Raw genomic sequence first — 72,089 nt, 5'->3', positions numbered from 1 at the left:
GTCAGTTAGTGCTCAATTAGGCAGTCTTATTTCCTCAAACCTTTTTTTTTAACCGCTTCCTAACCATGGTTTCAGATATACACCAAATTCCTTTTTGTAGGGTTTTAAGTATAAACCTTTACTCATAGCGATAGCTTCCATTGTCTGATTATGTCGTTAAGATTCGGTCAATTGTTTTTGAGCTATCTCGGCATCATTAATGGCCTTCGCTACACCAACAGCACCTTCAGCAAGAGAACCAGTTGCACTCAAACCAGCAAATAGTGGAATGAGGAATTGTATTATACTACCAATTTTCGCTGAAACTGGCAATATTCGAAGCATGCTGCCTTGATTTTTACCACCAACAACCTTCGCAGCTTCTTTCGCAGCTTTTAAAGCCGAACGAATAATCGTATTCGATCTATTAGTCGGTATTGCTGCTCCTGCTTTCGTAGCGGCGCTCACAATTGCTTTTAGTGTAATATACTTTTTGTTACTTTTCAATCCATTGTCATTTTTTTTCTTTCCAACTTCTTTCTTATTTTTTACATAGTAAAGCCTTGTTTTCTCTTAAGACCCATACCAAATCTATTTTTAATCTTCATAACGTTTGCCTCAGCGTATGCTGCTGCTTTTTTATGAAAGTTGCTGTTCTTTGTCAGTACTCTATTTCAAGCCTTATTAGCCAAAACTCTGTCTGCTTTGTTTCTAGCTGCAATGTCTTCTCGATTTCACGAGTATGCAATATCGCGTTCCTTGTACGCTGCGTCAAGACCATTAATATCCTGATCACCACGTGCCAGTCGTTCCTTTAGTCGAGTTCCTGGATCACAGTACGGATAATCTTCTGGCAAATAAAGCGAGTAGATGAAGTTATTGACAATACCACGTCCTTAGCGAGAGCTCAGCGGTGTATAAGCGCTCATATTTATACCTGAAGCTCAGTAGTAGTCGAGATATCGAACGATTCACATGAATTTCGAGGATCAGTCGCTGAAACTCCTAGTTGTCAATTTTGACGGAGTGGTGGAACAAGAGAAGCGTGAGAATAAGGCATGGAAAGTTGCTACCAAATAGTATACATGCAATATTCTGTGGTCTATTGAACTATGGTCAAACAAACAGCTTACGCAGTCTGAGCTCTTATTCAAATGGTCTACGATTTGATCACACTATGCATACTCTAAATCGCTCAATCAACCGAAATACAAGTTTCTTGAGAAACTTTTGAAGCCAATAGATGGCATCAATTACTTTGCATTCAGTGACCATGAGACAGTCATCTCACCAGATAAAGCTCAACCGAACTCCATGATCATATTCGACGACATTGCTCCTGAAAAACAAAACAACGTTCAAGCATTCTTCTGTATGGGAAGATATAAAAATATAGATTGTTTTTATCTGTGTTAATTATACACGAGAATTGCACAGCACTTGATCAAAGACAACGTAAATATATTGTCCATATTTTGTTAAGATAATGTCAATTTACTACACATTTACGACGATCATGTAAACTCTAATATGGCCTTTGTTCAATTTAAAGATATTTATACAAGGTGTTGGCAAGATGATAAGTAAGGTTTTGTCGTTATCAATCGAGATAGAGCAATCAATCACGGTAGATACTGGAAAGGTTTTGACCGATTTCCTATGAATATAAATCCCTAGTCGTTCGTAGATTATTATGTATTGTGACGTTAAAGAGTCGATATGGCTGAATTAGAGCAGGAAAAGATTGATGCAGTTGGTCAAGAAGCCATCAGACTCAAGCGTAAGTTGTTAAAAAGGAAAGGTCAATTTTGAGAATATACTTGACGAGACCTTCAAACCGATCATTGATCCTTTAGAAAAACTAATTACAGCGAGTAGTGGTAGTACTAGTAGAGGTCGTAGTAGTATTAACGAAGAAGAAGAAAAAGTCAATTCTCAAAAAGAGCGACATAAGCTGAATATAGCCTTTAATACCGATGAAACTTTGGAGACCAACGATTCCAACTACTTCAATGAAACTTCTGATATCTTCAACATCACTATTAGAGTACGTGACACTTCTTTTAATTCGTTCAGATTCTAAATAACGTCGCTTGTATTTTCTTTACAAATAATAAACAGATACAAGGAACTAATACCTCTCCTCAGAGAGTTTTTTTCTTTATTGATAAAAAACTTATTCTCACAGACTTCAGCCATTTCTTGTTAACGTTGATTTACATAGTTGAGAGATTTGTGCTTTCTAATCCACTCTAAAATTGGAAAAAGAACTAAAATTAAGACTAAAAGAGAGAAAGAGAGGGCTATATTATGATGTCTGCGATGAAGTTATTTGTCTAAGGTAATTTTGAAATTGACTACAAGGGCGGGTCAATAAGTCTTTACAAAAAGGAGGAAAAAAAGTTTTGCGTATGTAATTTTTTTTTATTTTTCAAAATAATCTCTTTGAAGGTCTATACATTTTATTAAACGGCCTTCCAGTTTTTTTAAGCCATCAGAAAAATATGATTTCTGAAAACCCTCAAAATAGGCATTTGTTTCGGCGATGACTTCTTCATTCGACGTGAATCGTTGTCCGGCAAGCTATTTTTTGAGGTTAGGAAATAAGAAAAAGTCACTGGGAACCAAATCTGGCGAATATGGTGGATGGTCAATTAATTCGAACTATGAATCGTTAATTTTTACCATCGAAACTGCACACGTGTGAACTCGAGCATTGTCTTGAAGAAAGAGGCGTTTTTTTTTGTTCAAGTAGGACATTTTTCTCTAATTTTGTCTTCCAGCTGACCTAATAATGACGCATAATATTGTCCAGTGATCGTCTGGTCCTTTTCCAAGTAGTCGATGTAGATGATTCCATACGCATCCCAGAAAACCGTGGCCATAATCTTGCCAGCTGACTTTACTGTCTTTGCCTTCTTTGTGGTAATCCATTGTTTGGACTATTCTTTGGTTTCCGGAGTGTAGTGGTGTATCCATGTTTCGTCTACAGTTACGAGTCGACGCCAAAAGTCTTCCAGATTACGACGTATACGTGCCAAAAGAGCCTCAGAATTTGTTTTCAACATTGAGCAAACGCGGCACCCATCTTGCTGATATTTTTTTCATCCCCAATTTTTCATGCAAAATTGAAATGATTGTACCCTTTGTTACCCCTGTGACCTCAACTAATTCTCGCAATTTTAATCTTCTATCACTCAACACCATATCGTGGATTTTGTTGACCATTTCGGGCGTACACACTTCTGTGGGACGTCCTAAACGAGGTTCATCTTTTGTTGTTGTACGGCCACGTTTAAATCTATTTACCCAGTTATAAACAGTCTTTAACACAGGGGCAGACTTGCCATGAACGGCGTTCAACTCAACTGTGATTTCTTTTAGTGTAAGGCCTTTCAAATGAAAATATTTTATCACCGCTCGAAACTCTGTTTTTTCCATTTTTCAAATAAACCAATAACTTTTTGTTCAACCAACGCTCACAAAAAAACGATTTGATAAATCGAGCTGAAACTTTGTACGATATCTAGTTAGTCGTATTGCCAAAAACATCATAATTTAAGCGTGACAAGCGCCATCTCTTGGATTTTGTAAAGACTTATTGACCCCCCCCCCTCGTATATGACGATTATGTCTCTGTATCTCTACTTTTTTGATCGTACATCCTTTTTTCCTACGTATCTTTGATCTTTCAATCAAGACATTTATGACTACTGGAACACTTCGAGCAGTACAGTCTTCATTTCTGCATTTTCGCTTAACCTGTGAGAATCTTTTTGCATTGAGTCTTCGTTCCATCAATTGTCGGATAATCGTCCTGATCATTATCTTCCAATTGATCAGATTTATTTTCATATTGAAGTCTGGACGAAAATTTTGTTTGGTTTAGAAACACTTTGATAGAAACTTATTGGTACCATAATGTAAAGACAGCTACCACTACTGCTGTTGCTGCTGAAATAATGATGTTTGACTGCATCGAAATTCGCTTATGTAGCCTGGTTCCTACTTGTTTTTTCTTTTTCACAGCTGAACAATTTGGACAGTTAATTTAGTAAAATTTTCAAGCTACAAGCTCGTAAATACGTTTAGCACAGAAATTTAAGTTGCATAAGAGAGGATTTATAAGTCTCATGCAAGTTAAATTCCTTAAAATTTAATAAGGATATTGTGCGTAAATTTTGAATAAATAAAAGACATGGATTTAAATTTGTTAGCTTTTAATCAAATATAAATCAAGCTCGTATTTATCCGTCATAAAAACACAGTCATAAGTAGGGAAAAGCCATCTAAATACGAGCAAACACAATCGACAAAAAATGTACAGAAAGTTACGATGCTAACTTACAATTAATTAATTGAGGCAGTCTCGCTTTGCCTCTGAATGACCATTCGAAATAAAACTACTTATGTTCCACACAACGCTTATTGCACCTTGTGCGAGAAGGAAGGTCGTCTTCTACAGCAGCACAGTGACAACGTCTTGGTCATGGGCACAGTACTATGCTGTCCTTATAAATAAAGCCGAGTTGCTGTAATTTGAGCTATCCAGGGTCGGAGACGCTTCAGAGGATACTACGCGTATCCTCAGCTAAGCCAATGGATACCGTTAACCCTTGTTGCGATCGTGGGTTCTACAAGTCGCTGATACTAAGAAGCACGACACAGTGCTCGCAAGCAACTGTTGTTCACAGAACGTGATGTAGGCGCATCAGATACTCGTACTCACATTACTCGGCGCATGCGTTACCATTGAAAGCTATTACAATCTGAGATTGCAACGAGGTAATGAACTAAGAGAGCAACAAGGTAACTCAGAGAGCAACGAGGTACAGGGACCGAATTCTTGAGAGCAACTGACTCCTCCCTTCTTTTTGAAGAAGGAACAAAGAGTTTTTTCATTGCATTGGGCCTGGTCGTGGAGGCCAATTCGAGCTGCAAGGGTCATAGCGCCGAATTTTCCGCCAAGCGTTTACCTGCGTGATAATTGCCGGTTGATCATACCCTTTTTTTTATTGCACCACGTGCGCACCGCTGGCATTTCCGCACGTGTTCGTATTCTGGGTTTTCCCTGTCCGTGACAAAACCCGAAATAAGAGACAAGGGACTGCATCTCCATATGGACCTTCACCTTTACACAGCAACAAAAAAAATGTTATAAATTATCGTTCTCTACTCTCGTGCTACGCACATGGAGCGCAAATGCCGCGAACAACAGCGCCGAAACCGTTGTGTAGATGTAGTTCCCACACTTACTGCATCGCCGAAACCGCACGCACTTATTGCTATTTTTCTTAAATGTTAATACGAAAAAATATTTCTTTTTTTAAAGCGGTGCCCCAACCTCGCTCTCATCTGTGAAGCACTCTATTTATCATTGCTCCTCCAACCATTTATTTACAAGATAACAAAACTACTGTACACAGAATTAAAATTTGTCTCCTTGTAATCGATGAAAAGCTTGTAGTGCTGCATCTTACAGTTCATCGTAGAGGTTATTCTTCTCCACCAATGCTCTGGAAACACTATTTTGGAGAAAGACTTGAAACTCTCCTTTAAGCTCCGCCATAACCTTAGTTTCAAATCGGGTAGCGACCTGTCTCAGCATGGTTACGATGTAGAGAGTACCATTCTCCAAGTCACTAAAGCCCTTCTTAGACTTCAGTGACCTGTCGAAATCCATCCTATAATGAGAGACATTTAATAAAGCTCTGCTTATTGCTCGGAAAGCGTTCTCATAGTTAACGTTGCCCTTACTCTAATTCAGGTTAGTATTCACTTCTTGAATCTTTTGCTTGGATGTTCATGCTATGTTGCTGCTGGAACTGGAGCTAATGATGTTTTGGCCAGCCGCGCCAACTTTTCAGTTCTTGAAATCGAGCTGCCAATTCCGTTTCTCCCTTTCTATCACTCTCTTCTATCTTGCATTGAAATAGGCGATCACCCTATCTTTGATTTCAACTGGTAAGCGACACCTATAATGTCTCCAGGGAAGTGTATCTGGAGAACCGATCATTAAGTAACGTTTGTTATCGTGTGAACTCAACGCCACCTTTCCTTTTCGCTCCGTCCGAACCTGATGGAGTTTACTACGGATGGTAAATTGTTCTTTTTTGATTATTTCTTCCTCCTCCAAACACTGTTGGTAATCGTCGATGTTAATGCTGTTCTTTACGGTGAACGACTCGATCCCCTTAGCATTCTTAATGGAATCCCGACTTTGTATGCTTATAGCACATTTTGCTGTGGAAGCCCATAAATTCAAGCATTATCTTACCGGCACTGATCCTTCGTTACCCCAAGAACTTTTTTATTGACTAATTGAAGGCCATATAGATTGTTTTTGTAATAATCTGACATATCGAACTTGTCGAGGTTATAATTCATCATGTCGTAGACATCCATTTTCTTCAATTCGTAGATAAGGCTGTCAGTATCGGTATAGAGTAATTTACATTTATCGGCAAACGTCTCTTTCATGAAACTGTAATAGAAATCGTAGACTAGAATTTTAGACAAATATAACACACAGACTCCGACGTATATGGGTTTACCAATGGAGATGCTTGTCCAGGACGGCTGAATCGCTACCAAATTCTCATCGAAGATCGAGCTGCTGTGGAAGTTAGGTGCAGCGATACGAGCCTCAGTAACCGTAACGTCCCTTCCATTTGCTGAAGAGTCTGACGTTAATCCTTTTCTTCTCACACTCTATCGTCTTACCGTACACTGCATTGATTATTAACTTATAGAAGAGTTTATCGAACTTGTTCCGAGATCAACCTAAGTCTTGAGCAAGGGACTTTGTTTGAAGCTGATCGCTCGATGTATTTTACGCAGCTTAAGTCCATTGGTAAGAGCTTGCATGACTGTTCGATAGTGGATGACAAAGCGCTTCTCATGCTAGAGAGTAGTGAGACGCTTCTTCTGTGTCGATCCAGGGGGAGCTCGATGTTCTAGACATAGAGGAAGATGTACATATCGTGTAGTTATTTGTCTCTTTTCAATTGAAAAATTTATATCATTCAGTAAGGCTATTAATGTTGTCTCTATAATGTATTGTTTGCAAATCCCACCAACCAGTGGTTCAATATGTAATTGCTTTCTAACAAGGAAAGGCAGGGAGGTGTTCCTTTCCGATTTTCTTGAAACTTTGCACATCAGTAGATTACCGATAAAATTAAATATACATTTCATTAGCAACTGATACGATAATAATTAAAGAGATAACCACTCCTAAAGTTTACCCCTAAATATCGTCATTAAAACACCTTTAAAGATATTTTTACTTCATATCAATATTTTTGAACTAAATAAAATTGTTTTTAATAACACAATGATTCAATAAGCCGTGAAAACTACTGCTAGTTTATCCATAAAATACTTTTACAGTTATTTTTACTTCCAATCAATATTTTCGAACTAAATAAAATTATTTTTATTGGTTCAATAACCAATAACCTAATAGTAAAATCGACTTAAGAGTTTGCTTTCCACACTTTGGAGGGGTAGAATCGTATATGATCAAGTATATTTTTGTAATATAAATTTAAAAAAGAAGTCAGAATAAATAAAAAAAATTGTTTTTAAAATCTTTTAAAATCGTATTACACAAGTTCAAAATTAAAAATTTGAAGTCGATGGATCCAATATGCTCGACAAAACTTTTTTAAAAACCTTTAATTTCGATAAATAGTGGCTTTTTAACGCCATTGAATATCAATTTGTAACCATATTTTCAAAAGTCATAATATTGAAACTAATATGGTGGAAGAAATTGACAATGAGAGTGAGATGTGTAATTTCTGTAGAAAATTTTTACAGAAAATTTTTACAGAAAATTTTTGCAGAAAATTTTTGCAGATAATGTTATAAGAAAAAAAATTTATTTTTATTTATAGTTATTAAATCTACATGAAATCTTTTAAAATAATATTTCAGTATTTTAAAATTTGATGATTTTCTATTAGGTTAGTCCGACATGCGCGCGCAGCAATCGACTGAAAACGGTGCTCAATTACATTTATGCGCTATAAATTTCGCTTGCTAACTGCAATTTTCAGCGGTTCAATAATTACTTGAATTTACATAAATTATTTCATTCTACATCAATCGATGAATTATGGCAATGAATTATTAATATTACTTGCAACGGTAGTCGATTCAATTAATCGAACCGTTCGCGATTCTGATTTTCGCGCGTTAGTTCTAAGTATTGAGAAAGAGAGGGGGCGCGCGATCTTTTGAATTAGCAGTTACGTCTCAGCTGTTACTTGTGTAGTACCGCCAAAATAGTTTAGCACAGTGTTTCACCGATTTGCCAATAAAAAAGTTTACTTGGATTTTGGATACGTGTGCAAGGGTTAGCGAGGAAGCAGCGAAAGCAAAAGCAACAGCTATTATATAGCAGATTTGCGATCGAGGCAGCACAGCTGATTCTGATCTGAGGAGCACCTTTAATTTGCTTCAACAATTACGGCTGATCACCGTAATTGCACCGCAGGGTAGGTGCACCTCCCTTAATTATCGCGTGACAAAGTACATTTTGTATTTTGTCCAACCGTGTTAGCGTTAATTTTTTTGTATTCGCGTCGAGCGTTAGATCGCGGAATATTCGTATCTTCTCTCTCTCTCTTTCTCACCGAAAGTTATTTAATTGTAAATCCTATTCGCATGCGTCAGTCTTTCGGCCCGACAAAGACTGTAGAGATTTTTTATTAATAAAATCCATTAAACTTATTCGCCGATTTCGTCATATAATTGTTCCTAATAGTTTAAACAATTGAAAAAGGCTTAGGTTTTAATCCGATTATAGCTAGGGGATTAAGTGGATTAGGAGCAAAGTCGATTACACTTAAAACTCATCGAGTATCACAAGGCACGTGACTTAAGGTGAGTTCAACTCTGCTTGATCGAAGACAACTAAGTTAAGTCAGCTGACGTTAAGGCGAATACACGTATTAACATACGTGTTAACGGAGCGGCGGTTTGCTCTGCATCGTGGGAGTTTGTTCTTAAATAAATTTCTCATTTTGCGGATTTATCCCCCCGTTACATGGCGCCCAACTGGTATTAAGACCCGTGTCGTGCGAATAGGATTGTGCGTCGAAGGTAATCGACGCACGAGAGAGAGAGACGATTGCGCGAGCGCTTAGGAAGGTTTGAGCGGGTGGTAGAGCGAGATCGTGAGCGGTACGCCATCTGCTGGGGAAAAAACGAAACCACTTTGAACCTTTTGTTAAAAATTGTTAAGACTATTGTAAAAAGGGCCGAAAGCGATAATTATTGGTAGGTCGAAGTGATTTCAGGTCGTACGGGATAATCAGGTGTTAACCCATTTCAGCCACAGTTTGGTGGATAAAGGGGGGTTGGTAGCACCTGATATACGATAAAGCAGAGAGCGCGACCCAAGCGTGCAGTCCAGATATTAGCCAGGCGGAGCAAGCAAACAGCAGGCTCCGACCTTAGGTAGGATATTTTTATAATATTTATAGAAAGTTTGCGGAGACTGCACGTGCTCATAATCTCCTTTTAAAAGGCCTTATAAAAGGAGGCATTAAAAGTAGTAACACTAGATAATGTACACCCCGCTCATACCTTGGGTGATAGGAGACGGTAGTGGTCGATTAGGCCGAAATTTTAAACCTCAACCGCATCCTACACCCGTGCGGAGGCAAGATGGCTTTGTTGTCAGCTCAAATCGACAATTGGGCATTAGAGCTGGCCTCCGCACAGCGCGAACGCTATTTAGCGGATTTGGAACTGCGCAAGGATGGAAGTGTCATCCAACAGGCGGCTAGGCTTGGGAGATGGTTGTTGGGTGAGTACACCGCCACAGATTTTGAAGAGACCACGCACAGCAAAGAGGTGGCGGGGCGCAGGAGGCGATCCCGACAAGCGTGGCTCGATACAGTTTGTGACGAGTTGGAAAACCCCAACGCTGATGATAACAGCGACCATCCCCTCAGAATCATCAATAGGGAGGGAATATCATTGTCTGATATGTCAAGGACATTCACCTGCCCGGATGAGGATTCTGAGGGTGAAGCCAGCCGCCAAGAAGAGGATGAACTCATCCAGAAGGCCCTCCGCACGTAAGAGCAGGAGAAGAGGGAGAGGAGACAGAGCAATCCGGATCCCAGGTCGTAGGAATCCTGCACTCGGAAGGAACCTCAGGAAGAAATATCCTTGAGTGAAGTCTTCCGGGAAATAGAGTATCTGAAGGAGGGAGTAGACCATAACCAAAAGTTGGTAGGTCGAATCCTAGAAACCCTTCAGACTCTACAGGGATTACAGGTGTGTGCGGAGTACGAGGCGCAGGACATGCGCATACGAATTCGAGAGCTGGAAGACGCAATGCATGACATGGCCAGTGCTAACCGTTCTTCTCAGCGTGACTCGGTTCAACCGCGCTCCGGACGTAATGTGGACTTTCAGGACACATTCACCTGTCACTACGACTCGGGGATTCCGGGGAGTACACCGGCTCCTCCAAGACCAATACCTAGGAGAAGGGACGTCATAACACCGGAAGTCCTCCAAAGAAGAGGAGGTGAAGAGGATCCGGAAGTTTATGGGAGATCCGCACCCGTTCGACAGAGGAGTCGAAGCGGATCATCTGGCACCGGACATCAGATATTCTCAGGGCTCTCCACAACCCGAGATGTTGGGAAAATTGTCCGCGGATGGAAATTGAGGTTTGCGGGCAGTAGGGCACAGAGCGTAGATACGTTTCTGTCGAGGTTGGAGGATCTGCGTGTAGGTGCAGGATTAACTGACGACGAAGTGCTTTGTTCCGTATCAGAGATCCTCGAAGGTAACGCGAGGACCTGGTACGATAACAACAAGTACCAGTGGCTCAGTTATGACGAGTTCGTCGCGGACGCCCGGGATTGGTTTGGCACAAGTACGCAACAGCAACAAAGGCTGTTGCAGGAAGCCCAGAACCGGTTCCAGGGTGAGGCCGAACTAGTGCGAGACTACGTGTCCAACCTGGTGGCTCTTGTCAATAGACTAGAACCGCCCATGTCCTTGGAGAGGTTATTAGACCTACTCCATGCAAACCTCCTTCAAGCATCCAAATCCAGCTGTGTCGGAGCGAGATGACGTCGATACGCGAATTCAACAAGAGGGCGACCGAGGTACAGAAAACCTTATCTTATGGTCGCCGTCCACGTGTATTCGCTGACCCCAACTCGACGATCTTCCCTCAGCATGCCTACCAGCCGAGCAAAAGAACGGCTGGTAGTAAATCCCAAACCGCTGCAATGGCAAGCGAAGGGAAGGCGCGTGCGAAGAAGGAGGGAGATCCGCAGCGCGGACTGGGCGTGGAGAACCCCGCCAGGAGGCCTACCGAACAAGCATCGGTATCGGCTACGCATACTTCCACTTCTGATAAGAAGATGGAAGAACGTCTGGAGGGCATCGAGCGGATATTGCGCAAGTTGGCCACTGACAAGCAAGGCAGCCCTCCAGAACAGCGTAAGAGCCGATGGCGTGGAGGAAGGAAAAATTCTCCTTCTTCCAGGTCTCTTGACGAGCGGCGAGAAGGGCAGAGGCGGAAGATAGACTTTACTAAGCCTCTCCAATGTTCCGCTTGTGGCAAACTGGGATTTAGTCGCAAGTTTTGCCTAGATTGCAACAAGGGAAACGGCAAGGAGAGCGAAGAGAAGAGGTCATCTTCGCGCCTCCAGTAAATTCGACCTCTCGCTGCGGGTCGCCGATGGGAAACAGCAAGTTGTCGGCGACCCAGGGATCCAAACAAGTCCTGGGAGGGCATCAAGAGAGCCCAGGACATAGCAGTATATTAGAGCGGAAGGCAATTGAACCCGATGTCAGCCCTCGGCAGAATAGGGGAGTGGTTATCCTGAAAGGACCAGATGGCCACATACAGGTTGTGGAGGAGGGGGAAGACTCCAGGGAGAGCCTCTCCACACAAAAAGCTCCTCTGCCGAAGGGATCCACGAGTAGAAGCCAGCCCACCGTCGTCGCGGCAGCGGAAGGAAAAAAGCCGCTGAGAAGCACGATGAAAGGAGGCGAAGATGGGACTCGTGGATATGACCCAGAGGATGAGACCAGGTGGTGGTTGCGGGTAGACATAGGTGACTTTAAAATTAGAGCACTCTATGATACCGGCGCCTCATCCACGGTCAAGGGTCAATTAGGGCTAAGATTGGCATCGGAGATGGACTCGGGTTGAATGTGACCAGGGCGGGCGATGCACGGTTTGCTGATGGACGCCCGTGCACTATAATTGGTCACGTGATGTTCCCTTTCAAAGTAGGGGGAATCACGAAAACAATCAGAGTCGCCATTACGCCGCTGCTCACAGATGACTGCTATGTAGGCGCGAACTTTATAAGAGAGTTCCGCGCAATTTTGGATCCCGATGAGGATGAATTATGGCTTAAGGACGCCCAAGTGAAAGTACCAATGGAAGTGGCTGGAATTGATGGTACGGCATTTCTGGCACCGGTAGGACTATGGGAAGCCACGGAATCACAGCTTGAAGAAATTGAAGACCTCGTCAGAAGGTTGATTCCTGACGGGGGTCAGGCTTTAGGTTGTGCCGCGGGGGTTGAGAATGAAATAGATGTTGGAAATGCTCGACCCATCAAACAGAAGTACTACCCAGTCTCAGATAGAGTGCGAGAGGAAATGCACACGCTGGTCAAAGATATGCTGGAAAAAGATGTTATCGAACCAGCGACCAGCGGATGGTCAAGTCCAATAGTAATGGTAAAGAAGGCAGATGGAAAATATAGATTTTGCGTGAATTATCAAAAGGTAAATGCAATTACCAAACCTGATGCCTATCCTTTACCATATATGAACGACATCCTAAGACGAATAAGGGATGCAAAGTTCATATCTACTTTGGACTTGAGCAGTGCGTACCATCAAATTCCGTTAAAGGAAGAATCGCGTCCAATATCAGCGTTTACAGTTCCTGGATTAGGGCACTTTCAATTTAAGAGAATGCCCTTCGGACTGTCATACGCAGGAGCGACCTTTCAGAGGTTGATGGACAAGGTGATAGGCCCGGATATGGATCGATTCGCTTTTGCTTACCTGACGACGTAATTGTGGTTTCGTCGTCCTTTGAGGAGCATAAGCGGCATCTAGAAAGGGTATTAAAAAGAATTCTAGGTGCGGGCCTAACCATCAACAAAGATAAAAGTCACTTCTGTAAGACGGAAGTCAGGTACTTGGGAGTTCTTGTGAACCAGGACGGAGTAAGACCAGATCCCGAGAAAATACGCCCGATATTAGAATATCCAACACCCCCGACTGTCAAACAGGTGGAGCGGTTCATGGGAATGACCTCGTGGTATAGACGTTTTATACCCGACTTTGCCTTGATCGCTGAACCTATAAACTGCCTGACAAAGAAGAATGTACGTTTCTCTTGGGAGAAGGAGCAAGAGCGAGCTCTCATGAGAGTGCAGGAGGCGATGACTTCAGCCCCAATACTGCAATCACCCGATCCGAACGGTCAGTTTGTACTGCAAACTGATGCCAGTGACAGTGGAATCGGGGCAGTTCTCGCACAGGATGTCGATGGAGAGGAGCGTGTAATAGAATACGCCAACCGATCACTCAACAGTGCCGAGAGAAATTATACGGTCTCCGAGAAAGAGTGCTTGGCAGTGGTATGGGCCATTGGAAAGTTCCAGCCGTATATTGAAGGGCATCACTTCAGGGTCATCACTGATCATAGTTGCCTGAAATGGCTCCACAATATGAGAAATCCCACGGGAAGATTAGCGCGATGGGCGCTAGCATTGCAAGGCAATGTCTTCGATATCGAATATCGAAGAGGGGATCTCAATGTGGTGCCAGACGCTTTATCTAGGGCCTATGAAGAGGAGGGGATTGAAGTGAGTGCTATAAATAGTCGGCCGGAGACCACTGACGCCTGGTATTTGCAACAATACCAGAAAGTATGCCAGGACCCACACTCTCACCCCACTTGGAAGGTGGTGGGAGGGAGACTGTATCATTATCAGCCTGATGAGGATGGTGAAGGATCCATCGACAACGATGAAGCGTGGAAGCTTGCGGTGCCTAGGGAGAAAAGGTACCAGGTGCTCCAGGAAGTCCATGATGCTCCTACTGCAGGACATCAAGGACGAGAGCGTACGTTCTCCAGGGCTAGGCGCTTGTACTACTGGCCTAAAATGTATGATCAGAGAGTACGTAAAGAGTTGCCCGGTATGTCAGCAGTGCAAGGTGGAACAAAGAGCACCTTGCGGGCTGATGGGTCGTAGACAAGTATCACGACCCTGGCAGGTGGTGGCCAGTGATATCACTGGTCCATTTCCCAAAAGCTCTCGAGGTTTTGAGTATATCTTAGTATTTGTAGACTTATTTACTCGATGGGTATAGTGTGTTGCGATACGCAAAGCCAATGGGAAGACAATCGCAAGGGAATTACACGAGAGGATCGTCACTAGGTTTGGTGCGCCAGAGGTATTCTTGTCGGATAATGGAACCGAATTTAAGAATCAGGAGGTCGATTCATACCTGCAGATGAACGGCATCCAGCGCGCTTTGACTCCCGTGTATCATCCCCAAGCGAATCCCACAGAGCGAGTAAACAGGACACTCAAGACCATGATCACGTCTTACGTAAGCCGTGATCATAAGAGCTGCGATGAACACCTGTCAGAGTTCAACTTCGCGTTGAACTCGGCAACTCATAGCGCCACCGGATATAGTCCTGCGATGCTCATGTTTGGGCGTCAGCCGGTACCTCCTTTGACGTTCAGAAGAACCCAAGATCAGCAAGCCCTTGAATGTTCGGAGGGTCAGGCTGTGGAAGATTGGGCCGAACATACGGGGAAGCTTCCTAATTTGTGGGAGAGAGCTAACTCCAAGTCAAAGGAGGAAGCTGCGCGTCAGGCGGCTTATTATGACCGGAAGAGACGGCAATCCGAGTTTAAGGTCGGAGATTGGGTTTGGAAGAGGAACAGGATTCTATCTTCAGCTGCTCGAGGTATTTCAGCTAAATTAGCGCCGAAATATGCCGGCCCGTACGTGATTGAAGAGGTTTGTGGTTCCAACACGTACAGGCTAAGCAACCAGCTGGAGATCCTGTCTGAACTCTTCCATGCCAAGGACCTTAAACCATACTACGGTCCGGGTGAGGATAGGGAAAGCGAGGAGGTCATCGAATCTCGCGAGTCGCCAGATGAACTGCCGTCGGAGGAAGCGAACGATTCCGCGAATGCGCGCGAAAATCCGGAAGGGGATTTATCGGATAGCGAACGGATCCAATTAGCAGCCCCCACGGCCGTAGATAAAGTTCCCACCGAGGCGTCGACCTCGAAAGGTTCCAGAGACGGTCACCGGTCCAGCGAGGGGCAACAACTCTCCCGTGAAGGAGAATAGAGGGAGAGGTAGGCCTCGAAAGACCGTGCCCGTCGTACAAAGGACGGTTAGGCCGATAAAACCGAGCGGTAACCGACGGGGGCCAGGACGTTCCCACAAAGAATCGCGAGGGAGCGTATAACTCGGTGGGATGCGGTTTTTCTTCGCGCAGGGAGATTTATCCGAAATTTGTTGTTTTTGGATGTTTCAGATGGACCGGAGAATAGTCGTCGAAGAGGAGACCTTCGAGGTGGTCACGCAGATGCTATTAGATCTCCAACTGGGCCCTGATGCGACGCAGCTAATTGAAGATCTGCGGAGCTTCGCCAGGGTCCAGTTGGAAGGAACCACCCGAAGGGAGCGACGCAATGCCTCGGTGGCAGAGGTTCTCCGGGATTCGTCGTGGGTCACCCCCAAGAAAGCTTCTCGGGACGATTCGACACCGACCGAGGACCAGGACAGTGTCGAACGTCCCAAGTCTACAGTGGACCAGGGGGTGCAGACCCTCAAGTCCGGCGTATCCCTTACGTCGGACAGTGCAAGCCAATGCCCAGGACCCAGGGAAACCTGTGGGGCCTCGCACTGGGTCTGCAATCATCCCCGGATCCCTGAGCAGCCTACTCTCCTCCTCGACTTCAGACACGTGCGTCTGGGGATCAACGAGGTGGAGAGTGCATGGCGGTTCGCTTTTTGAGCCGCCAGGGCGCAGAAGAGCTGCTCGGGGAGTGGGCAGGGATGGCTCAGCGTCAGAGGGCCTACAGAGAGGCCCTGCTGCGGGTGGATAACGGACAAGAGTCCTCCGCAGCACTCCCGGCGCCGGCTCAAAAGAAGAGAGCCCCGGGAGCTACTGACGCTGGACCGACGCTCACGGTCCATGTTGACGGGCGCATGGCTCCTGATACCACCATCGTGGTCAGGTCGCAGGATGGACGTGCGACCGCCACGGTGGGAGGCGTGACCATCACCGCCTCACAGGGAGTCAGTGCCCAGTAGTCCCCTCTGGCTGCTGAGCAGCCATCACAAGATCGCGAGGCTGCTCAATCTCGGTCGTAGCTGAGGGGCTGCTACATCTGTGGGGAGCCTGGGGTGACCAACTCCCAGCGCTACCCGAAACATCGTGCGCCAGGTGTAGCCAAACGATGATGTAGGCCCTGGAGGGCAAATAAATTAGCCGAAATAAAGAAGGGAGTTATTGTTTTGTTTCCTTTCCTTCTTTATTACTTTCAGGTTCCTGATGGCAGCGAATCGCGGGTATTCGTCCTGCCCGGGTAGTCAGGACTTGGAGGGGGCTGCAACGGTAGTCGATTCAATTAATCGAACCGTTCGCGATTCTGATTTTCGCGCGTTAGTTCTAAGTATTGAGAGAGAGAGGGGGCGCGCGATCTTTTGAATTAGCAGTTACGTCTCAGCTATTACTTGGGTAGTACCGCCAAAATAGTTTAGCACAGTGTTTCACCGATTTGCCAATAAAAAAGTTTACTTGGATTTTGGATACGTGTGCAAGGGTGAGCGAGGAAGCAGCGACAGTAGCAGCATCACGGAAGCAGCAGCAAAAGCAACAGCTATTATATAGCAGATTTGCGATCGAGGCAGCACAGCTGATTCTGATCTGAGGAGCACCTTTAATTTGCTTCAACAATTACGGCTGATCACCGTAATTGCACCGCAGGGTAGGTGCACCTCCCTTAATTATCGCGTGACAAAATACATTTGGTATTTTGCCCAACCGTATTAGCGTTAATTTTTTGTCTTCGCGCCGAGCGTTAGATCGCACCAATATTCGTATCTTCTCTCTCTCTCTCTCTTTCTCACCGAAAGTTATTTAATTGTAAATCCTATTCGCGTGCGTCAGTCTTTCGGCCCGACAAAGACTGTAGAGATTTTTTATTAATAAAATCCATTAAACTTATTCGCCGATTTCGTCATATAATTGTTCCTAATAGTTTAAACAATTGAAAAAGGCTTAGGTTTTAATCCGATTATAGCTAGGGGATTAAGTGGATTAGGAGCAAAGTCGATTACACTTAAAACTCATCGAGTATCACAAGGTACGTGACTTAAGGTGAGTTCAACTCTGCTTGATCGAAGACAACTAAGTTAAGTCAGCTGACGTTAAGGCGAATACACGTATTAACATACGTGTTAACGGAGCGGCGGTTTGCTCTGCATCGTGGGAGATTGTTCTTAAATAAATTTCTCATTTTGCGGATTTATCCCCCCGTTACATACTAAGTAACTCGAAAATACAAAGATTAAAAAAAAATTATGTTACGTAGCGTAAAACAACCTTTGTTATTCATAGACAATTTGGAAAAATAAGATATTTTTTCTTTTGTTATTTTTTAATGACTATAAAAATACTTTAAAACAATTTTTCAGTTATAAAAAGAATTGGTGTAATTTTTTATCATGATGTTTTATAATAAAATAATTCAAAAAATTAACTAAAAAAAGCAGAAAGCTAATGTATAAAATTAAATTAAATGCATGCATTTCAATTACGACGTTTAATAAAAATAATAATTTTCCCTTCTCTTGATGATCTTTGTAACTCTTTTTCCCTCTATCGCAATTTCTCTTGTGAGTAAACGTGTTTACCTGCATTATAGCACTGCGTATTATCTTGTATAGGGTAAAATAGACCATAGCATAATACAAGTGTATTACAAGATTTATTTAAGAATAATCTTGTAATACGATATAGTATATTTCGGTATTAGTACGAGAAAGTGATTTGAACATGAAAGTTAAATCATTTTCTCTACTGTATGAGACGAGATTTGATGCGTGCTTGCTTTTTCGAGCGTGCGTAAATCAAGTCCTCGCGCACGGAGTATCGAAAAAATATAAGAGCAGTACTGCTAATAAATATTACATTAAACTAGCAACTTGAAAATAATACAAGTATAACATACTATACTTGACTTACGCGTACGAATTCTTGTGCGAAAAATTTTATCGAAATAGTGTCCGTTGCGTTTTAAACATGTGTACAATGTATCAATTCTATGATGTGAATTGTGAACGATTAACTAATCGGTAGGTAGTTAGGTATAAGTAACTAACTACGTCGTTTAGGGTATCAGCGGAGAAAAATAAAAGGGAAGTGGATAAGAGTTTGTTATCAATCTTAATATCATGTAATATACACTATTTCGATTTGAGTTGTTTTGCTTGTTGTAATTTAGAGGATATATAGTTATTTTTTGCAATGTCGAGTTCATTGTAGATTGAATTTCATAATGTTTTATATACAGGGTGGGCCATTTTAAATGACCCAGTCGATTTTCTCGGAAACTATGGGGGTTAGCGAAAAATAGTTCAGATAAAAGTTGCCCAACTTTGAGGGGGACATATCCCTGTGATCTTTTCTTTGACCTCTAAGGTCATGTTCAAGGTCATTTGAAGGTCAAATTTGTTTTTTTAAATAGGAACCCCTATTTTTGACCCCGGATTCGAAAAGAGCGGAAAATTCTACGTTCAGTTGAGGTAATATGAGTGTATCGGTAATATTCGACCAGGGTAAAGTGTGACGTATTGTTTAATGCATTTATGTTAATGTGTGCTATTGGAAGTGTGACTTTTTGTGGTTCTGATGTTTGAATAATATTTTTCAACACTCCTTGCGAAAAATACGTTTTTTCCTGCACGCTCGGCACAATACGTTTGTTGAAAATCGTACTTTCCACACGTTGTATCAAAAAATACGGTACGGCACATGTTCGGGAAAGAGTTTCTCGTCTCGTGTACCTTTCTACCCTCGCTTCGCTCGAGTGTAAACGCCACACGAGACAAGAATCTATTTTCTCACACTTGTATCGTAATGTACTATACTGGTTTCAGTCATAACAAAGGGCCAGATGATTACTGAGGTAAATGCGCCGTTGAACTTTGATTGTAAGAGCTGTTGGATGAGGAGTTGGTTGTGTTGGGATTATTTCTGTGAATTGATCGTTTCGGAGCAATAAGAGCTTGCACTTGTCTGCCTGGGCAAGAAGACGTGAGGGCAGTAGTAGACAGAAGCATATAAAGGTCGGTTTCGGTGACAATGAGAATAAACTTAGAGCGCGTTATTTGCCTATAAAAAACCCTTATATTGTTAACAAGTGGCCAGCCATACCCAAGGTCAGCGATTACCTTCCTAGCTTTTGTAAGCTGGTCCAAAACTAGTTTAGGCCATATGGGTCTAAAAAAAACACGTGTATTTCTACCACAGCCGAAGATGACTATATCCTTTTAAACAGCCTGAGAAGCGTATGATGCGATCTCTTATAAATGGCAACTTAATTAAGAAGGCAAATGAGCTGAAATCAGGATGGCCTTGTACCTGTGAGTGCATTTGATTGTACTGGTGTTGAAAGTATTGTTGAGTAGAATTAGTGTTGTTTGTGCTGTGACTTTGGTTGGTTCCATTTACGGGTGTGGATGATTGGTAGCAAATCATGGTCATCTCCGAATCCCAAAGCTCTAAGAACAGTGATAGCAGGCTGATAGAGTATGCTAGTGTAATTCAGAGACACATTATCCACCTAAAGCTTCGGTACATCAGTGATAGCAAAATCAAAATTTCATGCTTGGGCATCAACCGCAATCTGTGCCATCCGTCTACGAATTTCATTATATTTTTATGCGCTTAGTTGAGTTTCCACACGAAAGTGAATCGGTGTCTCATTGATGTGGTAGTTTTTTTGATACATTGAATATAAAGAATTTAAGTTTGAAATTTACTGTGCATTCTGCGGTAGTGGGTGGAAAGATATGAAAAGCAGTGCAAGCTCAGGTAAACCAAGGGTGGGCAAAGTTGCTTAGCAGTCAGCAGTAGAGATCATGATGTAGATCAGGCTAATCCTTTCTTGATTAATTGGAGGAAATATTGGAGGTGACCAGTGGACGTGGCGAACAATAAATATGTGTGATTGGCAGTGGGTGTGGCTTTGATCGGAGTGAAATGTTTGTGATAGTTGAATTCTGATTGATTATGAAATTCGGGTCACAGTCATGGAAAAATACAGTCAATATGGTACAAATTGTTGCATATGCTGCAGAGCAACGTATCGTCAAGGCGATGCAGGTGAAGGTTGCACTTTGAACAAGATCGCCTTGACATCAATTTGTTTTAAATTTGAGTGTTCGATTTACGCGCGTAAAACTATCGGTAAGGTAGGATTGAATCACCTACTATTGGAAATCTTGAGATGGACAAGATCTAGCGAGGAAAGAACGAATTGCAAACAATAGGATGATTAGGAGCGCGTAAGTTATAAATTTTGGGCAGTGTAGCAACACCAACACCTTAGCCAAAATTTTGCAAACGTAAAAACGGCCGGGAAAAGTGTAGATATTAACTGTCTTAGCACATAACTTAGAACTTAAAACTAGAATACGCCACAGACACGCAAAAATTGCGACTTTAATTATAAAATAAATGGAGCGTCTGAAATAAAACATAAAATATTTAGAACGCGAGAGTACAATTTTTTTTTTCAACAAAGATGCAGAATAAGACAGCACAATGAATAACAGATGACAATGTGATGCGAAAATTGTAGCGAAGTGTTGTTTTTTCTAACATGAACATTGCCGAGCCTTTACGGGCCTTTTTTCGTAGAAAAACCAAGTGAAAACGGTGCAGTTCGTGAGAAGATGAGGTTTCCAGTGACGCCAAGACTCATGGTTTAATGGAACTTCTTTTTCATGGAACTTTTTTTCTTCATTGTATTACGTCTCACGTAATGGCCGCGAATTGACAAGAATTACTCAAACGCGATTGTCTCTTTTCGGTCAACGCGTAAGCACTTTACCATGGGTGCGAGACTCAAACGAAAGCAGGGTGGCAACGTATCTAAAGTACCGAGTGAATAAGTAATAATTTACCTGCAGTTTAACTGGTCCAGAAACTCGTACCTCAGAACACAGAGGTGAACGTGGATTAGATATAACTCTAAAATAAGTTATTATAGAAATAGATTTATAATATTTATTAATCGAATCATAGAAGATGCGTAGTGTCACAGAGTAAAATACAAAGTCTCTGATACAATTGTTTTGCGTTCTCTTTTATAGCACAAAATACATAAAAAATTATTGATAAAGGGTTAATCTCAGAAGGGGTAAGTGCGTCACTGAGATTAAAGTCAGCTATTAAATGACTATTGCTTTTAATTACGAGAACTCCCCTTCCATAAAAAATTCAAATTTTACCGCCATAAAATAGTCTGACTCGTCCTCGACGTAACAATTGAATGATCATCTGATTCTAAAATATAATGAAATTCTAGAAAAGAAAAAAATTATATCTGAACCATCATAAAATAATTATCAAACAATAAAACATGGAACATAAAAAAGTCGTTGATGAGTTACACAGACCAGCACGTCGTAACTATCTACATCGAAAAGTTGATATACTTCGATTAGATGATACTTGGCAAGTTGATCTAATAGAGATGCAAGGACATTCGAGAGAGAACAAAGACTTTCGATATCTATTAACTGTCATTGGTATATTTTCAAAATAGGCTTGGGCAGATCCTATAAAATAAAAGACTGGTGCAGATGTCGCTGGTACAATGGAGTCTATATTTATAAAAGGACGCACTCCTAGAAATACCCACGTAGACAGAGGCAAAGAGTTCTATAAGTCAAGTTTTCAGAAACTAGTGACTAAATATAAAATAGATATATATTCTACCTATCGTAATCATGAGACATCTTTGCGAACGTTTCAATCGTACCTTAAAAAATATTATGTGGAAAAAATACAGTCTGTAAAGGAATTACAAATGACTCGATATTCTTGCTGATTTATAGAAATCTTAAAATAATCGAAAATATCGTACAATAAATATGAAGTCTAAAGATGTGACTAAAGATAATGAAATACAAATGTTGAGATGATTCTCTTACGGCCATCGTCATTTCATCACGAAACTAAAATTTCAAGTAGGCTATAAAATACGAGTGAGCAAGTCTAATTACTTTTTCGAAAAAATATATACTCTTAAGTAGTCTACAGAGATTTTTACTATACAACAATGCCTGTCACATATAATTAAAGCAATTACAAAGATAATCCAATTGTTGAATGGTAGAACGAGGAAGAACTACAGAAAGCTATGTATTCTGATATTAATCTTATTAAAAATCTGGTAAACAAGCTTATGTAAAATGGCTAGAATTTGACAACTCGCACAATTTTTAGATAGATAAGATTTTATACACTTAAAAGAATACAGAAATTTATATAAAATAACTTTTATTGAAATCAATATCACAATAATAAATATTTTTTTTTATTTTCAATGGTAAGAGCCACAACCTTTGCTTTCACCTGTGAGCAGTGTCACTTTTGAGTTTGGTTTGATACTACAGGTTTTTATATTTTATAATATTTAAAGACAGTTTGAATGTTGTATGTATGGTTCGTCCATCCTTGAACCGATCCTGTCTAACGAACACACATATAACGTACTAATGTTCAAGATGTTGAAGAACAACAATTTCAGAATTCACCCAGCTACCTACCCAAAGAAAACCCAAATTATCCATTACCAACTAAAGAACAACAACGATCAAAACCTTTGTCTGTACACAACCTCTCAAAAACACATTGGGATTCATCCCCTAATTAGGTTGTAAATAGATTATAACGACTTGTCTTTTCTTTTATCTTTTATCATCTACTTTTTATGTGTTTACACGTTTCAACGCTATTGTGTAGATATAATAATTACTTTTCCTCGTTATACTTCTCAAGTACCCGTTTAACTGTGAGGGTATAACGCCGGATAACTAATAATAATATTGTATTTTATTTCAACTGTAACGGGGGGGATAAATCTGCAAAATGAGAAATTTATTTAAGAGCAAACTCCCACGATGCAGAGCAAACCGCCGCTCCGTTAACACGTATGTTAATACGTGTATTCGCCTTAACGTCAGCTGACTTAACTTAGTTGTCTTCGATCAAGCAGAGTTGAACTCACCTTAAGTCACGTGCCTTGTGATACTCGATGAGTTTTAAGTGTAATCGACTTTGCTCCTAATCCACTTAATCTCCTAGCTATAATCGGATTAAAACCTAAGCCTTTTTCAATTGTTTAAACTATTAGGAACAATTATATGACCAAATCGGCGAATAAGTTTAATAGATTTTATTAATAAAAAAATCTCTACAGTCTTTGTCGGGCCGAAAGACTAACGCACGCGAATAGGATTTACAATTAAATAACTTTCGGTGAGAAAGAGAGAGAGAGAGAGAAGATACGAATATTGGTGCGATCTAACGCTCGGCGCGAAGACAAAAAATTAACGCTAATACGGTTGGGCAAAATACCAAATGTATTTTGTCACGCGATAATTAAGGGAGGTGCACCTACCCTGCGGTGCAATTACGGTGATCAGCCGTAATTGTTGAAGCAAATTAAAGGTGCTCCTCAGATCAGAATCAGCTGTGCTGCCTCGATCGCAAATCTGCTATATAATAGCTGTTGCTTTTGCTGCTGCTTCCGTGATGCTGCTACTGTCGCTGCTTCCTCGCTCACCCTTGCACACGTATCCAAAATCCAAGTAAACTTTTTTATTGGCAAATCGGTGAAACACTGTGCTAAACTATTTTGGCGGTACTACCCAAGTAACAGCTGAGACGTAACTGCTAATTCAAAAGATCGCGCGCCCCCTCTCTATCTCAATACTTAGAACTAACGCGCGAAAATCAGAATCGCGAACGGTTTGATTAATTGAATCGACTACCGTTGCACAACTTATTTTATGACAAAAGCACATCAAATTATACAAAATTTAGAATACTATTGGAAATCGAAAATACTTTGGAAAGTTTCTCATCTCTAGGTTTATTAACATTCCTAGAAAAGACAAGCTGTCGAAATAGCATACAATTCGAATACAGCTATAAAGAGAAAATTTAGTATTTTGTTGTGTGCTTCCATTTATTTAAGATGTCCTTGCATGAATAGTATGGGCTGCCGACACCTAAACACTATTCGGAAACGCAGAGAAATAAAAAAAGATGAAATCATAGAGCCATTCTTAAGCGTTTCCTTTCGAGTTTTCACTTTTCTGTCATTTGATAGAGGGAGTTAGTCCTGATAAAAATGTTAGATAACTATTTTTCATTCAATGTAATAAATAAATAAAATAAATAAAAGTAAATTGTACAATTTTAAGTTTTAAGTTACCTTTCTTTTCATAAGAAAAAACATTTTGATTTATAACAAAAGTTTTTCAAGATACCATGATAGTTTAGTGACAATTTTTATTTTAATTATAAAATTAATTAAATTATGAAGCAGTAAATCACTTCTAGTTAATATAAAATCAAATCTAAAAATAATTATTTAAATCAAATCTATTAATTATACTCAACTCTGTTATTAAAATTAAGCGAATTTAAAGACAAAAATAAATCAATTATAAGTTAGATCTTAAAAACATAAATAAATAAGATTTAAGAGTTAAAATATAACTTTCAATGTGTTATTTATACAGGGTGTCCAAAAAGTAACGATACACCTGAGAAATTTTCTAAGCCGGTTATTTTTTTAACCGGGTGAAGGTTGTTCTTGAAGTAACTTTTTACGAGGAATACGATGGTAACCTTGGATTTGACCTTGAACCTCATTTTCAAGGTTATTTTGAGGTCAACCTCATTTTTTTAAATGGAAACCCCTATTTTTTATGGCGGAATCGGAAAGAGCAGAAAATTTTACGTCCAGATATGTATTGAGGTATGAGGTTGAGGGAACCCCTAGAGGTCAACTAGAGGTCAAAGTATGAATTCTTAAAAATCTCGCGAATTCAGTGGTTAAACAAAACAAACAAAAGGATAACCCCAGGTAACTTTCAACGGTGCTCTTTAATTTGTCCTTGAACCTCATTTTCAAGGTTATTTTGAGGTCAACCTCATTTTTTTTAATGGGTACCCCTATTTTTTATGGCGGAATCGAAAAAAGTGAAGACTCTCACGTATGGATGAGTTGAGGTTTGAGGTTAATGTGACCTCTAGGGGTCAGGTGAAGGTCAAACTGTGGCTTTGTAATAGTACCGGGATTTTAGTGGTACAAGGAAGCAAATAAAGGTCATGGAAACCCCCATTTTCGACAGCGGCAATCGAAAGAGCGGAAAATTTCACATCCAAATATCTACTGAGATCATAAGTCAAGAGCGAACTTAAAGTTTAAGGTCAGTTGAAGGTCATCCAAACTTAAAGACGCCCTAAAATTTTTTAAAGTTTTTTTCATAATGGAGAAGGGTATTTATTTAGTAATTGCCCATCGGAGATCCGTAACCTTGAATTTAACCTTCAACCTTATTATCAAGGGTTTTTCAAGATCAATTTTTTTTACTTTTAGCGTTACCCAGGAACAACGACGTGGACGTAGTAAAATCTGGCCCCTTGGGGTGCTTTATTTTCGTGAGTTGCCCTCGCCTCTCACGATCGGGGTGCTTGATTTTCGTGAGTTCCCCTCGCTTCTCACGATCGGGGTGCTTGATTTTCGTGAGTTTCCCTCGCCTCTCACGATGGGGGTGCTTGATTTTCGTGAGTTCCCCTCGCCTCTCACGATCGGGGTGCTTGATTTTCGTGAGTTCCCCTCGCCTCTCACGATCGGGGTGCTTGATTTTCGTGAGTTCCCCTGGCCTCTCACGATCGGGGTGCTTGATTTTCGTGAGTTCCCCTGGCCTCTCACGTATGATTTATCTTACATCAGCACATCTTATTTTAAGTGCTCGAATTGTTCACCGTTCACTTCTTGACCGTAAGCTAATCGGTGGTAAAAAGCATCAACAGCATTTTGGATCATTTCAGTGGGAATGAGAGCTGATTCGTCTATGATCCTTTGACGTAATTCGTCCAAGTTTTGGGGTTTAGTTTTGTATACCCGATCCTTTAGATAACCCCAATAGAAATAATCTAAAGGCGTAAAATCGGGGGGCCTAGCTGGCCATTCAATTGTGCCTCTCCTTCCTATCCATCGATTATCAAACACCTCATCTAAGTAAATTCGAACGTCTCGTCCATAGTGAGCTGCAGCACCATCCTGCTGATACCATGTATTTTCGAAGTTGTCTCCGACTATTTCTCTAATTGCTGGAACTATTTGATTACGAAGCATCTCTTCATAATTTTGAGCGTTTAAGTTACCATCAATAAAGAATGGCCCTATGATTCGATTATTCACTATTCCAGCCCAAACATTCAACTTCTGCGGATATTGCGATTTATCTTCTCGCATCCAGTGTGGATTTTCCACAGCCCAGTACCTGCAATTATGTCGATTTGATATTCCGTCAAGTTGAAAAGTTGCTTCATCAGAGAAAACTATGTTTGATGGAAGATTTGGATTTTCAATTATGCGTGCCATCATATCTTCACAAAACTCAACACGACGATCGAAATCGTCTTCATTCAACTTGTGAACCAGGTGTACTTTAAACGGATGGAATTTTGCTGTTTTTAAAATGATATGTACGGACGATGTACTTATGTCATGCTCTTGAGCAACTCTGCGGAAGGAATTATGTGGATTTTCAGTGAATGATAATAGAACATTTAATAAATTCTCTTCATTTGTTGCTGAGCGTGGTCTGCCTGACTTAGGTAGATTTCTGACATGGACAAAATTTACAAACCTTGAAATAGTATTCTGAACAGTAGACACAGCAATTGGAGTTCTATTAACCCGAAATGTCTCATTAAAAAGATTTCTCACTGCCCTATAAGATCTTTCTACTCCACCCCAGTCTCTCATCATAAGAAGTAATATTCTTTCTCGTTCAGTGATGCGTTCCATTTTAAGTCAGCGAATCGAAATTTACTCAAAAATCAATCAGAATTAAAAACAAAAAGTTTGCAACCCAAATAAATTTTTTCAAAAAATGAAAATTATAATTTGAGTACTTTTACAAAAAAGTTCTACTACAGTCCGACTAATGCACTAATGCTTTATGGAGATTTTCGAATGGTAAAATCTTTTCAAATATGTTGCTTTTTTAAATATTAATTTTTGAAAATGCAATTCTCCCGAAGAATAAGCTCAAAACGATAAAGTTAGGCATAGTACATTTCCTAAGGATAGAACAAAGTGAAATTGTTAGTGGATTTTCAATGAATAGGTATGGGATAGTAACCTTAAAAAGTTTAACCGGCTAATCAAGTTATTAAGAAAATAAGCGTAAAAAATCATTGTTGATAGGCGAGGGGAACTCACGAAAATCAAGCACCTCGATCGTGAGAGGCGAGGGGAACTCACGAAAATAAAGCACCCCAAAGGGACAGATTTTACTACGTCCACGTCGTTGTTCCTGAGTAACGCTAAAAGTAAAAAAAATTTATCTTGAAAAAACCTTGATAATGAGGTTGAAGGTTAAATTCAAGGTCACGGATCTCCGATGGGCAATTACTAAATAAACACCCTTCTCCATTATGAAAAAAACTTCACTTTTTTCGATTCCGCCATAAAAAATAGGGGTATCCATTAAAAAAAATGAGGTTGACCTTAAAATAACCTTGAAAATGAGGTTCAAGGACAAATTAAAGAGCACCGTTGAAAGTTACCTGGGGTTATCCTTTTATTTGTTTTGTTTAACCACTGAATTCGCGAGATTTTTAAGAATTCATACTTTGACCTCCAGTTGACCTCTAGGGGTTACCTCAACCTCATACCTCAATACATATCTGGACGTAAAATTTTCCGCTCTTTCCGATTCCGCCATAAAAAATAGGGGTTTCCATTTAAAAAAATGAGGTTGACCTCAAAATAACCTTGAAAATGAGGTTCAAGGTCAAATCCAAGGTTGCCATCGGATTCCTCGTAAAAAGTTACTTCAAGAACAACCTTCACCCGGTTAAAAAAATAACTGGCTTAGAAAATTTCTCAGGTGTATCGTTTCTTTTTGGACACCCTGTATATTAAACGTTATAACGAGTCGCATTCTCGTTATGTCTCTCTCTCCCTGCGGCTAGTTTGTTTATTAATCATATTTATACTTTACCATGCATTATAATAATTTGTAATTTGTAGCGCAGTTGAAATGTCAGCGAACAAGGTAAGAGTCGAGTCCTACGATCTATACTATCGATAGTCCCTAGCGCGGATGTCGCGGAGAGACCGCGATCGCGAAGGAGAGAGAGAAGGAGAGCGCGCAATGAGTCAGTTGCCATGCGAGCAGAGACAAGTACGGACGCTAGCATAGTTTGACAGTAACATCTTTTCTTTTGCGTTACGAGATATCTCGAAGGAGTGAGCGAGTACGCAGTGGCGATTATACGAGTCCAAAGATCGCCAGCGATAAGCGAAGGCGCATAGCTGATGTTGACAGGAATTCCGTCAGCTATAAGGCTAGGAAGCGAGAAAGCCCGCGCGAGTGTAGGACAGGAGTAAGCGTGGTCGCGATCTACTGTTCGTGCGTTGCTGCCGTTCTAATAACCGACGACAACTACTGTAAGTATCTACTCGATTCTCTCTCTCTCTTAGGCTCTCTCTCTCTCCTATTACTTGCTAACTGCATTTGTCACTTTAGTTTTTCGCCCGGCTTACGCACTCTGTCATTTTGCTCGGCATTGCGTCTTGCCTCGAGCCGCTTCAAGCGAATTCGTTGTCTGATCTTGTTCGGTTGCTGACAAGATCGGCGCGCTGCGTTGCGTCGTCGCCTTGTTCGCTGCCGCTCACATTTCGCCACTACGCGCGCTTGTATGTATTCGTAAGTGCCTGAAATACACGATTCGTTTCTACCAAAATCCGCAGCAACTTATTCCGATACACCTGCCCTATTGTATAACTACTTCGCCGCGAGACTCTTTAGGTTGTCCCTCACCAAGTAACCTGTGGCTCACGACACTCTCCGCGGGCCGAATTTCTACGTAAGGAAGGAGGCAAGCTGATGCGGCTGGACCCAAGCACTGTTCGCACTGGCGCACAGGATTGCTTTGGATAGCGCACTTCGCTTTCTTAAAATATTAATCCGCGAGGACTATTTATTATATAACTGATTTAGCCCGAAAAGAGCACGAGCTAAAACCCCGTTATAACGTTAATAATGAATAGTTATTTAACAAAAAAATGTTGAGGTCCTTGCTCGTAAAAATTTCAATAATAGCGTTTATTTTACACTCTTGGCATGAGTAACTCCATCTGCGTTGGATAACTTAAGAGAAAAGTGCACTCTGCAGTGTCTTTCATTCTTGCGGAAAAATTTACACCAATCACTTTAGAAGTTTTCATGCCCTAATCCTTTAGAACTCCTCGCAGCGTAATTTCAAAAAAGAGGGCATCCCGAGGGATTGTGCTAAATAACGTGCGAACAAGGACTCAGTTATTGTTGGGACTTAGAAGGAAGGTACCCAACCCGAACTCGCCGATTTTGATGATTGTGATACATATTGTAGAAAATAAAAAAATAAGAGACATATCTTTTTTTTATCGGCTAATTTTCACTTTTAAGGGGTAACAACCTCCCTTAAAGTTAACCCTGTGACGGGCGAATCGATCGTAGAATTCGATCGCCCTGTTCGCCTCTCTCTCTCTTCCACGTGCCTTCCCCTGGGCCGCTGCCACATCGGTCGTGGTTGAGTAAAACCGAGTATCGACGCACGATATGGCTTTGTTGCAGGTCTGATTCCTGATCGGCGGAGATGCCTGGCGTTAGGGGGATAGGCGTGAGCGGGGAGCAGAGGAGGAGAGAGAGAAATAGTGTCGCCGGCATGAGCCGCACATGTGTGCGTAGCCGGCGGCGCTCGGCCGTTTTGAGTGCCTATAGGGAGGGGCACGTAAGAAATCGCGGAAGGCGCGAGATCGCAGTCAGTAGAGTTTTGACCGGCAATTAATTGCTAGCTAGTCAAGCTTCGCGACCAGAACCAGTGTTTGTGCGGTTAATTGCCATATAGCGACCATCAGCAAGAAGGAAGACCGGTTACATCGAGAATCCCGCCTTTGAAAGACAACATCGTTTGCTCAGAGGACGTGGACTTCAGCAGCAGCGCTCCCTCTCAAGGTCAGGTACCCTTTTTGGTTTCTCGGTGTGCACCTCGATTTCTCTCTCTCCTAGCATCGTATAGGCCGGACGCGGACGAGCGGTTGCATGCGTGAACTCGCATCACCCTCGCGGAATTCGCGAGATACGTTGTAAGGTGACGTTCTGTTTCCTGTGCGTTAATTCGCACGGAATGAACTTAGCCCGGACTCGGCCGGCGCACACGTCAACGTCGGATGTATATTATTGTAGCAATAAAGAGTAAAATAGTTGAATCGATGAGTTTATTCTGTTTAAACCTGTCTCTTTTGTAATTGATTAAATTGCGACTATCGATATTACCGGACGACATAGCCCTCGTTAAATTTTCGCGACGAAGCGAATGCGCCTTCCGAGCCTTTCCCCTTAAATAATTTGTGACGCAACGTTGTTCGGGTTTAAATTACTAACGTACGTGTTACATGGCATCCCTTGTGGGGAACTCGCGGAAATCGGGATTTAGATGATCGCGAGAAAGAGAGACAGGACGCGAAATTATAAAATAGAAAAGTAATTCGCGTAGACAAAAGAATTTGAAAGTCGGTTGAGGCCGAGAGGGGGGTGATCGAACGATCGGCCGAGCTGCGTAGAGTCGCGGCTTGACCGGTGTTTGTTTACATTCCTCATCTCGGGTTCACAGAAAGCGCCGATCGAGAGAGAGATACGAGGCCGAAATTGTAGCATGGTTGTGTTGCCGTCGCTATACTCAGGCACGGGCGAGTGAGTCATCGACCTAACGTGTCGAAGGCCACTATTCACTATACCCATTGTATACGGCCAGTAAAAGGACGGCTAGACGAGTCCATTTAAGAAGCGGGTGTTGTCAGTGTAGTTAGTTAAATACTTAAACGGTATGGCCATTGGGAACTAATCTGTTTTGATCAGCGGATTATAAAGGTGCGCCCTTGCCTGGGAGCCGCGACGAGAGAGAGAGTAGTTAGTATTTGTGTTTTATTTTGAGATTAAGGACGCAGAGCAGTGCGTATAATTCGCACTGCCTGAAAGTTTATTTTATATTATTGATTAAGTAACGGACAAACGAAAGAAAGCGAATGCGTAGAAGTCGCATCCGCCGTTGATGAGAATTGGCCGGACAATAATTTAGGGCAAGTTAGTGTTGGTCGTTAGTGTTTTTTTTATTAGTTTGTTTAATTTCGTTTTATAATTGGACGGTTGCGCGACGCGGTCGGCGGTTGTGCCCACATCGCGAGCGTGATAGTAGATCGAGCGTTCGGGCGGTGTGAGAAGCAAGGGGCTTGTCAGGATGCCGCCAAGCGGGACGGCGGGCGCGATTATGCGCGAAATATTAAAGGATAGGTCGGTGCGGGCTCTTAAGCGGCGAATCAACGAAACGCCGCCCGCGGAGTTGCTGGGTCTCCTTAAGAGCTATGGCCTTAGCGTGACGGGTAGCTTCGGGGAACTTCAGGAGCGCATGCTGCGCTACATGATCTCGCGTGAACGGCCGGAGCTTAATCCGCCCCTGAGTCCGGGTGACTTCCAATGTATCGTTCGCCGTTTTGATAGGCCTCCGTCGGAGAGAAGGCAGGTGGCGATTTGCAAAGAAGGCTTGCATCCCACCTTCGCGAGGTACCTGTACGGGAAGTCGTTTGCTACGCTCAAGGAGCTGAAGAGGGTGGGCTGCGAATTTGAGCGTCAGCGGGCAAGGGAGAAGAGGTGGCGGCCACCTCCGGCGGCCGACAGCATGCTGGTTCAGGACGCGGCGTATCGAAGCTCAGCGGGACCAGCAAGAAAGGTGGCTAGGACCGCGGTGTTAGAGGCGGAAAAGGGCGCCGAGGTGACGCCGGAGGACGGATCGGGTGCGCGACGTTCTAAGAGGCGGTTAAAAGGAAAGAGTAGTCACGCGTCCAAGAGCGAGGTACTCACGGCTGCAGCGCAGCCCGGCAAGGGTGGCGGGCCGACCTCGGGTTCCGGAGCAGGCGGGGGAATCAGTGCGAATAAGTCCGCACTCTCGGCCGTTCCGGCGGACCCAGGTGCGGCGCGGACACAGACCTCGGTTCCGCCAAGTTTAGTTCCCCAGCAGAGGGGCGCGCAGCGAGGCGGTGATGGCGCTGGCGTGAGTTCGCGCGCGTTCGGAGGTAATTGTTTCACGTGTGGAGGCAGGGGACATAGGAGCTCGCAGTGTCCGAATCGCGTTAATCGCGAGGAAAGTAGGCCGCCCCCCACCTGTTATCGGTGTAGGCAGGTCGGACACTTTGCTAATGTGTGTCCGGGGGCCGCGGTTAGCTGCCAGGTTTGCGGGACCGCGGGGGTGGTCTTCCAGAACTGCACCACGTGTGCGGATGGTCTGGCGCAACAGGGAAACTCGCAGGCGGGGGCCGAAACTCGCTCGTCGACCCTTGCTTGAGTCTGCTCGGGCGAGCGCGGTTGGCGCTTGAGTTGCACCGGAACAGGGTGGCTCGCGCAACGAGAACCGGTAACGGGAAAATCAATGGGAGTGAGGAGGTCGGGCCCGGGGAGGCTGCGTTGTTATTCGCAGCCGAGGCGCCGGACCAGAATAAGAATGGCGCCATTGAGGGAACGGCGCGCGGAGTTGGAGGCGCATACCCGGAAATAGCTAAGAGTAGGTCAGAGGAATTTTGGAATAGTCTGTCGCGCCGTTATGAGCGGTTGAACGTGTCGGACCTCGGGGATGTCCAGTTCGGGAAGGCGATAGGAAGCGAAAGAAGGGAAGATCGCACTGCCGAAAAAGGGAAGTTCGGAATAGTGGGAGAGCGATCCGATCGAGCGCAGGTTGAGCACGTGGCTGAGGAGTCACCACGACGCTCCCCGTCGCTCTCGGATGCGCCAAAAGTAAGAGAGCGATCCGAACGAGCGCAGGTTGAGCCCGTGGCCGAGGAGTCACCACGACGCCCCCGCTGCTCTCGGATGCGCTAAAGATGAGTGAGCGATCCGAGCGAGCGCAGGTTGAGCACGTGGCTGAGGAGCCACCACGATGCTCCCCGCTGCTCTCGGATGCGCTAAAGATGAGTGAGCGATCCGAGCGAGCGTAGGTTGAGCGCGTGCTCGCCGCGACGCTCCCTGGGGCCCTCGGGTGCGCCTCAGGTGAGAGAGGGGTCCGATGGAGCACGAGTTGGGCGCGGGGAAATGGAACCACCGCGAGCCTCGCCAAGGCTCTCGGACACCGGTGAGCGGTACAGTGGAGTGATGCGACAGGGATCGGTGGGCGAGGATCCGGCGAGCCGTGCGAGGGTGGCGGAGACGCCTTCCGTGGTAGCGGAGGGAAGAGCCGAGCCAGGCTCGGATGATCGGTTAGCGAGCCCGCGTGAAAATGATGACGTGGCCCAGGTGGCCGTAGTAGAGAATAGATTTTTTCTATCTATCAAAATAAATGGGAAAAATTATCTTGCGTTGTTGGATTCAGGTGCGCAGGTTACGGTGGTGGGCCCAGGATTAGTGAATAGGTTTAGGTCACGGTTGAGGCCGCCAACGATATTTGTAAGAGGAGTGTCGGGTGAGGAATCAGACCCGTTGGGCTATCTGAAATTGTACCTCGAGATAGGGGGAAAGAGCGGGACGCTGATCGCGTGTGCCGTGGCGCAGTGTGCGCATGACCTGATCTTAGGCGCGGATTTTTGGAATGCGTGGATGCAGGATATCAGCATCGAGAGACGGGAATGGCGACCGAGAGGCTCGCGAGAATGGATTCCCTTCGCGAATAATGAGGACGGGACGGCGCACATATTCGCTGAGTGTGCGGGACTAGTGAGCTACGTGAGCGCGCAACGTGAGCGGGTGTTGGCGTTGGTGCACCGCATCGTACCGGAACCCGGAATTGCTCCGGCTGTGACGAATTTGATTAAACACGTAATAGATGTGGGGGGTGCGAGACCGATCAAAACGCCTATACGCCGGATGTCGCCGCCGATCTTAAAGTTTACCCAGGAAGAGACGACAAGAATGTGGCATGCAGGAATAATCCGGCCGTCAGATAGTCAGTGGAGTAGCGCACCGGTCGTGGTGAAAAAGGCAGACGGGACGTATCGATTTTGTCTGGACTTCCGTCCGGTGAATAAAGTGACAAAGATCGATGCGTACCCGATGCCCAGTCTCGACTCGATTCTGGATCGGTTGCGGGGCGCCGTATTTTTGTCGAAGGTTGATCTTAGGTCGGCGTTTTGGCAGATCCCTTTGGACGAAAACAGTAAACAATTTACGGCATTTGCGGTTCCCGGGTTGGGGCTGTGGGAGTTCGAAAGAATGCCCTTCGGCCTGGTAAATGCGCCCGCGACGTTCATGCGCTTCATGGACGCTTTATTCGGACCGGAGTTCGCGCATAACGTGTTCTGGTATATGGATGACTTATTGGTGGTGAGCGCGAATTTCGAGGACCACATGCAATGGTTAGAAAGAGTACTGCGGCGTTTAGTTGATGTAGGGTTGGAGATCAACCTCGAGAAGTCGGACTTCTTTTGTACGCAGGTGACCTATCTTGGCTATAGGTTGGACGGTGAGGGCCTGCGCCCGGACCCGGATCGGATTCAGCCGATTATGGACTACCCGGTGCCTCGTTCGATAGAGCAGCTTCGTAGATTCCTGGGTATGGTGGGTTGGTACGCGCGATTTATCGAAAATGAGAGCGATATAAAGGTACCGCTCACGAAGTTATTGAGGAAAGACCAGTCGTGGGTTTGGGCCGAGGAGCAACAGGAAGCCTTTGAGCGACTGAAAAGAGCGCTCACTGAGGCTCCTGTGCTGGCGAGACCGGACTTTGAGCGGACGTTTTATCTGCATTGCGATGGTTCGTCATACGCGGTGAGAGCGTGTTTAGTGCAGATTTTTGAGGACGGGGAACACCCGATTTGCTATGCGAGTCGTATTTAAACGCGCATGAGAAACGATATACGGTGAGCGAGATTGAATTTTTGGCGGTTCGATTCGCAGTTCAGAAGTTTAGGCCGTATATCGAGGGATTTCACTTTGTAGTAGTGACGGATCATAGCGCGTTGACGAGGCTTTTAAGCAAGCGAGATTTGACCGGCCGACTCGAGCGTTGGGTGCTGGATTTTCAACAGCTCGATTGTGAGATAGTGCATAGGAAGGGTGCTTTGCACCATGTCCCGGATGCACTCTCGCGCGAGTTTGAGGACGAAGCAGAGGTCGGCGAATTTACGACAATCAAGGACTCTTGGTACCAGCGAAGATGCCAAGAAGTCCAGGAGCGGCCGGAGAAATATAAGAATTGGAAGGTAGAGGACGACCTGTTGTATCGCTATATGACGGACTATCTGCTTGATCCAGTTACCAATCGTGAGGAGTGCTGGCGAATGGTTGTTCCACTCGAGTATTGGGAAAGGGTTTTGCAGGACGCCCATTGTGCGCCTTCGGCCGGACATTTTGGACAGGACAAGACGTGCGATCGGGTCATAAGGGAATATTATTGGCCAGGGGTGCGATATGACGTGGGGACGTTCGTAAATCAGTGTCAGGTTTGCCAAAAATATAAGGTCGAGCAGAAAGTACCGAAGGGGTTGATGGGAAGGCGGATGATTGAGCGCCCGTGGGTGGTGGTTGCGACGGACGTGATAGAGTTGCCACGAAGTAAAAATCGATTTCGGTACATGGTAGTATTCCAGGATCTCTTTACTAAATGGGTCGAGCTCAAACCGTTGAGCTCCGCGGACGGAAAGTCGCTCTCGCACGCGTTTGAGGAAATGATCCTGTTCCGATGGGAAACGCCCGAGTATTTGGTTAGTGATAACGCGAAAGCTTATCAGAGCAAGGCATTTCAGGATACGCTCCGAGAATACGAGGTTGAGCATGTGTTCTGTCCCCCTTACCATCAGCAGAGTGACCCAGTAGAGAGAGTTAACCGGACGCTGAAGACGATGATAGCTATGTTCGTGGACAACGATCACCGGACTTGGGACCGCTACCTGCACGAATTCAGACACGCGATTAACACCGCGACTCAGTCTTCTACGAGGGTTACGCCGGCGTTCCTGAACTTCGGGCGGAATCCTCGGCCGGTGAAAAGTTTAAGGAGGAAAATAGAGCGGCGTTCTCCCGTGATCAGGATCAAACCCGAAATTTGGCAGGACCGATTAGAAAGACTCAATGCTTTGCGAGACTTGGTGGGACGTCATATCGAGAAAGCGCAGGAAAGACAGAAGAGAGAGTATGACAAGAGGCGAAGGGACGTAGTATTTAGCGTAGGCGATTTAGTTTGGCGGAGGAATTACTCGTTGTCGTGTGCTCCGACGGGCAGGAACGCGAAACTGGACTCCGAATACACCGGACCGTATAAAATAGTAAAGAAAGTCTCGAACGTGATATACGAGTTGGAGACTGACAATAACTATCGGATCCCGACGATCCACGTGAAGGACTTGAAGCGTTACGTTCCGCCGCGCGGTGTGGGCAACGAACGGCGGCCGACCGCCGTCGGGTAATGAAGCGGACGGGCTAGATTGTATTTTCGTTTTTCTTCTTTTAATTGTTTTTTTTATTACTGATTTTGACGGAAGGACCAAATAACTAATAAGCCTTAAATTTACAGATGGAGGATGAAATTACGACGTTGGCCGCTCTGACAGCCGAAATAGGCGTCAGGAGCGAGCCTTCTCCAGGACGAAACAGGACGGCGGACCCAGAACCCGAGAAAACGGAGGCAAGCGTGGCCGAGCCCTCGTCACCTTTGGCTCGGCCCGAGCAGTCGCTTGCCGGCTCCACGGAGGGTGATGGAGAAGAAGTGCTCCCGGATCCGTGCGGTTTGGAGTGCACGACCGGAGAGGCGGCTCCCGGGACTCCGGAAACCCGGGGTACGCGAGTGCTGAGGCGAGCCGTGGCCATGGTCGCTGAGCTTTCGGCCTATCGCGTCCTGAGCGTCGGCCCGGGGTTTCCTGAAGAGAAACCGGGCACCGAGGGAGGAGAAGCGGCTGGCCTGATTGTGGACAGTAACGCAGCAGAAATGGAGCTGGAGGAGCTCCTGCTAAGGAGTCCTCCGGCGCAGCCGCAGGAGCTGGGGGGCGAGACGCCTGTGCGTGAATTCGCACGTCCGTCGAACCCCGGGGGCTCTGCGGACCTGCCCGGCCTACCATCGGCAGCAGCAGCGGACCGGCCCCAAGACTTGGGCTTTACCAATGGGTGGCTGCAGTTGGCGGGGGAGCCGGTTCCGGGAATTGCGGCGAGCTCGGCAGCGGCGACGGCGGTGGTGCGGCCGGAGAGGCACATCCACGAGCCTATGGAGTGGGTGCCTATGCACCAGCAGCAGCTGGACCCGAGATTCAGTTTCCGCCGGCAGGGACCACCGTCGAGCATCCCGCCTGCCGGATACCTGGAAGACGAGCGGAGGAGGACCGCGGAGGAGCAGCGGGGCGGCGGCAAGAAGAAAAAGAAGAAGAACAAGGGCCCGGATTTCTCGGCGAGCAATTGGGTCTCGCCTCTGACTGAGACCAGCGCGGAGGAACCGGAGCGGTCGTTAACCAGCAGCCTGGAGGCTCGAATCGGCCACCGTCGCACCGAGGACGCAGGACCGGGAAATGAGTGCGTAAATTCGCACCGTTTCCATGGCGAGGCGTCCGCGGAGGCGATAGCATTGGGGAGGCGTCCACGCAGACTGGAGATAGGACGAGCCCGTGGGCTGCACTGCCCCCGTCGCTCCAGGGAGGCGCGTGTTCCACCTCCGCGTTCCATTGGGACGCCGATGGCGGGTGGCCGCGGTGACCGTGATGAAGGGGTCTCCGCGAGGCCTGCCCTGGAGCCTCGCGAATCGGCCGGTCGGGTGTCGGTGGCCGAGCCGCCGCGTCTGGTGTTCCGGGCTGGGCGGTGGATCCGGGAGACGGACGGGGCCCAGCCGGTTTTGGGTTTCTTCCCCCATCACCGCCAACTGATGTGGGAGATTCCTGAAGGGAGGTCATCTCCGCCGGGGACTCCGTGCTTGCCTGCTGCTGTCCGACCCGAGCCGCGGCGAGGCGGAGAGGACGGGCCGATGGCGTCGAGTGAGGGCTCGCGGCCTCCGTTGCGGGACGCCTTTCTCGTCGGGACTTCAGCTGTAGGAGCCAGGGAAGAGGACGCGGTGATGAGTCGATTGACGGGCACCTTTCTGGCCGGCCTGAACTCGGTGCCGTTCGACCGGGAATTGAACGTGCGGCCGTTCACCTGCTTCAATTGCAGGACTGGGGAACATCGCCGCTCGAGATGCCCGGAGCCGCCGAACCCGCGAGAGTGTTGCAGGAATTGTGGGCGCCTGGACGCGACGGTTGCCCATTGCGTGCGATGCGCGGCCGCTTACGCAAAGTATTTGCGGACTCGAGCGGGGGCCGACGGTGCGGCGAGGGCGTCTGGGGAGCAGCAGCCCAAGGAGGCAGATTGACCTCAACCGCCGAGTGAAAAGAGTGGAGGGGCCCGTGGCGAGGAGGCCGGAGAAGAGACTACAACCGAGCCGCGCAAGAAAAAGCAGCGGCGTGGTGGCCGTCTCCGAAGAGAAAGAATCAAGAGGAAACGAGCTCTCGAAGCTGAGCGGGCCGGTCCGGACGATGCAGTCTTGAGGCTGCGAGAGGACGCGCGGCTAGAACACCAGGCTGCGAGTTCTCTTCAGCGAGACGCCGAGGTTGCCCTGCGACGCACTCCGCCGGGATCCAGCGACGATTCGGAGAGGGCTGATCCTGCCCCTGGTCCCTCTGAGGAGCCTCTTCGGCCCCGAGCGGAGGTGGTAGGGTCGACGCATGATGAGCCGTGGACGGACGAACAGGCCGAAGAGCTGGGTAGATTGGCTGGGGCGGTTAATCCTAGCCACCCCACCACGGCCGAATACATCAGGATAGTGCGGCTGCGACGCTTTGCGTTGCAAGCTAGCACACCTGATGCCCGGAGTACCAACTAAGGCAAATGGGTGAGTAGTGGTGAAGGTTATATTTAATTGGAGTGAATGTTGAGTCTGATTGTTGGCGTGTGCAAATGTTGCCCTTATGTTATATTTCCGTTTGTGTCCCTCTGAGTTCCCGAGGCCGATGGCGGCGGTGCTGGGGAGATCGAGGTGGTCGTCCACCGATGATCTGGGGGTATCGTTGGACTTGGGAGGGCGTGTGACGGGCGAATCGATCGTAGAATTCGATCGCCCTGTTCGCCTCTCTCTCTCTTCCACGTGCCTTCCCCTGGGCCGCTGCCACATCGGTCTTGGTTGAGTAAAACCGAGTATCGACGCACGATGTGGCTTTGTTGCAGGTCTGATTCCTGATCGGCGGAGATGCCTAGCGTTATGGGGATAGGCGTGAGCGGGAAGCAGAGGAGGAGAGAGAGAAATAGTGTCGCCGGCATGAGCCGCACATGTGTGCGTAGCCGGCGGCGCTCGGCCGTTTTGAGTGCCTATAGGGAGGGGCGCGTAAGAAATCGCGGAAGGCGCGAGATCGCAGTCAGTAGAGTTTTGACCGGCAATTAATTGCTAGCTAGTCAAGCTTCGCGACCAGAACCAGTGTTTGTGCGGTTAATTGCCATATAGCGACCATCAGCAAGAAGGAAGACCGGTTACATCGAGAATCCCGCCTTTGAAAGACAACATCGTTTGCTCAGAGGATGTGGACTTCAGCAGCAGCGCTCCCTCTCAAGGTCAGGTACCCTTTTTGGTTTCTCGGTGCGCACCTCGATTTCTCTCTCTCCTAGCATCGTATAGGCCGGACGCGGACGAGCGGTTGCATGCGTGAACTCGCATCACCCTCGCGGAATTCGCGAGATACGTTGTAAGGTGACGTTCTGTTTCCTGTGCGTTAATTCGCACGGAATGAACTTAGCCCGGACTCGGCCGGCGCACACGTCAACGCCGGATGTATATTATTGTAGCAATAAAGAGTAAAATAGTTGAATCGATGAGTTTATTCTGTTTAAACCTGTCTCTCTTGTAATTGATTAAATTGCGACTATCGATATTACCGGACGACATAGCCCTCGTTAAATTTTCGCGACGAAGCGAATGCGCCTTCTGAGCCTTTCCCCTTAAATAATTTATGACGCAACGTTGTTCGGGCTTAAATTACTAACGTACGTGTTACAACCCCCAAAAAGGCTTTTTTTAATATCTCGGCTTAAAATTAATATTTTTCAGTGAAACAAATTGGAGGTTATTTCTTACAAAAGGAATAAGTATTTCATGGCGATTTGAAGAGTAAGGGTAACATCCCCTATTTTTTAGGGATTGAAAACATATATTTTTGGCATAATTTTATAACAAAACAGTTTAAATCGACTAAAAAATTGGAAAAAATGTTTAAACATCCATAATAACAAAATTTAATCCACGTCTTTCGGTGTTTTAATAAATATTACCCCTAAGGGGGGTAAACCACCCCTAACACAAAATAACTGTAAATATGTAATTCAATACATAATATTTCGTAGAAAGTTTGTATATAGAGGTTTTCGAGGTCGCTGATTAGAAATCTGTTATCAGATTTTGAAAATATAAAATGGCGGAACCAATGTGGCGGACGGAAATATCGAAATAAAAATTTTATATAATAAAAGTTTTAAACGACTAAATAAATTGGAAAAAATTTGTAAACATCTGTAATAAACAAATTAAGTTTTTTGGTTTTTTCATAGATACTACCCCTAGGGGAGGGGGGGGAAACCACACCTAACAGAAAATTATTATAAGTATATTTCAATCCATAATATTTTGTAGAAGGTTTGTATATAGAGATTTAAAAATGGCGGAACCAATGTGGTGGACGAAAATGTCGAAAAAAAATTTTAACTTTCATAAAAACTTGTTTAAAAATGTGTGATCTTTGTAGCCTGTACATATGAACTAAAGAGCCTTAAACCCTAAACTCCTAAACAACAAATAGGCTAAGTGGTTGTGCTATAAGCTTGTGTATAAGCTTCCTTATAAAAATAAAAAGTATACCTAAATTTGAAAAGTTGAATAATATAAGTGTAAATTTATATATACTTAAAAAATATGGATCGAAATATGAAGTCTCACCGTGCTATATAACGAAATTAAAACAAACTAAACATGTGAACTTACTCTTAATACAAAACGAATATATTGATGAAAATGATACTAATAGACCGCGAATATCAATATATGATGAAAAATTCAAATTAAAAACTCACTACGTATTGATTAAAACTGTATCTGCTCTCCTTCGTAGACAAGTTACTGAAAAAATTTATCTTTGCGAACGTTGCCTTCATTATTTTACTAACGAGGAAAATTTTAAATCTCATGAAGTTGACTTTTCGAAAATAAATAAGTGTCGGATTAATTTACCTGACGATGCTACTTTAGAATTTAAAAATTTTAAGCATAAAGAAGAAGTGCTTTTTATTATATACGCTGATTTTGTTAAGATTTTGTCAATGTTAAGAGACAAAGTTTTCAAGAACATAAAGCCTATAGCATTGGATTATATGTAAAATGCCGTTATGATGATAGTAAGTTGATATATAAGTCATATAGAAAAAAATTAAATGAAGACGAATCACCAGCATTATGATTTATAAAGCAATTGAAGTCCCTAGTGATTGAGTTAGAACAGATATATAATAATGCAATAAAAATGGATTTATCATTTATTAATGAACAGGCATTCAAAACGACAAGAAGATGTCATATTTACAACCAATATTTTCAAGATAACCAAAAACGAGTTCGAGATCATTGTCATTTAACAGGAAAATTTAGAGGTACAGCTCACAATCATTGCAATTTGAATTATAAAAATGCTGCTTCCATATCAGTCGTATTTCTTACAGACAATGACTCACATTTTATTATAATAGAAATTTCTACTAACTCAGAATTTGAAGGAAAGATCTCTGTTCTCGCTGAAAATAAGGAGCGATACATATCCTTCACAAAAGAAGTTGCAAACAGTCGAATTAGCTTTCGTTTCATTGATTCCTTTCGATTTATGCCTACATCTCTAGATAAATTAGCATATTATTTACCTGAGCTAGATATTGTACAGAGAGAATTTTAGACAGATAATTACACTTTAGAACAGATTAAGTTACTCCAAAGAAAAGGATTTTTCCCATATGAATACATACAAAATTTAAATAGACTAAATAAGACAGAGTTACCATCTATTGAAAAATTTCATAGTTAATTGAAAGATAGTGATATTCCTACTGAAGAATATCAGCATGCTCAAAACGTATGGAATATTTTCGGTAGTATTTGGAAGAAAATAGATTTAGGAATGTATTCTGATCTCTATCTGAAGACTGATGTACTTCTACTAGCTGAAATTTTCGAAAATTTTCGATCAACCTATAAGAATGCATATGTCTCGATCCTGCTCATTATTACACACTCGTGGATTAACATGGGAAGCGATGTTAAAATACGAGGTATGTTTAAAAAGTATCGCGAATTTTGAATTTCCGCGGGTTACGTAAATTTGATTGTTGATTTTTCTGTAGGGTTATGTTGGTACTCATATCCCTTAATTATGCTGACAAATTGGCCAATTTGAATGTTTAGTTAATTTTTGTAAAAGCTTTAAAACAAGCTGTCACATGACGAAAAATACGTTCTCAATCAAAAGTTATAGCAATTTTACAGAAAAATCACTTTTTAAAAATTGACAACTTTTTCCTAAAAATGGGTATAAAATATTTTTTAAGTCGGTTATTGGCTTTAAAAAATATTTTCCCACCTACCTTCCATCATAACAAAACATATGAAAAAAATCTCATCAAAATCTATCGACTGGAATAGTCATGGCGATTGACAGAACACACATACACATACACTCATACATCCCCACGGACAGACGTCATCAAAATATGACTTTGACGATGATTCTGAGCTTCTGACAATAATTCTATGGTAAAATATCAATTTACATAGTTTCAGAACGTGTAGATCTATCCAAAAAAAAAACAGGAATGGAACCGCGAACGATAAAATTAAAAAAATTACAGCGAAAAAGGAAAAATTATTGAAAAAACCGAAAACAAAGCTTCCTTTCCAAGGAAGCAAAACCTATATACATCGGTCTATGTGTATTAGATCTTTCAAAAACATTAGTCTATGACTTTCATAATGGTTACATGAAGCAACGAAATTGTGAAAAATGTAAATTACTTTTTACTGATACTGACAGCCTCATTTATGAAATTCAAGATGTCGATATGTATGAGATCATGAAAGTAGACATTGACAAATTTGACACATCGGACTATCCTGCTGATAATTAATTTGGAATGCCTCTAGCTAACAAAAAAGTTGGTGTTACGAAGGATGAGTGCAATGCTACTATTATGAGAGAGTACACTGGGTTACGAAGTAAACTATACAGTATCGAAATAATAAATAAGGATCCCTTGAAAAAGGCAAAAGGAGTGAAAAAACATACAGTAAAAAATACAATAACTCACTCAGATTATCGAAAGTGTTTAAACAAAATGGAAATTATTAAACGTACTCAATGTAATATTCGATCTAAATTACATCAAGTAATAACATGGGAGCATTATAAAACTCTCGAAATTGCTGAAATGAAAGAAAGAGTTGAACAGCTACGAAGAAAAAGGTATGGAGAAGAAGACGAAGTGATAGAACAACATAGTAATATGAAAAGATCCAGAATTGAAGAAAATAAGTCTAGAGGGCAGGCAGCACTAGCGACTGAATTCTACTCCTTCGATAGTTACTAGATGGCGCTGATGACTAGTAATGGAAAGGGAAGAACAATGGATACCTGAGTCTACAGAGTGGGAGAATGGTTTTTAGATGAAGAATCATGAGAGAGGGGAGACTGAAAGAGAGGGAAGCGGTGACGGCGGCTTGAGCTTTAAGAGTGGGGTTGCCACTTATAAAACTGAAAGCTCACTCTTGTTTGAAACAGTTGCTCAGCTCTCACTCAAGCAATAGTCTTACCTCAACCTCTAATACATCTTCCACTAACCATTGAAACAAGTAAGATAGCTCTAGTAGAAACAAGTAAGTATCGCGCCGACAGCTTTCTCATGCCCAAAATTTCATGCAGGACATGACCCACGCGGTCTTTTGAGCATCTTTATCGTCGATCTGTCAATACGAGATCGTGAATTTTTGTCACGTTATCCTCCGTGGTAGCCGTTTTCGGAACACCTGGACGTGGCTCTTCAAAAATCGACGTGCGACCACGTTGAAACTCGTTAAATCAATTTTTGACGGTCGCCATCGAAGGAGAAGAGTCACCGTACACAGCATCCAAGAGCTTTTTGATTTCGCTGCGCGATTTCCCTTCAAAAAACAAGAATCGAATCACCGACCGATACTGCTCTTTTTCCATTTTTCAAAAATCAACGGACACACTTGCTTTCACACGCTCTCAAAAATAAACTACAACTCCGATCCGACTGAAATCTTGACAGTAACCATCGAGAAGGTTGTACTACGTGATAGAATATTTCTTTTACGAGAGTGGCGCCATCGGGCGGTGAGGCTAAGTACTTATAGGACCACCCGCGTAGTTGAGGTTGCTGTTGACGTCGCTGATTATATTGACCTCGACGTTGCTGATTATGATGATAATGTCAGCGACGCAGATGATGTTGACATCCTCGAACATGGTATATTATCTTGATTCACCATGGCAGCAATCTCGTTTATGCTGGAAAGCCTTCGCTTAACTTTCGCAGCAAGTTCGTCTTGCTCCGCTTTAGCTAAAACGGCTTTCCATTTCCTCTCCAATCGAGCAGATTCTTGCTGCTTCCTCATAGCGTCCGCACGCTTACGTTGTTCCAACTTCGCCTTCACGCGATCATTGATAATCTTATCAATTTGATACGCGATTTGGTGCGCCATCATTCTGGCCTCTATGGATTCCTTAATCCACTGAAAAGATAAAAGACTATTAAATATTAATAAAAAAATATAAATTGATATAATTTTATAATAATACTTACTTGTTAGACAATCGCCTTTATTTCGCGGATTTGCAGTGCTTGAAGACTGCTCTTATCTACAAATCGTTGCAACTGAAAAATAAATGATAATAAATAAATAAATAAATAAATAAATATATAATGAGAAAAAATACTTACAGTTATTAATATTAGAATTAATAGCCGATATAACGGCTCTCTTGCTACAGCCTGAACGTTAGGATTAGTAAGCTGAAATTGAATAATAATATTATTATTAAAAAAAATTCTAACAGTTATTTAAATTATTAAAAATTATTTAAAAAATATACTTACAGTTTCTAAAAAATCGCAGGCTTTAATAATATTTTCCATAGTTCTTTTTTCTTTTTTTATCAAATAAATTTTATAAAAATATAAAAAACTTACTAATGTTTAAATAATAAACAATCACCACTTCACTGTGAACAGCTCGATGTTTCCTTTAAGACTGACTAACGAAAATCCTACCGAACGCTCACACTAAAATCAGGTACGATTTTTCTACAATATACCTAACGCTACAGACAAACGTAGACATTCTTTGAGTGAGATAGGACGTTTGGTGTGCGCTTTCCCTTCCCATATGGGCTAGAAAGTTTGCTACTTTCTAAAAAGCTTCATAAATCTTGAGCGACGCGTCGGTGACTATACGGTCATCCGCAACAAACGTATTTTACGTATTTTACGTATTTTACGCAACATTCGTACGCAGATGGTCATGTGTCCGCGCTAATGAGTTTGTTTGACCATCCTTAAACCGTCTATGATCTGCATTTGTGATAGTCATAGGCAACATAAGATAAGAGGGAAGGTAGTAAGCATAGATGCTCTTTCTTTCTGAAAGTAGTGGAGAAGCTTGATCACCCTCAAACCAGCTGTGATCTACATTTATGATAGACCTAATCAACTTAAGATAAGAGGGTAGTTAGTAAGCATAGCTGCTCATGCGCTCCTCTCCTTCTCCGCACGCTGTGGTCCACGCCGAGTCAAAGCTAAAGAGAGGGAGAGAGAGAGCACGCATCCTCAAGTTAGAACTATAGACGCATGCACTCCCCCTCCTCCGCAGGCTCAGGCCCTATACCAAATGTATGCGCGTGTAGCTAATATACACAATATGCATCCTCTAAGGTACATGTGGCATTGGCTCTAGTGGTAGAGCGCTAGCTTGCCAACCCAGAGAACTCCGGTTCAATTCTCCGGTCTGTCTCTTCATTTTTTTCAAAAATCGTCGCTATTTTCTACTCATTTCATTTTCAATGTAGCAAGTAAATTGTCAATAATTCATATTTATAACTTTTTAAAAAAATACATTTAAATTTAATTAGACTGATAGCACTAGGTATAGGGTCCCTAGGGACTAGGAGCCCTAGGGACTAGGAGCCCTAGAAACCTTTCTCAAAAAATTATAAACAATTATTAACATTAATAATAATTAACATGGAAGGGTTATGCCAGGGAATCAAAGGGATAAACCAGGGACCCCCCACGAATATTGTTAATAATAATTGTTAACATTAACAATTATTATTAATATGAAAGGGTATTATTAATATAAGTATGTTCCAGCACACCGGAGACCCCCCGCAGGTGTGCTGGAACATACATTGCTATTCTACTATCATAAAATTTCAATTTCGATCGAGCCATTTTCCGACAAAACATGTGCAAAATTTATATCAATTTCAAAAATAGCGTTGTAGGGGCTACCAAGCGTAGAAAGAAGCCGATTTTGCAAGTATAAATTCGCTCGTCGCTGTGGCAAGAGGATTCACTATCCTACCTTGCTTAGCAGCGCAAGCATTGATTGAAAATAGGGGCTCAGCAATTTCCTGAGAGTAATTTCTTTATTCAGTAGTTAGCCTGCTAATTCCTCTCCTTTCGATACCTAAACGCTTAACTCATAAGATTATCTTTCTTATCTGAAAAAAGTAGCCTTAGATATCTCCTCTCTTCAAATATATTAACTGTTAAGAAATTGAATTGTGTATTGGTTGCGGCGCTATCGGGCTTCTCCCCGATAGATGTAATCATACTCAATCGTATTTCAAAACGATTCATCGAAATAGAAAATATTGTGTTTGCTATTCGATGAATTTTGATATCTCATTTCTTGTAGAATATATACGTGTCAACTTCTTGCTACTCTCGGAAAAGTGATTACAAATACAATAGAAAGAGTCCGAACTATTTATTTGATAACGCGAGATAGACTCAAATGTTAAAGTGCGCTCTACGCATTCCCCCTCTCCTACTGAGTTAATGTGTTCTGATGCCGTGCGTTCTTCCCTCTCTCCCTGCCTTACTGTGCTGTGATGCCCGTGCGTTCTACGCACTCCCCCTCCCCTCTCCTGTACTATGCTGATGTGCTCTGACGCCCGTGCGTTATCTGCACTTCCCCCTCCCTCTACTGGTCTGATGTGCTCTCGATGCCCACGTTACTGTGTTACGCGTTATGTGTATGTGTTTGTGTGTGTGTGTGTGTGTGTGTGTATTAAATTTTTAGATTTATCGGAAAAAAAACGGACGGATCGGGCGATCGAACGTGCATCCTGTTGATCCGCAGGCGGATGCTCTACCGCTGGAGCCACTGTCACTGGTATCACGTACGATTTCTATTGTGTATATATTGGCTACACAATTGATAAAGGGAGGGCCCAAGCACTAATACATACAGATAATAATAAATTTATTAAATAATTTAGTTATAATAAATATTATACAATTATTTTTTACCGCTCAATGTGCGTACGTGTGCGTGTATGTGTGTGTGTGTGTGTGATCGCTGAAATAAAAAGAGATATTATTATTAATAATCATTTATTATATAAAAATACAAAAATATGTAAAGTATAAAAAATACAAAAAAATAAAAAAGAGCTTATACATATCAAATTTATAAAAAAACTAACGCTTAGTCGTCGTCGTCGTCGTCGTCGTCGTCGTCGTCGCCGTCGTCGTCGTCGTCGTGATCAGCGGGGAAAAATTTTGCTATTTTATAGCGCGGGATGCAGTCGACAGTATCGTTCATGATACACAGTCGATTTTCCCCCGTGATAACGAGATCCCGCATGAGCGCCGTTGTGGATGATCTTACGGGGCTACTTAAGGGAGTTGGCGACGGCGATCGGGACGACTGGAGCACAGCGGGGAACTTTCGGGAGTGGGCGACCGCGATGTGAATAACCGGTGCACCACGTCTCTGACCGGTCCATTCCGATCGACGTGCCACCTACTCTCGCGCTGTAGTGATGATTCCACCCACTGCGGCTACCGACTGCAGTGACCAGCGGCGCAGTATGCACAATTCCATCCCTCGCATACTGGCATGGTGTCGTCGTCGTCGTCGTCGTCGTCGAGCTGCAACAACAAAAAAATGAAAACTTAAAACAAACTATCCCGATTAGAAAAAAAAAAAAGAAAAAAATTCATACCTGTTCTTGTCAGCGGTAGGGCGTCTTTTGTTGCTCTGGTAAAACTAAGTTCACCAACAGCAGCTGTGGCGTCGTGATATCGATCACGGGTGCTGCTCGAAGTGTCACCAGGTCGACGTGTGTCACGCGTCGTGGTGCTCTTGGTGGTGGTGGACGCGAGACAATGACCTGACAAACCATCTTCACGTCGTCGTCATCGTCATCAGACCTGTAAAAAAGATTCTTTATGAAGAAATTAATTCATATATCTATATATAACAATATTAAAAAATTAATAAATATTAAACTTACACATTTATCGTCCAAGACGATCGGGAGCATGGAGACGGTGGCAGTATTTGGAGTGGCGACCGACATCTACTGTAATAGTATCACATATATTAATAGGAACATATTTATGCTTCGTATGAAATTCTCTGTATAATAAAACTGAGAGTTCACGAAGTGACCGTGTACTATGCTGATGTGACGTCCGGGTCATTCTCAGGAACGTCTGAGGCGGATGTTTTCTCAGGTGCTCTATTTGGTTTGCGTATGTGACGTCTGAACCGGGACGAGCAAATTGGTGAGGAAGACTTCTACAAAGACGTGACGCGTACGCGGAAAAATTAAGTTTCTTAATGTAAGAGCTCTAGCGAATATCTTAATTCATTGGAGTCGGCTCTTACATATGACTATCTCAGACCATGCCGAAATAGCCACAAAAAATTTAATAATTAACGAATGCGTCGCGAGTGTCTTGTTGAAAAATATTCCAAATCAATGTCGGTCTATTTTTCTAAGACAAAGAAAACACGGACGAAGCTAAGTTGTATTTGATAAGGAGAGGAAAGTGAGAAGAGAAAAAAAACTGTTTTTTTTTGACTTACTTTTATTCCCTTTTTTTGTAGTTGCTTATTGGAAAGTCGGATCCTTTTGGAACTGAGGCTGGCACTAAATTGAACTAGATTAGCTTTTTTTGGCTTATGCACGCCCTTTTATAGCTTGGGGGTGATTGGGAGGAAAATCCCTCTCTCAACCCCTTAAAATTTGGGAAGAGTGTGGAAATGGCAGCAGTTTTTAATTGGCTGACTGAGGTTTTCCTACTTTTCCTTTTCGGGGCGTGGTGGAAATCGGGGGCGTGCACTCAAGGGTATGGGCCCTATCTCGATAGATGGCTCTCCAAGTACCATTTTCGTTACAATTTTCACTTACATAAATTAAATTATTATAAAAATTTCATAAATTATTCTTAGCAATACCGGAGCTTACATACTATTTGAAACATATTTTTTCGAAAATCTTTAATTCTAGGTGTTTATAATTTGTAACTTAAATAAGTTGTTGTTTAAATAATCTAGAATGAGAAATTACGCATTATTTATTAGTTGTAATAAAGTGTTTACATGAAACTTAATATATTATTGTGAGTGAATTATCTAATTAATTTATAATTTCGGAGATTGTTTTTTGCGAGTGTTGTTAGCCCTTTGATTTATTTAATTTCTGCACAATTAAAATTTTTTTTAAGACTTGAATACAAAAGTAAAATTGTTAAAAGGTTATTTTTATTATCTTGTTTATTGAAATCAATTTTGTTTTCTACAAATACGATTTCAATTTGTGTCGCACAATGGTTTAATATACTATCATTTATTTATGTAATTATTTTTTGTATATTTATTAAACTTTCTAACTTATTTAGTAAAAATAGTTTCAAAACTTTTCGATATTTTCGTTAATTGTGAGGAAATTATGTCTTTGATCAAAAAACGTGCGGGAGGTTTCAGGGGGCTGCGAATTTTTCCTATCATTCTGTTATTTTCTTAATTCATTAATGTAAAAATTATCATATAATTTTCTTCCCTATGATAAAATTTTTAGTTTCTAAAAGTGGAAACTTTTGGGAGAAAACGTGTAACAGGATGTACGTAGTTAAAATTCCGCGGCTCCTTTACTCTATATCCAAACCTACTTAAAAAAAACTTTACGATTTTTCGGAGTAAAATTCGGAAAACGCGCGATAAAGGGACACCTGTTTTCACATTTTTACGCTTCGGCTGAATGCACTCCTTATTCTCGTTCCTAGAATTAAAATCTATTGTAACGGGGTGGATACCGTTTAATTACTTTTATTCGCGCGGATTCATTGGAGGGCGAATGTAATTGTCTATGCTCAATACATAATCCGGAGAGCATGGGGAAACAGGTGTCAGTCAACCAATAGATCTAGTAATCTGTAAAAATGAGTGGAAGCAATATGGAATAAGCGAGTCGAAAGCACTTGTTAATGTCACGAACGGAATCTTTTATTCTCTATCAAATGCTACATAAGGTCGGCCCGCGTGTTTATGTTGACATCGGCGCTCGCTCATCGTGGACACACAGTGCCGGGACGCTCGCTGCTCTTTGTTAGCAGAGCTATTGCATGCACGCTTCGAACACGAGAAATTAATTGTTAAACATGCAACCGCGATCGCAAAATTAAGCTGGCCAGCTTACCTTTGTTTTGCGGGCACTCGACGATCACACTAGTAAGTCGCACTCGAGAAACGGTCTATTGTTTAGTTGCGTCGCGAGTCGCGAACTTATAAACTCGCGGTTTCGCCCTCGATGGCGAAACCTCACGCACACACAAGTGTTATCGCTGCACTCGGTGATTTTGCCTGCTGGTCCAGGCCTTCGTTTTCGTGAGTTGCACGGCTCCTCGGCTGCGACAATCTCTGGCTCTCTCGTCTGGCTGCTTTACGAATCAAATTCGGCTCCGGTCACTCGGGTAGCAATGGTCGATCTTCTCTACGCGGGCGAACTCCTTGATAGACAACGCTTCACTTACGGGCAAGCGTGATGGTGGTTAGAGCTTCACTGGTTCAATTTCAAGCGCGCGCGTTCCGTCTGCTCGCGTGCCGAATTCCTTCGTTACGTTCCTAATCTCCCCAGTAGGTGCTGCCCCCGCGAGCAGCAATTAGGTTACATTATTAGCGCTAATTCGACGTTTACCGTCACACTATGTTACATATCACGACGACGACGACAAAAACCAGACGTAAAGTAACGTAAAAAGAATGCGATCGAAAACAAAACAAGAAATTTTAAGTACGTGAGAGAGAGAGAGAGAAAGGGACATTAAATTTGAAATTGAGTATATACTCTCTCTCATATCTACACACATATACGTATACATATATAACGAATAATACTATTAGATTAATAAATTGATAAATTATCTATATAAAATTTTAATAATTTATCAATTTATTAATACAATATTATTAGATATATAAATTTTGAATAATAAGAGCACATCTAGTCATTATATTAAGACGAATCTCGTTCAAATTCAGTTTTTACTCTCTTGTACTCCCTTATCTCGTTCTCTTTCGCATTGTTTTTACTTTCGACTGCATATTTGACACCTCGGTTTCCGTCAGTTTACTCACATACTTTTTCATGCTCTCACATTCCTTATTTAATGAAAAAGAACAGAACCTTTTTTAATGTAAAGAACATATATGCTCTAATTATTATAAAAATTTATGTATAACTAATACCATTATATTAATAAATTAATAAAATTTCAATATAATTGTGTTATTAGTATAATAGTATTAATTATATATATATTTTATAATAATACGAACATATTTATTTACATTTGAATGATTTTGTTCTTTATATTATAAAAAACAGAATGAGAGAGAGAGAGAGAGAGAGAGTAAAAGAGAATGAAAAATAGGTACTTATACTATTGATGGTGAAGGTGTCAGCGACATCCGAATTATTACAACTTCATGGATGTCGTCGTCTCGGATATCCTTGGTGTTGGTGTTCGCGGCTGCTCGACGACTTCGTCCACCGCTGCTTCAATCTGTGCCACCATCACTTCGAAGACTTCATCTTCGAAAAGATCATAGTCTTCGCCTAATGCTGCCATAGCTTCATCCAGCGCGTTTTACCACGGTCTATCGTCCGGCGAAAACAATTGTTCAAATACTTCCTCTCTCACTGCATTATCGTCTTCGCGCTGTATCTTAGTAGACTAAACTTAACTTCACAACCAAAAAAATAACTATGACGTATCGTTTTCAGAAACACTTGCCGCGCTTCGGTCATTCGTCGAAGAATTGGGAGTAGGTGTGGGAGACTACGCGACAGCACTGATTTTGTCGTACGCATAAGACGATCATAATTAGTGGTGGGAGTAGCTAAAGAAATAGCGATTAGTGCAGAGAAAAAACGACAATGTGTATTAATACAGGATCGCGATAGCGCGTGCTTTTTTTTTAAGCAACGGACGAATCGTAGGTGGTGGGAAGCCGAATGATCGGCCCTTTTCTGGGCCACCTTATTTTCAAGTTGACGAAGCTATGCAATCCCGACAGTTAATTGATATCATCGATTAATATAAATTTAAAACAGTACTTTTCAGTGCTAAATTTCAATTATAGACAAACTATTTGTTCAATAAAAAAACTTATATAATTTTTTATAAATCAGCATTTTTAAGTGTTATTCGAACGTATGTGCAAATATATCGTAGCCGCAAAAGTAAGTACTAAAAAACAAACGTTTCAACAAAAAAAAAACAATAACAATTCCAAATTACGAATGAATTCAACTTTGTGTTTTTCTTTATTCTTACCCCTCCATTTTCAGCGAAACAAGCAGGTAAGGGAAGTATTTTTTAATTAGTTAAAAAATGTACTAAATCAAAATAGTTCGTTTAATTCAGTGTACAAAATAATACTAAAAAAATGATAGCTTTTACCTAAATCATGACGTAATATAAAGTAAGTACGCACTATCTTTAGAATGAACGACAATGGTTCAGACGATAGAGCATTGTCGTATAGATGCAAAGAAGGCTAGGTTCAATTCTCCTGTATGTCTATTCCTTTTTTTAAATTTTTTTCTTCTTCTTAAATAAATTTTAACAATAAGTCACATCTTTTTATTACTGAAAGATTATTACGAGAAAAAATACGATAAATAATGTTACTAATGTTTTTCTTATAGAGTATTAGATGTAGACATTTAATTATTTTGTAACGATTACCGAAAATCGTTCGAGTCGCGTAGGTTAATAAGCGGCTGAGCGGAATAGCCGCGATCGGTACGAGAGAGAGAGAGGGCGCGTAGGGGCAATGACCGGGAGGGGAGAGCTCGGTAGCCAGTATGACTGTGTCACTCAGTCCGGCTAGACTCTCTCTACGGTTTCGTGCTACCAAAACATTGAACATTTCACAAGTGAGACCTGGGAAACTAGGATTTTCGTGTGAGAGAGCTGCAGTGGGTGCGCGCATAGATAAGCGTGTGCAGTGACGACAGCCTTGGCGGTTCCAGCATCACCAACAGCAACAGCAATAGCAGCAGCAGCACCAACAACAACAACGGTAACAGCGGCAATGCAGCGAGCGGCGAAGCAGCTAATCAGCGGCTTGTAAATCGGATACGGTTGGCCACCGTATCCTCAACTATCTCGCGGTAGGTGCACCTCCCCTTTTTGTTGTTAGCGTGCGATCCCGTGCAGCGAGCGCGAAGAAATTATTTATTGCGTGCGAGCGGTTAGTTCGCGTCGGTCGCGATTTTCTCTCTCTCTCCCACCCAGCGTATAGTCAACTGTGTTTGCGTGCGCAAGTCTCTCGGCGAATCCCCCGTGTATTTAATTAACTTGAATAAAGTGAACAACGGTTGTTACTAATCGAGTCTTTGCTTTGTCTTTCCTTTGTCCGGAGGTCGCGTTTGTTTACTTTCGATTCGAATAAGCCGGTAGCGTAGCAAGGATCACGCAGAGATCGGTAGAGGCGAATCGCCAACCTAGTTTCGAGCAGCAGCCGCAGGAGCGCTGCTAAGCAGGAGCGACAGCGCCGCCAAGTGGCGAGTTGGGGAACCCAACTCGGATTGGCGAGGAGACGCTGCGCAGGCGCACTCCCGGACAAGGTAGGTTGATGTGCTTCGAGCACATAGATAACTAGGCGTCGTTTAGCCATCAAATAGGTACATTCAAGGGAAATTACAGGTTAAACGGCAGCCTGTTACAATTTATATGTACATTGTCAACAATTAAATTCAACAGAAAAGACAGGTAATTTCTTCTTAATTAAAATAATTAAAATATCGTTATTAAAAAAAACAACAATAAAAAATGTCAAATTTTGTAATGATGGAAAGAAGGGAAATAGTGATAGATGGAAAATCATTTAATTTTAATTATATCCATCTTTATTTATCAAAAAACATATATAAAAACGTATCAATAAATACAAAAAAGGGAATAATAATTCTAAAAAATTATAAAATCAAACATTACCTACAGTCGCTATTCCGAATAATTGCAACATCTTCAAAAAATGTTCATCTGTGTTAAAAAAACATAATATTATGCCTATCCCTTTATTACAAAAACCATTACAAGAGTTTATCCGTTTAGGAAAAGACAAATCTAATTTATTAGACAACACTGGTATTGTCCACAGTTTTAACTGCAAACAATGTTCAGCGGTTTATATAGGTGAAAGTAAACGTTTCTCAAAAATTAGATTAAACGAACATAAAAAAAACATTGATCCAGATAGAGTAGTAGCTATACATAGAAGAACGTTCTCACATGAATTTGACTGGAAAATAGCTAAGATATTGGATTATGAAAAGAATTATAAGAAACGAAAAATATCCGAAATGTTACACATTGGCTTACATAAAAACACGTTAAATAGAAAAGAGAATATACAATATCTATATATTACTCATATCTATAAGCCTTTATTAAGATCGACTAGGAAGGGATAATAGATGAAGAGTATATATACGGGTTGAAATACTTGATTTCTCACTTTATTGTGTAACGGAGAATTCCAATCGTCCTTCAATGGATGGCTCGTGATTGTCCGTACAAATTATTTTTCGGGGATTCGGGAAGCGAAAATCGTTCCCGCGGCTAAATAACGCGTCGAGCACATGCGTTAACCGTAGGCGGATTGATATTTGGAATCAGGAGTGACTGAAGGGATAATAATCGAAGCTGAGTCTGAATTAACAATAATCTTTAATGCTAAAGGGAAAATTAACAGTTAAGCAAATCCGCGAGTAATTAATCGGAACGGCGTAAAATACAATATCATGCAAGGGGGTGGGGGGGGAATACAAGGTTATCGAAAAGAATACAAATAATAGTGAAAAGAAATACAAGATAATAAAAAAAAGGAAAGTACCAAATAATCGTAATTCACAAACTACAAGCAAATACAATACTCTCACGTTATGGTAACCACGTATCGGCTATAATAATAATGAGTCGGCGGCAGGTCTGCGCGCCGAACCGTTGATTATCCGAACAATAGTGAAAAAATCAAAATAGCGACGTTTGTGTACAAATTGATATTTGCCCGAACACAATAGCGAACGACCTCGTAATCGGCAGACCTGCCGAACTGCGAGGTGTTTACTCGACGCCTCGAACAGAGAGAGAGAGAGAAGAAGAAAACACCGCACCGACCTTGCCTCGCGTCAATCCCGCTGTCCGCTCCGATGCTCCTGTATTCGCCAACCTCCGAAATACTCTGCAAAATAAAGGCGGGATATCTAGGTGACCGCTCTCTTTTGTAGCCCTGCTTCTCTCTTGTTCCTTGCTGTGGTGTTGTTGTTGTGTTGTTGTTGTGACTGTTGTGATGATTACTGTTGACGTTGTTGTTGTTACTGCCGCTGTTACTTCTGTTATCGTGATTATTGTTGTGAATGCGTCTCGAGTGTATGCGTCTGCTGTTGTTAGAGGAGTGTGTGTGTGTGTGTATGCGTAGATGTATATCTGTGTCGTGCCGTGCCTCGTTCCGCCCAAAGAAGCAGATCAGCACGAAGCTCGCACTCACCAGGCTCACTAAGATGGCCGCGCGCGCGCACCCGCCCGCATCACCTCGCCGGTCGCCCACGTGCACCGGTGCCGGTTCCGCAATCTACACCAAATTCCCAGCAGGCACTCCGCGCACCGGGCACGTATCACATACACAACTTAAGTCTTCGGCGAGGGCGCGGGAACTCACAAACACAATAAGGGCAATCCAAGAAAAATGTGTGCGCGCGGCGGACCGTGGGACTCCTCAGCAGATACTGCCGATCTTCTCTTTTCAAGCCGGCAAGATGTGCGCGCAGGTCTGCCGACGACTCGCCGGCTTTCCCCTATCTTCTGTCTCTCTCTCTCGCTGCGCTCTCCACGTTGGCTCCCTCCAATCACCGCCGTTGCCGTCGCACCTCGAAAGAAAGAGCAAGACGGAGCAATTAGAGTGTGCTCAACTAACGCACTCTCCCAGCTCGGCGAGGCACACGGGGAATCAGTGAGAGCCCGGCGGAGAACAACGGTCGAGCCGTGATTCCCCGTCACAATTGTAACTTGATTGTGCTACGATCTATTCGTTTTAGCCTATAATAATTTGATTACGAGAGAAATCAGGTATACACTGTGACTTGTTACATACAAGTTGGGTTTTTCTGCGACCCGAAGCGCTCGCGAATCTAAATTTAAGGAGCGGGAAAGCCAAATGAATTTCCGTCTAGCAAACGAACAGCCTTGTCGTTTGCGTCGGGAACTTTCAAAAGGCCGGAATAAAGGAACTTGGTTATTTTTTATTATTGCGCTCGTACGTATCACTGGTCAGAGGATACATCGGAGCACAATACTCTATCTGCCTCTCCTCTGGCCGGACAGGATATGGTATTTCGGGATGTGTGGCGTAATATTCCTCATTTAACGACGTGGTCAGGTTGCGCGTTAGCCGAGGTAGTCACGTCTGTTCGCTAGGAAGGCCAGAGCAAGAGTGCCCCACCAAGCTCGTGCGCTCTTCTATCTACTCTGTCCTCGTACGCTTCTTATTTACATTTATCTCTAAGCCTATTGAGAGTCTGCGAACTTCGTCAGTTCGTTGGGCTCTCATTTCTGTGTTTATATTATTGAGTTCGATTAGGTGTGTGTTACAACTGCCCCCCCCCCCCCCCCCCAAAGAAAATCGCAAATGAACATGGGGATTTTCTTTGCGTAAAAAGAAAGTGGAAGTAAGCGAACTCAAATAATATTTCTAACTATTACTAACTTTTTCGTGAATTAACTAATATATATAAGCTACTCTATCGTGTGTTTCTTGCTTTTCATTTATGAAGTAGCTTACAAGGATTATATGATCGATTAATATTAAAATGAATAAATTTGAATGTAAGCTCCAAATTTCTCCTCAATCAAGTGTCTGTTCTATCTACGCCGTCGCTGTCTAATATAAATAGGAAATGCTTTCTGATCGGTTCAGTTGGTTGTTGGTCATTGAGCTATCGGGATGCCAAAAGTTGAGCAAGGTACACAAACCATACCGCTCGTCTCAACTCGAGATGTTGGTACGCAGGTTTCGCCTGGTGTAGCCGCTGTCGTGGAAGCTGCACCAGAAATCATTCGGGGTTGTTTGTATGCCGGTGGTATTCTGAAGGTGGCCTTCGATGTCCCCTTCCAACCAGACGAGCTGGGTTTTTACGAGCAGGGTACTTATACCCAGACCAGCGTAGTATCGAGGAGCACACAAACACCTCTCCGAAAGAATTGGGCATCCAAATGTCGCCTGCCTCGCAGAAACTTTGCAGCGGTACCATCCCAACTGTCAGGTCGATATCATCCATACTTTAGAGCAAGCGTAGGCGTAGCATCAAACCGTGACGATCTTGACGATCCCAGTAATTTGGCCTTATGGATACGACATGTAAATCAACGCAATAGCTCTTAAAATAAATTCGAACTGTTAATTTGCCTCAATTAGCTGTGTTTTCTTTTAATCCTTGTATACTATTTCTTTCATGTCAGCCCTATAACAATGTAATTATACCTACGAGCCTGGTGCTATCTGCTATATTAAGTTTACATTTCATTTTTTTATAATTTTGTACAATTGTTCACTTTTTTTCGGCGTAATAAGGTTTGAGATTTTTCGCGTGAAATTATCCTTTTTCTCGTCCTTCCTCGTCAGCCAAAATATATGTATCTTCTGAGATGATTTTTTTTATTACAAATGGACCCGCATAAACTTCAAAGAATTTGTGTACTTGATTATCTTGCGCGCTTGATACATTTTCCATTTTTAACATTACTTTTTCACTTATGTTGTGTACTTATGTATTTTATTGCTTTTTTTTCGATTTGCTCGTTTAGTTAACATATTATGCATTTTTGTTTTTGCTAGAAACAATTTTCTTTCATATGGTATTTGATCGACATTCTCTATTTTAATGTATTTTTCCCATACTCTAGTCGGTTTTTTATTAAAATGTAATTCTATTGGTGTATATCCAGTCGTGTCATGATATGTTTCATTTATAATTTGACTGATTATATCTATGTATCTCGCCCAACTTTTATGCGCGTCCTTCGCGTAATATCGTAAAAATCTACTAATCTCTCTGTGAATTCTTTCTACAATATTTGACTGAGGATGACGTATTGATGAAAAAATTGATTTAATTCCTGAATTAGCTAATGTCTCTCTCCATTTTTTTGATGTGAATTGCGTACTATGATCCGACATAATTGCTAATGGTTTACCGAATTTCGCAATATAATCTTTGAAAATTTTATTGATTACTGCAATTGTATTTGCTTTTTTAATTTTGTACAGTACTACATATTTTGAAAAAACATCAATTGTTGAAAAGATATATTTTACTCCGCCCGTTGATGTCGGTAGTGGACCGTAAAAGTCTATAGATAAGATTTCGTTTGGATTATTACATAATATCGGTTGCATTAAGTTATCATATCGAATTGTTAAGTATTTTGTCCGTTGGCAAACTATACATGATCTTAACAATTGTTTAATTCGTTTGTGCAATTTTGGTAAGAAGAACGTTTCTTGAATTATTTTGTACGTTTTAAATGAGCCGATATGCCCGTATGCCGTATGTACATCCGTAATAAAATCTTTAAATATAATTTCTGGAATTACTATCTTATTTCTCGAGTTAACTACTTTATATAAAATATCGTTTTTCAATTTGTAACACTTAACGATTGTTTCTTCGTTGTTTTCAATTCTATCCTTAATTTTACTACTATAAATATCTCTATTCTGATGATTTATTATTTCTTTTAAAAGTTTTACTATATCTTTGCTTAATTCTATCTTTGCTACCGTGTTTATTATGATCTCGGTTTCATTGTTTTCATCCGCCTTCGGATGTATCTGCCTGCTAAGATAATCCGCGCTCGAGTTTTGTTTACCTTTTATATGCTCAAGAGAAATATTATAATCTTGAATTGATAAACTCCAACGCGTCATTCTCGCGTTATTGAATCTACTGCAATTTAAAAATGTGACAGCTTGATGATCGGTGCGAACAATAATTTTCTTCGCCCCCCGTAAGTATGATTGCAATTTGTGCAATGACCATACTACTGCGATCAATTCTTTTTCTGTTGTGAAATAATTTATTTCGCTGGCCTTCAATGTGCGACTAACAAAACAAACAATTTGCTCTTCGTTCTTGTCATTTAATTGAGACAATACTGCTGCGATCGCGTAATCGCTCGCATCTGTAGTCAAGATAAATGGTTTGTTTTGATCAATATATGTCAACACGATATCTTTATCAAATGCTGTAATAATCTTTCGGAATGCTATTCTATGTTCCTGCGACCATTTGAATTTAACTCCTTTTCTCAAAAGATTTAATAATGGAATTGTTAGTTCTGCGAAATTATTTACGAATCGCGTATAAAAATTTATGAATCCTAAGAATGATTGTAATTCTTTAATTTTTGTTGGTTCTTTGAATTTTTTAATCGATGTTATTTTATCCGGATCCGGGATTATACCGTTCGGGGTTAAAATATATCCTAAAAATTCAATTGTTTTGTGACAAAATTTCGATTTATCGAAATTAAATGTAACATTATGTTTTTCTGCTTTTTTAAATAATAACTCTAAATGATATAAATGTTCCTCAAATGAGTTCGATCTAATATGCACATCATCTACAAATGTCAATAAAAATTCTTGTAAATCGGAGGTGATCTCATTAAATGCTCTAATTAATGCTGCTGAACTTGTTTTAATGCCAAACGCAGAAACATTAAATTCGAATACGCGATTTAAAATCATGAAAGCTGTATATTTTTTGCTTTCTTCTGATAACCCGATTTGCCAATAACTACTTGTTAAATCTAAACTTGACATAAAAGGTTTTTTTGTGCATCTTAATAATACATCGTCAATTGAAGGTGGACACTCATAATCATCCTCAAGTTTATCATTTAGTTTACGCGCGTCTAAACATAAACGAACATCACCGTTCTTCTTCGGTACGACGATCATCGGGCTTATATAATTGCTTCTCGACGGTCGAATAATACCTAATTTTAACATTTTATTTATTTCAATTTCAACTTTATTTCTATAATGTATGGGAACTGCATAAGGTTTTGTGAAAAATGGTTTATCGTCTTTTAGACGTAATTCATGAATATATGTATTAATTAAACCCGGTTTTTTTGCAAACACATTTCTATACTTCAATATCAGATTTTTCAACTTTTCGACTTGATCAAAGCTTAGCTTATTATGTGATTCAAGTTTGAATTTAATTTCTTCATTTGAGATTTTAAATTCGTTATCTATATAATTTGTGCAATCGAATAAAGATTTTGATTGCAATGTATTTTGGTCATTTTCGCCTATACTGCTATCTGAATATAATAATTTATGGTCATTTTAGCCATTATTAAATTCTATTATGTTCAAAGAAGAAGAATTTTTCATCTCTATACAATCATTATATGATAATTTTTCGAATTGATTATTTACTGATATTGTTAACATTTTTTGTTGGGTATTAATAATCATATTTAATTTTTCTTGTGCGTCTATTCCGATAATACATTTTTTTATTAATTTCGGAACTATTATAAATATTAAATTTGTATTTATTTTGCCTAATTGTATCGACATCATAATCTGCAACTTTAATCTAACTGATTTGTTGCCCGTCGCTGATTTTATAAATTTCCCGCACAATGGCAAAGTTGCGCAGTTTTTAAAATGTTCCAAATTTTCATAATAAAATTTTTCAGATATGGCAGTTACTTCGCTGCCTGTGTCAATCAATGCATTAACATTCGCGCTGTTATTTAGACGTATATTAATCTCCGGGCATTGCGTTTGTTCATCTCCGGGTCAATGTCTTGGCATAAGTCTGTCCGCGATTCTATCAACGTGGCCGTTAATATATCTATTTTGTTTGGAAATAAGCGTTTAGTTGTATCCCGCATCCATTTATTTTGCATTCTATCCGAGTCCCGGGATACAACTATACTTAGTTTTCCGATTCAGAGTCATTTGCCTTTGATGCCGGTTCAATATCGATGCTTAAAATATCAATTGCATCATGAGCTTGTTTCGCTATGTTTTTCCTGGCCGGAGGTGTTAATTGCTCTGTCAACTTTTTCGGATTTTTACTTTTATTTATTTTCACCGTGTTTACCGATTTTTGCCACGGTCTTTTATTTTGATCTGTATCCTTACTATTTGTTTTATTTTGTTTTACTGCGTTTTGTTCTGTTCTATTTTTTTCAAACATTTCTTTTTTTTGTTTTCTATCTAACAATTTTTTATCGTCATTATCGTAGTCTAATAATATTTGAAATAGAGTGCTTTTATTTTTTACTCTCTGGCTCGAAAAAGCATGACGGATTCCCTTTTCAAAATGTTCGCATAATTCATCTGTTAATTCTTCCTCAGATAAGAATAATTCCAGCTCTTTTGCATATCCTAGAATTGTTGTCGCGTAACTAATTCTACTTAATTTTCCTCCCAGAAAGTATTGGCCGAATTCGAATTTTCTGCGCGTTTGCCGCTGGATATTTGTGTTCCAAAAACGTTCTTTAAATTCTTTTTTAAAATGGTTATAATCGACAATATCGTCCATGATAATGTACCACCAATCTTTGGCCTCCCCATCTAGTGTTTGGCTGATAAATGCGATACACTCATGTTCCTGAACGTTCTTAACGGATATATATTTGTCTAAATCATTTAAAAATTTTACTGGCCTTTCTATCTCTGAACCTTTAAATAATGGGATAGGTATATTTATTTTTGATACCACATCCATGTTTGTGCTAGTATTGAAAATACTATTTGAATTTTGCATCATGTTTCTCAATTCATGTAACTTTTCTTCTAATTCGTTATATGATTCATCAATACGCGTTTGCAAATTCGATTTGACTTGATGAATCAATTGATCGATTTCATCAGAATTGACAAAATTATGAACATTTTGCTTAAGCTTTTCAAATTTATTCGTCTTAAATTTTTCAAAGTCGTCCACTAATGCTTTAAATTTAGTATTCCATGATTTCATGGTATCCGATAACGCGTCTATTTCATCTTTCCGAATATCCGAGTCTAATTTTTGCGTTAACGTTTCCTTTTTTTCGGGATCATCCGTAAGCAGATTTAAAATTCTATCGACTTTGTTTTCTAGTCCATTTTGTGCTTGATATAATTCCGTCAATTCGTGCGCGATTGCGTCAATTGTTTCGGCTTGCTTGATATTATATCCCTCCGCGTCATCATCAAAAGACATAGAACGCAGCTCTTTTGATAAACGAAGCGATTTTCGTCGGTCAGCCATGATACTTTGCTATTTGAATAAGTGACTTTATAATGTGATCAACTTCGCGGATTAAGGCAAGCTCAAAGCAAACACTGAATTTTCTGCCTCAAGACTACTTAGTTTTGCTTAATTCGGAAACGACACACGCCTCGCACCGAATTTAAATAATGAATACTCTATTTGTTCTTCGATATCTTCGAATTTTTGTTCGACACGCTTAAACAAATATACTATGTCTTTTTGTAATTTCGCATTATCGCGCTTCCAGTTGTCTATTTCCTGGTTGCAATCATTTGTCTGATTTTGCGCTATTGTTAATTCTAATTCTAACTCTCGAATTTTACTACTTTGTTCCTTTACCCTATAAATTAAACTATTTATTCTCGAGTTTTCATCTATGTTCGCACGACGATTTAGACGTGATACGCTTTGCTTGATAAACTCGGCTGTTGTTTGCCTAGTCATGTATATGCCTTTCTTTTTGTTTTCGTATAGTCTCCGTAACTGATATATCAACACGTCGCGTTAATACGCAAATTGGTTATTATACCGCGCTAGAGTTTGGGTTCTTATTTTGATTCTCGTTTGTTTTCACTAAATTATATTATACCCTTTTAAATGAAAGAAAACGTTTTAAACAATTTTAAGTGCGTTTTATCGCAAAACTGACCTTATGAGCGGTAATATTTTACACAGTCTGTCCGAAAAAATAACATTCACCATGATTCTTATAATTCTAATTCACTATAATACTATATTCGCGATTAAACTATACTTCGGGTCCCTGTTTGGGCGCCATTTTGTGACTTTTGTTACATACAAGTCGGGTTTTTCTGCGACCCAAAGCGCTCGCGAATCTAAATTTAAGGAGCGGGAAAGCCAAATGAATTTCCGTCTAGCAAACGAACAGCCTTGTCGTTTGCGTCGGGAACTTTCAAAAGGACGGAATAAAGGAACTTGGTTATTTTTTATTATTGCGCTCGTACGTATCACTGGTCAGAGGATACATCGGAGCACAATACTCTATCTGCCTCTCCTCTGGCCGGACAGGATATGGTATTTCGGGATGTGTGGCGTGATATTCCTCGTTTAACGACGTGGTCAGGTTGCGCGTTAGCCGAGGTAGTCACGTCAGTTCGCTAGGAAGGCCAGAGCAAGAGTGCCCCACCAAGCTCGTGCGCTCTTCTATCTACTCTGTCCTCGTACGCTTCTTATTTACATTTATCTCTAAGCCTATTGAGAGTCTGCGAACTTCGTCAGTTCGTTGAGCTCTCATTTCTGTGTTTATATTATTGAGTTCGATTATGTGTGTGTTACAACACATATACATATAATTATACTATTAAAATTACTTGTGCAAACTCTATTGTTAATAATTTGTTATTTTTCTATTAATAAAGTCTGAAGAGGTCAGCAAATGCGCTGACGAAACGTTGCTGAATATAATTAAAATTAAGTGATTTTCCATCTATCACTATTTTTTTTTCCATCATTACAAAATTTATCATTTAAAAAATCATAAGGGAATCAAGATAGTATGTTACGTTTTGAATAAAAAATGTCTCTAAAATCATTGCGTATATGCGACAGTTTTAAATGACGTCACTCGTATAGACCGTTGAGTCAATTCCTCACGAGTTTTATGCTTTACATACGCATACATACGCGCACGTGTATGTATAACTTATAACAAATTAAATGAATTTTTTATGGAATGGATGGCATGTATCGAATGTATGGAATGTATGGCACGTATGGCATGTATGGAATTTTTTTAATGGAAGATGGAGGGGGGAAATCTCAATCGTCCGCTATAAAAATGAACTGAATCTCATCAGTAGTCGCATTCGCATCGAGAGTGAACTAGTGTAAAGTGCGTAAGAAAAAAAGGTGTTACGGGCATTCTACAATGAGCTTCAACAAGATTGACTATAGGTAATTATTTGTTTTATTGTTTATAGAACATACTTTATATATTTTTTTCAATATTTTTTTTTATTTGCGCAGATTTGAGCAAGCGAGGCTAGATAGCTTCACGTCTCAATGGACATGAGAACACGTACGACCAGCAGATCTTGCTGCGGCCGGCTTTTATTATACGGGGCAGATCAATCGAGTGCGCTGTTTTGAATGTGGTATGGAAGTCTGTCGTTCGGAAGAAGGTGACGACCCTATGACGGTACATAAGCGCTGGGATGGCGGCTGCCTTTTCATTCGCAACAGAAGTTGCGACAATGTGCGACAGTGTGCTCCGATCGGATCGAGCCCCGTACCGCTACCTTCTCGAAAAAATAGAGATGTTTGTGGACGGTATAAGCTCGAGTATCGGGCAGCAACAACGTGTGAAGAGCCAGCGTGCGCAACGACTAGCCCACCTACTGTCAACCCACCTTCGAGTACAGACGAGCCTGCGTTATCGTTATCGATAGAGAGTCTTGTTACAAAGCTTTTTTCCGATTTACATTTGACGGAGAAATGTATTTCGAATCCCATATAAAATGCAACTATTGGTATGGTATCTGTTTGTGAAGAATTTTTACGCGGTTATAAGAAAAGTATTGATAAACAAAATGAAAAAATGAATAAAATTCGCCAAAGGGTTGAACAGTAGTAGCGAGATATAAGCAATATTTTGCATCAACTTGAAATTACCAGATTTAAGATATGTTTGGATGCTAGGATCGCTGTACTATTTTTACCTTGTAGACATATCGCTGTATGCATGGAATGTGCATCAAGAATTGACGATTGTCCTATACGAGGTGTGTTCAAAAAGTTACGAGAATTTTTAAATTTCGCGGGTTTGGAGAGTCCGCTTGTATAAAATTTTTTTTTATTTTGTTGGTACACATGCCCCTGAAGTACGATAAAATTTTCAGCAATATTCATTGCTTACTTTTTAAATGGCAGCCGCTAACGTTAGACGTGTTTTTCGAGCTCGGCGATTTTCGTTTGTGAAAAAAAATGGATCAAAGTTTTTATATTAAATTTTGCGTAAAAAATGAAATAAAGTGTAGTAAAGTTTGTCAAATGTTAACAAAGGCATATAGTGAGTCTGCTATGAGTAAAGCAAGGATTTATGAGTGGTATAAGCGTTTCCAAGATGGCCACGAAAACTTTGAAGATGACGAACGACCCGGACGCCCAAGCACATCAACAACCGATGAAAACGTGAAAAAAGTGAAAGAAATGGTTATGAACGATCGCCGAATCACAATCAGAGAAGTTGCTGATGATGTTGGCATATCAGTTGGCTCATGCCATCAAATTTTTTCGAATGTTTTGGGTATGAAACGTGTGGCAGCAAAATTCGTTCCAAAATTGTTGAATTTCGAACAAAAACAGCGGCGAATGGAAGTTGCTCAGGAGTCGCTAAATGAAGTCAATAACGATGCAGAACTACTAAAACGTGTTATAACAGGTGACGAAACATGGGTTTACGGATATGATGTCGAAACTAAGGCTCAATCGTCCCAGTGGAGGCATTCTGGATAGCAAAGACCGAAAAAGGCTCGACAAGTGCGGTCGAATGTGAAGGTTATGCTCACTGTGTTCTTCGATTTTAATGGCATAGTGCATTATGAATTCTTGCCACAAGGTCAAACAATCAATAAGCAGTACTACCTACAAGTTCAACGTCGTTTGCGTGAAGCAATCCGAAAAAAACGCCCGGATTTGTGGCAAAACAATTCATGGCTTTTGCACCACGATAATGCGCCTGCTCACACTTCATTGCTTGTTCGTGAATTTTTGGCCAAAAACGAAACTGTAACGATGCCTCAGCCTCCATATTCGCCAGATATGGCTCCATGTGACTTTTTTCTATTTCCAAAAATAAAGAGAACATTAAAAGGCCGTCGTTTTACAAGCATAGATGACATTAAAAGCGAATCGCTGAAAGAGCTAAAAGCTATTACAAAGATCGAGTTTCAAAAGTGTTTCGAGGATTGGAAAAAGCGTTGGCATAAGTGTATTGTATCCGAAGGGGACTACTTTGAAGGCGACAACATTAATGTAAATGAATAAATAAATATTTTTTTCATAAAACGAAAATTCTCGTTATTTTTTGAACACACCTCGTATGCCGTCAAACTATTACCAAACGTGTTCATGCTTATTTTGCGTAAATTTGTTCTTGTTTTGTTTTAATAAAGTTCCTATTCATTTTAAAAAATGTTTGTGTACTTTTTTTCTCTTTTAATCTACTATTTTGTATTTTAATGTTAAATTTTAATTTGATACAAAAAAAATCTGTTCAAGTTAATTGAAAATATTGGAAATATGATATTTTTTGTTTCTTATATATATATATTAGAGCTCACGTCAGGCCAAGAGCTTAGCGATAAGATGCTATAGTCAGCAGCACATGTGCGACAGCACGCTGCAGTCAGAGTGTTGTTTACGGAGGACTAAGCCAGCGATTAAAAACGCGTAAATCAGAGAGAGGAAGTGTGAAGGAGGAAGAGTAGGAAACAAAACGAGTAGAGTAATAGCGAGAACCAAAGCAGTCAGTCAGAAGTGAGCGTTCAATTAAGAAGGCTGCAACTACAGAAACACACACACACATACACACCACATAGACACACACACACATACTTGTTCGTGAGCGTTAATTAGCCACTAAAAGATATATTAAGACGTCCCATTTATTACTATTCGTTGTCTATGCATGAGACGTAACACCTTCATTCCCTACCGAAAATTCAGGCTAAATAACGGTGAAATACACTTTTCCCAATTTGTCAAGAGCATAGGAGTCACTATATCATCATCCTTGCAATGGAAATACCTTATATCAGAGGTCATAAAGAAAATATATTTTGCATTGGGCATCCTGTTTTAGTAAATCCAAGTGAAAAATAATCCTTATGTAAAGTTAAGCAAAGTCTGGTGTATTTGGCTTTTGGTGATTGCAACTGAAATTTACGTGAATTTTTGCAGTGAAAAAATAATTTGGTTTTGAACAGATATTAATATTTAGTAAGAAAATGGAAAAATAGAATCCTCCAATTTCTGAATTATCATTAAAAAATAATTTGATTTAAAACTATTCTTATCAATAAAAATAAGTATATATTCAATAGATTATAACGGGGTTTCTGCTCAGCTTCGCCTGGACAGGAACAGTTATATAATTTAAAAGTCGCGGGAAATAAATTAGGTTGCTCTCCAGAGCAGCACGGTGCTCCTGCACCGGGTGTCCTGGGTCCAGCAGCTCAGTTGCCTCCTTTTCGGTCAGAAAGCTTGGCCCGCGGAGAGTGTCGTAGGCTACGCGTGAAGATGCGCGACGTCCAAAAAGAGAGATTCGCGCGTGTACAGTCGCATACACAATTGCAATTCAAGGAACAGGGAGTCGGCGGACAATAAGCACTCGAATATAATTAAAAGTAGAGGCGTATAAATTTTAATTAGCAACAAAGGAATACATAGTATCGAAACGCGTCGATATAAACAATATTAATCGCAACGCAACAAACTCGAAATAGTTTGACAGTGAAGCGAACGGAACTGCGCATGCGCTACGCGGTTAAGGTCGCGCAAGCACCCGCTCTGTTGTGAGTTGTGCACACTGGCGACAGCGAATCGGCGCGCACCGTTCGAACGTGGAAGCGACACAAGAAAAGGCGAGCGTAAACGCGCGGCTTAGTTAACGTAAAAAGGGAGAGAGCGGTATAGAGAGAGAAGCCAGGTACTAGAACTGGTACTTACAGTATAGCCGCTTGTACGCCTACTCTAACCCGCAAACCGAGGGCACACAATAGCGGGCTCGCTTCTGCCGCGCACTCGCTTCCGCTGGTCGGCTGACTCGCAACAACGCCTCTCTTATTGTGTAGGCAGCATACGTAGGCTGGATGTCCGCGGTAGGCCTCGGCTCGCCAGAAGGAAATTGAAGAATATTCCTGACGACTCGCGCGAGGGACGTTGACCCGTCGATCGTCGAAAACGGACTGTATCAATATTAGAAACTCTCTCTCTCTCCTCGCAAGGAAGCGTCTCTCCGCGAGGTCCGCGCCGCGAGTCGATATCGATTATCGTACGCAAACAATAAGGTAATTTATAATGATTATTAAATATATTAGTTACTGGCTTCTTGGAGAGAGAGAGACATAACGAAGATACAAACGATTCGTTATAAGATAATAATGCGATGATTTTGAATAAATTTTTTAATTTTCAGTTCTCGATAGCCGTCGCCATACTAAACATGTTAGAAAGAAGTGAATAATTTAATTAGTATTTTAATATTGTTTTAACTATTTCGAACACGACTGGTCAAGTATTTAGTTTTAATAACACAGTCCTACAAAAATACCTTAATTTTTTGCACAAGCAAACCATATATGTTTTCCCAAAGAATTTTTGGCGCTGAAACCAAATCCGGCCTCAGAATTGCTCTAGCACGTCAGGATTTTGAGATATCTTAATCTAAAAGTGTGAAAATAGCGATTTTTACCTATATTTGAGGTTATGGAGCACCACGACATTATCTACACGTAAAAAACTACAAACGACTGTAACGGGGTGGATACCGTTTAATTAATTTATTCGCGCGATCGTACTGAAGGGCGCGTGTAATTACCTACGTCAAACACGAAAATCGGAGAGCAGGAGGGAACGGGTGTCAGTCAACCAACTATCTATTACCGTGAAATAAATACGTCGGAGATCTTTTCAGTATCGCAAGCGAGAACTTTTATTACCTCTTATTACTACACTATGTTCGGCCCGCGTGTTTATGTTTACATCTTGCGCGCACGACAACAACATGCAGTGTCGGATCGCTCGCCGCTCATAGTTCGCTGAGTTATTACATGCACGCTTTTTATCGAATACAAGAGATTAGTTATTTAGTAATTCTATCGCGATCGCGAAATTAAGTTGGCCAGCTTACCTTTTTAGCAGTCGTACGAAGAACGGAAGAACAAGTCGCACTCTCGTTGCAGTAAAGTCTGTCTTTGTCGCGTCGAGGGAGCTCGCGTTTCTAGGTTTCGCCCTCGATGGCGAAACTCCTCTCTCGCACACACTCAGCTCCATCAGGCTGTCGATCCTCGTGGTTGGTTCGCCTTCGCACTCCAAGGAAAACTCGGGACAACGTCGAAAGGCTATGTGGCACGGCTCTGCGATCGGGTTCTAATCCTCGGTTTGCGGCTTTCTGTATCGGTAGTTAATCCTGCAATGGTTCATTTTCATACGCGCGCGTTCCGTCACGTCTCGTGCCGAATTCCCTCATTACATTTTTCGTCTACCGGTAGGTGCTGCCCCCGCAGGCAGCCACCAGGTTAGGCTATTAGCGCTAATACGACGTTTACCGTCACACGACATATTAAAGAAACAGTCTAGTCCTTTTAAATGTCGTTGAGTTTGCTCAGTTTGCTTATTTTTTCTTTAAGATATTAAATTTCTAAGTTTTTCATTTCATGAATATTGTACCTTTTAGAATATATAGCTTTGAACGTTTCGACGTCGAATTTTGTGTCAAGGGTCTTCAATCAATTACTGTTCTACAACAAAATTAAGATATATACCATGGACAGGCAAACCCAACTTCAACCTAAATTACGTCATCCCCACGAACCCTTACAGCCCTTATAAACCACCCCTACCTGAGGAGGGGTATATCAGAGACAATGTCAACGAGATATTCATTTTTTTACAAAAAAGCAGTTTGTAATTTCGCTCTACCAAGGGTTAGGTGGGTTAGTTTGCTTGGGGGTTGGTAGAGGGGGTTTCTGAGGGTTGTAGGGTTTTCTGAGGATAGAGTACATCAAGGAAACAACAGGTAAGCCTATCTGGTTGAGATTTTACGTTCCTCATAGAAAAGCAATTGATTAAATTCGTTCTAACCAGCGTTAGGTAGGTTAGTCTGCTTGGGGGTTAGTAGGGCGGTTTATGAGGGTTGTAAGGGTATCTGGAGATAGAGTACGTCAAGAAGAAAACAGATAAGCCTATCTGTGGTTGAGATCTTAGGTTCCTCATAGAAAAGCAGTCGATTAAACTCGCTCTACCCAGATTTATCGTAGGTAGGTTAGCCTGTTTGAGGGTTGACAGGGGTGGTTTTTAAGGGTTGTAAGGATTTGTGGGAATGATATAATTTAGGTTAAAGGTAGGTTAGCCTGTCTATGGTATATATCTTAATTTTCTTGCAGAACAGTAGTTGATTGAAGTCGTTTGACATAAAATTCGACGTTGAAACTTTCAAAGCTGTACGAGTATGTTCTGAGAGGTACAATATTTATGAAATCGAAAAAATTTAAAATACAATATCTAAAAGAAAAAAATAAGCTATTTGAGCAAATATAGGCAAAAATCGCTATTTTCGCACTTTTAGGTTAGAATATCTCAAAATCCTGACGTGTTGGAGAAATTTTGAGGCCGGATTCAGTTTCAGCGCCAAAAATTCTTCGGGGAACCATGTATGGTTTGCTTGTGCAAAAATCTTGTCGGACTGTGTAATTATAATAATAATGCATGCACAAATTAATTAAAAAACAAGTTATTAGTTTTAATAATTATAATAATAATGTATGCATAATAATAATCTACATGTAATTACTACATAAAATAATATTATTTTTGTTATGTAGAATTTTTTTCATCAATTTAAAATCGTTTATATTGTGACGGTAAACGTCCTATTAGCGCTATCATCCCAACCTTACGAGGGCTGCTTGCGAGGACAGCACCTACTGGTTGGGGAAAATGGAATAAGGGAATTCGGTACGAGACGGGACGGAACGCGCGCGAATATAAATGAACCAGTCGAGGATTAGTTATCCGAACATTCAGCCGCTTAACAACAAC

Source organism: Phymastichus coffea, unplaced genomic scaffold (genome assembly GCF_024137745.1).
Source record: "Phymastichus coffea isolate CEN01 unplaced genomic scaffold, Cenicafe_Pcof_1.1 PCOF00022, whole genome shotgun sequence".
NCBI lineage: Eukaryota > Metazoa > Arthropoda > Insecta > Hymenoptera > Eulophidae > Phymastichus > Phymastichus coffea.
The sequence above is the reverse complement of the archived record's forward strand: the minus strand, read 5'-3'. Positions refer to the sequence as shown.